The 72089-nt window shown below is 36.0% G+C and overlaps 2 protein-coding genes across 4 annotated transcripts; both read right to left on the bottom strand.

Moving 5' to 3' along the window:
- Positions 1-27941: 27941 nt before the first annotated feature.
- Positions 27942-35867, bottom strand: LOC127080914 (putative ALA-interacting subunit 2). 3 transcript variants are annotated; one of them, XM_051021233.1, is made up of 9 exons: positions 35516-35867; positions 34778-34956; positions 33831-33892; positions 33673-33747; positions 33445-33561; positions 32544-32614; positions 29263-29560; positions 28485-28774; positions 27942-28217 (listed from the first exon to the last, which is right to left on the bottom strand). In XM_051021233.1, exons 2-9 carry the CDS (start codon positions 34854-34856, stop codon positions 28148-28150), a joined length of 1062 nt encoding a protein of 353 aa, XP_050877190.1. In that variant the 5' UTR covers positions 34857-34956; positions 35516-35867; the 3' UTR covers positions 27942-28147. The 3 variants fall into 3 exon arrangements, with proteins under 3 accessions (XP_050877190.1, XP_050877258.1, XP_050877311.1); XM_051021301.1 differs by having other exon boundaries at positions 27942-28221; XM_051021354.1 differs by lacking the exon at positions 27942-28217 and having other exon boundaries at positions 28587-28769.
- Positions 35868-42483: 6616 nt separating this feature from the next.
- On the bottom strand, positions 42484-46684 carry LOC127081125 (heparanase-like protein 3). The gene is made up of 9 exons (XM_051021436.1): positions 46116-46684; positions 45346-45382; positions 45070-45253; positions 44820-44965; positions 44003-44233; positions 43712-43901; positions 43334-43459; positions 43133-43232; positions 42484-42998 (listed from the first exon to the last, which is right to left on the bottom strand). Exons 1-9 carry the CDS (start codon positions 46341-46343, stop codon positions 42645-42647), a joined length of 1596 nt encoding a protein of 531 aa, XP_050877393.1. The 5' UTR covers positions 46344-46684; the 3' UTR covers positions 42484-42644.
- Between the last annotated feature and the right edge of the window lie 25405 nt (positions 46685-72089).

Below are 72089 nucleotides of genomic sequence, written 5' to 3' on the forward strand. Positions count from 1 at the left end.
AGACCTAAGATGAATGGGGCTGTTGAAGCTGCTAACAAGAATATCAAGAGGATCATCCAGAAGATGACTGTCACGTACAAAGATTGGCATGAGATGCTGCCATTTGCTTTGCATGGATACTGTACGTCTGTACGCACTTCAACAGGGGCAACCCCTTTTTCTCTTGTTTATGGCATGGAAGTCGTTCTCCCAGTAGAGGTGGAGATCCCATCAATGCGAGTCTTGATGGAAGCCAAGTTGACTGATGCTGAATGGATTCAGAGTCGTTATGACCAGTTGAATTTGATCGAAGAGAAGCGATTAACTGCCTTGTGTCATGGTCAGTTATATCAGCAGAGAATGAAGAAAGCATTCGATAAGAAGGTCAAGCCTCGTGTGTTCCGAGAAGGTGACCTCGTGCTCAAGAAAGTTTTGTCTTTCGCGCCCGATTCCAGGGGCAAGTGGACTCCAAACTACGAGGGTCCATATGTTGTTAAGAGAGCCTTTTCAGGCGGTGCTTTGATGCTTACAACAATGGATGGGGAGGATTTCACTCGTCCTGTGAATTCAGATGCAGTCAAGAGATACTTTGCCTAAAAAAAAAAAAAAAAAAAAAAAAAAAAAAAAGAATATGCAAATGAAAAAAAACAGAATAGCTCGCTAAGTTGAAAACCCGAAAGGGCGGCTTAGGCAAAAATGAGCGTCTCGGTGGAGAACCCGCAAGGGTAATCCAGGCAAAAATTAGAGACTTGAAAAAAGAGAATATTTGCATCCCGCTAGATTGAGTACCTCACCCTGGGGCAATCTAGGCAAAAATTAGGGATTTGGCAAATAACTGCATCCTGACAAGACTTTCTGGTTTATCGGTCGTCATTTCGTCAGAAGATTCTCGATTCGTCGTCAACCGAAGCTTCGGATACATCGAGATTCAAATTGGTAGAGAAAGGATCATTATGTTCAATGTAGCCCTCTTCCAATATATATCACTGATTTCAAATTTGTACAGATCTATGGAGTCTTGCCATTTGCAGACTACCATTCTATCAAATCAATTTGAGCTTTTTATCCAATTATTTGCACTCCTATTTGTTTCAATTCAACAAATGTTTTGCATGTTTTAAATTGATAAAATATCATTGTTTTAAACAAACAAAATTTTTCAAAAAAATTGTTTTAAACAAAGTGAACATTCACAAGATTGAAAGGATACTCAAGAATATCTCAGTGCTCTCCCGAGGGTGGCATGATTTCCAACAGGTAGGACATTGGTTCATATTCCTGGTTTGGTGGTATCTTCTTTCTTCAGATCTTTGTTGGGGTTGTTCCTCAAATAGAGTTGTTGTTGGGGTTGTTCCCCCAGTATAGTCGCAAGCAGAGTGTTGTTGAAGACTTTGTTTTCTCCAGCAGCAGTTTTCCCAGCATGGGTGTTTCCTTGTGAGTTTCGGCGGTTGATGGTTTGTCATCTTGGTGCCCCGTCACTTTCTCCAGCGGGTCGTATGCCCCAGACTTTATTTGTCTCCTCGGCAGTCATGAGTAGAGCTGTTATTGATATCCCCATCGGATTCGCGAGCAGAGTTGTTATCACTCTTCCCAATGCAGTTGCCAGCGGAGTTGTTTCCTCAGCACGATCGCTTTCTTTTGAAGACTCGGTAAGTCAGCGGTTTGATACCCGGTACTTTACCTTTTCCCCGGCGAAGTCGTCTGCGGAATTGTTGCTATCTCTCCATCAGAGTTTGTTCTCTTCAGCAGAGCAGGATTTATTTTCCTATTCAGCGGTTGATTGGGTCGACATCCCAGTGTTTTCAACCATCTTTTTTCTCAGCATAGTCTGCAGAGTATTTGTTATGGCAATTTCGCCTGTTGAGTACTCCTTCAATCCCCGGTATGGTCGGATGATGGCTCTACCATCCAGAGAACGGATTGATTTCCTGACTGTTTGTGATCCCCAGTAGAGTGGCTTATATTGCAGAATCTACTTGTTGTGATCAGTTTGCTATGCATATTCTTTCCCAAGTAGAGTGGTTCGTTGCAGAATCTACTTGTTTGATTTGTCCTCCCTCAGTGGGTTGTTCCCCAAGAGAGTAGCCGACAGTTTTCCCCAGTAGAGTTGCTTATGCGGTTAGATTCTATTTGGATGATATCACTCTCCCTCAGTGGGTTGTTCCCCAGCGGGGTTATGTGGAGTTGCTTCTACAACAGTTCGTGCTTGTGCAATGCATCCTTTTGTTTCTCAGTTGACACTGAGATCCCCTGCAGATACTTTGGGACTTCTCTTGTTCCCCTACAGATTCGTCTTGGTGACTGCTTTGCCCATTATGACTTTCTGTACCCTGATTGGGTTGTTTCCTGATATCTCTGATCCTCTGCTTCTTCAGCAGTACCCGCAGATCTTTGCTTTACAGCATGAAGATCTCCGCAGATTGGCTCTCCAACTGGTTGTTCCCCTGGAAGTATAATACCGGACGTTTTGATTCCTGAACCTGTTTGTGTTGGAGTTGTCTGTTTTGTCAGCATTCATCAAACATAAATCACGCATATTCATGCATACTCAAAAACATTCAGATATTCATGTTGCATTTCTTGCCATGTATCTTTTGCTTGTCGTGTTCTACTGCACGGGTGATATAGATCTCTTTATAGATCTCCCCAAGCAGATGTCGGGTGTTTAAAATCTCTCCATATAGAGTCAGCCCCATAAGCAGAAAATGTTGCCTTTCCTTCTGCAGTTCCCCACTGAGATATATCCTCGTGGATGACGGTTTCTTCTGTTTCCTCCCAACACATATATTGGGATGGATGTTCCTATTTGAGTTACATCCTCATTAGGACGTGTCTTGATTCAGCCTGTCTTTTCGGATTATTCCCGAATTGACTATTTGTCAAATGTCTTGTGCTTCCCAGTGGGTTGTTCCCCAGTGGAGTAATTTTGGGCCGCTACCCTCATACCTGTGGTTATAAGTCCTACTTTTCCTGGCTTTCTTGACAGAATTTGTGGTTATACACCTTTTATTCTCCAGCCAGAGTTTTGGTTTTCTACCTAACAGTCGGTAGTTGTAAATCCTATTTTCCTGCTCTCCAGCAGTTTGTGGTTTGTTATAAACCCTATTTTGGTTTCCCGTGCGGATTTGTGATTCGTTCTATCCCCACGTGGAGTTGTTGGTCTTCTATCCCGTATTCGGTAGATGTAAACCCTAATTTTGTGGTCATCTCCACCCTTTTTGGCCCTCTGCCTACAAACCAGCAGTCGTAAGTCCTATCTTTGCGGTTTTTCTACTTACAAACCGGTAGTCATAAACCCTGTTTTCTCCACTTGCAGAGTTAACTTTGTTGTTCATCTCAACCGATGACAATTTCCCTTGTGGTTATCTTCATCTAGTTCTTGATGTTGATTTTCCTTTGCTTGGATAAGTCGCTCAGATCAGTACTTATATCCCTCGCAAGTCTTTTGTGGACAATTGCCGTATGCTAGCAATTTTATCCCCAGTAGGTCCTTTCACCTTGTGTCAGTGATTGTGTTCCCTGGATCATTGGTTTTCACCAGTGAATCCTCAGCAGATCGCCTTTCATTTACCCTTTTGTCGGTAATGTCTGTTGCTCCTTTTGATTGGTCATCATTATATACCTATTCTGGTATCCTGATGCCTTTCTTTTCGGATTTTTATCCTATAAACAACCTACAACCCGGTTAAGGATAATCTTCCATGCGAGGTTATTATTCACGTTTTGACGGCTATGAATAATATGTCTCATGCGCTCTTTGGTCGGAATCCTTTGTTGATCTTCCCCAGTCGAGTAAGATTCGTATTCCTTGTGGGATCGAATGTCCATCCTATAAACAAGTCTGCTGTTCTAGCTTTCTTCAGGGTGATGAGTGTTTTGGAACACAAAACCAATTCACGTCTTCGGATTTTATCCTACAAACAACCTACAACCCGGTTCAGGATAATATTCCTTTGTGAGTATTCTATCCACGTTCTGACGGTAATGGATATTATATCTCGTTCACTCTCGAGTCAATCTTTTGATTGTTTTCTCCACAGAGTCAGATTCGTTTTCCCGTTGTGGATTCGAATGTCCATCCTATAAACAAGTCTGCTGTTCTAGCTTTCTTCAGGATGATGAGTGTTTTGGAACACAAACCAATTCACGTCTTCGGATTTTATCCTATAAACAACCTACAACCCGGTTCAGGATAACTTTCCATGCGAGTACATTATCTACGTTTTGACGGCTATAGATAATATATCTCATGCACTCTCTTGTCGAACACTTCGTTTGTTTCCCCAACTGAGTAAGATTTGCATTCTTTACAGAATCAAATATCCATCCTATAAACAAGTTTTCTTTCGCTCTCTTCAGGATGATGAGTGTTTTGGAACACACACCAATTCACGTCTTTGGTCGGTCACCTGTTACATACCTACAACCCGGTATCCTTGGTGTTCCTTCCTGATTTTTTGTTACCCTCATACCGGTAACACCTCATTCTTTGGTGCTTCCTCAGTGAAGTTTTTCCCGTTGCTTCTCCCCAGGAGTCAGCTTGTGTCTCTCCAATGGATTTATTTTCCTTTGGATTTCTTTTCCCAGTGTGAGTCCTTCACTCCCCAGTGAGGCCTACAGTCTGTTTTCTGTTATCTTCTAATCAGAGTTATGTCTTGTACACGCTGTGTCAGTTTTGTTTATCCCCAACCAGAGCCTTGTTAGAGTCTCTGTTCCTGGTGAGTGTATTACTCCGATAGGATCGTCTTTTCTTCTGTGTTAACCATATTCCCCACAGAATTTGTGTCTTTTGCATACATACATTTGCATCATGAGGTCTCTTAGGGACCAAAATTTGTCTCATTACTGTTATTTAAGCCCATTCTACCGCGTCGAGATGAAGATTTCTAAACTTCACTTCTCCGGCTAGCATGACCTTAAATAGGGGCATCTGTAAGACCCCAATTTTGGCCCTAAGATCCCTCATGGCCCATATCATCTCATATCATAGCCTCAAGGATCATTGCATGCCTTTGCTTCCCTCCTAGTGGGTAGGTTGCCTTGTGTGTATGGTTCTTGATCACCAAGCATGTTTTGCATTTGTATATTATTGCTTTTCATATGTTTATCATCCAAAAAGTACAAAAATATTGTCAGTCTAACCTTGTTGCTTGCAGTTGAAGCAATTATCAGCAATTAGGTCAAAGACAGTCAACAGTCAGTCAAAGCAATGGATGGTGGCCATTCTTGCAGAATTTGGGCACCATGATCAATAATCAAGAGTTCATACAACTTGGGACATCATTGGAAATCAAGGTCTCAAGGGATTAGGGTTTGAAATTCATCAGAAGTGGTTCAATCATGCAAAACCCTAGAAAAGTCAACAGAAAGTCAAACTTGGTCAACTGGCCATTTAATCAGTGATTTGATGGATGGAATTGATTTGAAGGAGTTCATTCATGCTTATATAAGCCTCATATGTCATGTCCAACCTCATCATGGAAGAATTTGAAGTCAAACAGAAAATTTCCAGAAATGGAAACTGGACCTGTAACTGAAACCTGCCATAAATGGAAAGTCTTGATCCTCAAACTTACATCATGATACAAGCTTCAAATGAATTTTTGCCCAACATAAAAGTTGAAGATCTTGTTCTCCCATTTCCAAAAAGTCCAAGAACTCTCAATTCCCATGTGTGGTTGGCAAGTTATGATCGAATCGATTTCGGAAAATCTTGAACTTCAAAGGGCCATATCTCTCAAACCGTTTGGCCAATTTTGGTGGGGTTTTTTCCTACAAGTCACATTTGATCCCCTCTTTCCAAAAATATAAATTTCATGAGCCAAAACTTCACCAATCAAAATGGCATTTTTTGACCTATTTCATTTAAATGCAAGTTTGACCAAGAGTTGACTTTTTGATATAGACATTTTTTCAACATTTGGCCAATTGGAACAGCTCAGAAATATCATTTAGAATGTGTTTGCAAGCCCATTTTATGCAGTACATGAGGCCATTGTTTGGTTGCTTGAATTGTAAGGAAAGTACAATTACACCATGCCATCCATACTTGCATTTTAGCCATGCCTTGTACCTCAAAAGGACAACAATTATGCAGCATTTTTTCTGTCACTATGAACACATTTTGCAGCCATAACCAACAGAAAAGTCATTGCCTTAGTTGCTTGGATTTTGCAAAGAAAGTACATTGTCACCATGCTACCACATCTTGCAACCTTGCCTTGTACAGTCACATTGCAGAATTTTTCCCTCATTTCCTGTCATGAAATTAGCAGCCTACCACAACCAACTTGACATCCTCAAGAAACCTTGCCTTGCCTTGCATTTCCTAAAAAAAATCCTGTCAAAAACTCCACAGTTACAAGACAGCAAGAACTTGATTTTTTTTCTGTCAAAAAACCAATTCTAATAGCAGCCATCAAAAAACATACAAACCAATAGAAATCCACTCAGGCCTAAAAACTCCTTTGGTGCATTTTCATTTTCTGTCCAAAAACTCAAGGAGAACCAAAAGCTGGCTTGGCTTGAGGCAATATTTTCCAGCATTTTCTGTCATGGACCAACCCTAAGGTGGCAGCCACAAACCAGAAAAAACCTTGCAATCCTTGGAAACAGTTTTCACCATCAAATCTCATCTGCACGGCCAGCTTTTGTTCTGTTTTTCAAAGCACCTCTCCCATGGCAGCTTGGAGTTAGAGGCGAATCAAGCGAATTTGAGCTCAAGTCCTTCTGGAATTCATCATTTGGGACCATCATCTTCATCTGTTTCAAGCTTATACCACCAAAACAGCACTGCATCTTCTTCTGCTCTTCAACTTGGTATTTTTTCGAATCTTTCATTTTGTCAAACCCTCACATGTTTAGTGTAGTTCTTAACATGCTGAAGTTGATGCCCTTTGTCTCATATGAATTGGTTGGCTAACTTGCAAGAAATCTGGAAAATAAGTTTTATGCACATATGCTCTTTTGTTCGAATCTCACTCTATGGTGTGTTATACTAAAAAATGTGTTTAGATTTGTCCTCACCATGCTTCAATGCTTCCATTGATATGCTTACCAACCATTTCTGGAAAATCTCATGCATGAACATATGTTTGATGATTGATGTTTTTCTGTTGGATTCATGGATATTGTTGTGTGTTTTGGAAAATGGATGCTGGATTGTTACTCACCATGCCCTGATGAACACATTAGCATGTTTGATTTTAAGTTCTGGGCATGTGAAAAATTCGATGCATGATGATGATGAATGAATACTGCTGCTGTTAAACATTACTCTGCCCAGAAAATTTTCATGTTTGTGCTTGGTTGTTGCTGTATGATGTTACCTGAATACCAATATCATGCTATTGTGTGGCTTTGCTCGAAACTTGTTTGATGTTGATGAACATTGATGTTGAACATATGCTGTTGTGCTTGAATCATAAACCTGCCCAGAAATCCACATGGATTATGTTCTGTTGTTTGTGTTAAGATACCACTTGAATGTTGATGCTATGCTGTTGTATGCTGGTCGAGTTTTGTGTTGATGTTTGAATGAAAATGCTGAAGCATGGCTGCTAAAACCCTAAGGGTTTTGAAAACTCAGAAAATTTGAGTTGTTTGGCCCGTGCACTGTTCCATTGGCTGAGAGCCAATAGGAACATTTCATTTCCCTTTGCCAAAACGCGCAGCTTTGATAAGTGAGCGCCTAATTACACTAATGCCACGGTTGACTTTGCTTTGACTCCATCTTGCCATGCATTTTGTTCATGCTTGCCTCAAATTTCATCCAACTTCACAAATTAATTTCTCTTTCAATTTTCATCCAAAAATTATGAAATTTTTTCCTCATGTTCATGAATGTGTCCTCTATTTTATTGTGAATTTTAATTAATTTTCCATTGGCTGGATTTTAATTGATAATTATTTTCTTGACATGTATGCATAAATGATACATTGAGCCATTCCTTTTGTGAAATTGTCATGCCATATCCAATGAGCTTGAAATTTTTTGTGATGAAACTAGACTCACTCACCTTCATTTCCATATAAAGTTTGTGCATTTATCATTTGTGGATTGAGAGTTATGATTTTCTGAAGTTATGTGTTACATTTGGTGCTATATGAATGATATGCATTTTCCCAATTTTTGTTCATATACTTCCTGGCCTCCAAATCACTTGAAATTTTGCATGAATGATCTATCACATGTCTAGTTTGTGTATGAATTTTCTTGGATTTAACCATGCTGTTTTCCATTTGATTGAAAATTTCCTTCCATGCTTAGTCATTTGTGGACTTTATGTGATACACATTGCCAAATCTTTTGTGAAATTCTCAAATCTTATTGTATGACCATGAAATTTCATATGTGATAACTAGACATCTCAAGCTTTGCATTTGTGTTAATCTCACTCATTTCTCTGCTGTTTTCAAATTGATATGATTTTTTGAAGTTGACCCATGCTTGTTGACTTTCATTATGCTTACTTGAATTTGGTTTGACTTCATGATTTTAATTGACTGCCTTCCTCTCATCCAAATGCAATGAAATTTGACATGCTTGCCATTCTAAGTGTTAGGTTTGAATGTGATTTATTTCATAATTTTTGAGATTGTTTGGGTTGACTTTTGGATGAAGTCTTGCTGTTGACCTATTTGTGCTTCTTATTGCCATGCTTTGCATTCTTTTGCATATGAAATGACAATGATGCATGATTTGATTATGAATCCAATTGAGATTGCTTCTTAAATGTTTGAACATGAATTGGGTTGACTTTCCTTTGCTGTTTGACTTTTTTCTTTCACCCTTGACCCTAGGCTAGTCCTAGTGGTCTTCTGAGCTTACAATTGAGCTATTGTTTCAGGTTAAGTACCAGTGCTTCAAAGATCATTCAAATTTGATTGAGTTGAATTGTTTATCATGTGCTAACCCTTGTTTTGTAGGTAGACTCATGTAATTTGAGTCTTTGTGCCTTGCACAATTGGTCCCTCTGTGGTTGACTATTGGTTCATTTCTTTTGGTTTGAACTGCTGACTTGTTTACTAATAAGTTTGACTTTTTCAGGTACACTTTAGTTGCTTTAGTTGCTTGCTTTGCTATTTAGCATTTGCTTTGAGGTATAATTACTCCTTCTTCATGTAGTCTGGAGACCCGGTCTGTTATTTGACCGGGCAAACTGTCTGAAGTCCTCCTTAAGAGGCAATGCCTGTGTTTGTTTAAAATTGTCCCAAGCAGGAAAAGTCCTCATTTGAGGCAATTGGTGGAAGGTAGGGATAAGCAATCTATCCCCCACTATTCAGTGTGTCCTCTCTTTGCTCCCATTACATGGTTGAAGCATTGAGATAAAAACCCAAGATCTAATCGAGTCAATAAAGGGGAAAGAGTTCCACCTTTCTGAACTCCCCCACTTTCTATTTGATGCTCTCTCTGATCTGAGATAGAAGCAATGAGGCACACCCCTCATATCCTTTCATCTGCTTCACCTTAGCCTCTCAATGGCAAGGTTAAGAGCACCTGTGACCCTATTCCAGTTGGCTTCAATGCCAAACCCTCTTGTGTGAGCCCCCCTTGTCTTGGCTATAGAGTGTGCTGTTTGATATTCATTGATTGATTGATTGCTTCATATGCACATGTTTGCTTGTATGTTATGCATTCATCATCATTAATTGCTCATCAATGCATAATCATCTCATTTGTCTTTGTGACATTATCATTGCTGTTTACCCATTCAGGACAATTGTAAGACCATCCATTGGCCATTGCTCCTATGATATGGAAGTGAGTATAAGACCATCACCTTGGCCACTCATCTTATCTTTGCCTGATGCATTTACTTGATTGTATGTGAGGAAGCAACTGTAAGTCCCTGCAAGTTGGCATTTGCTCTCCTATGATCACATGTTGTTTTGTTTGTTTGTATGTGAGGATACAACTGTAAGTCCCTGCAAGTTGGCATTTGTATTCCTAGGACCATACTGTGGAGGTTAGAGTAAGCCCAGACAGATTGGCATCTGACATCCATGTCTTGTTTTTCTTTGTTTATGTGAGGTTGCAACTGTAAGTCCCTGCTAGTTGGCATTTGCTTTCCTATGATCATATGTTGGATATTGGTATAAGTCCAGACAGATTGGCATCCGGTATCCAAGTTTCATTTTGTTTAGGAGATTAGTGTAAGACCATTGAGTGGCCTCTGATATCCATTTCTGTTTTAGGAGACTGGTGTAAATCCATCTATTGGTATCCGGTATCCACCTTTTATTTCTTTGTTTGAGGAGATTAGTGTAAGACCATTGAGTGGCATCTGATATCTAGTTTTATTTTAGGAGATTGGTATAAGACCAATGATTGGCATCTGATATCCGCTTTTGTTGACTTTCTTGTTTGTTTGTTATTATCCATTGCTATTCCAAAGGACACACTTGAATCATCTGCTATATGATTTCAAGAAGTGAACCTTCTAAGAAGTTTTACAATCCCATCCTCATCCATTCATCATCCATTATGTCCTAAACCTTTTCACACAATATCTTTCAAACTTGACATAAGTGTTGTGCAAATATCTTCATGTTTTCTAACTAAAAAACCTGGACCCCAAGTCCTTGACTTTTTTCAAACTCCATTTTCATAATACTTCTTTCAAATCAATCTTAATCATACTTTGACTTCACTTTCATAATCACAATCAATTAACTTCACTCATTCACTTGTTTTGGCTCTGTCCATTGTTAATCTTTTCATGCATTAGCCATAGGTTTCAATTATCTTTGTGGTTGATGTAAATCTTGCCTATCCTTAGTGAGTCGACAGTAAGACTTCCGTACTAAAAACAGGGTTAACCCCTCCAGTACGTCGAAGCTATCCTCGCATGGTGGATGTTGGTCTTGGTCGAGTTTTCTCCCATTGATAATGAAAAGCCTCAGTGCTATTGTTTAAAATTGAATCCACCAACCTTTTTGAAATCTTTTAGCCGAACTACGGCGTTTTGATCCTTACCTTTGATGGAAGGTACGTAGGCAGCGGGTTCATCCGTTCAAACCCAATAATAAAATTGTATATTCTTTTCTCATCATCCCAATCATGTTTGCACAATACTTATGTCATAACAAATAACAATTTAGTACAACAAGTGTGAAAAGGGCTCCCTAGGAGTACCTAGGACGTAGTGGGTGCCTAACACCTTCCCATTGCGTAATTTACCCCTTACCCAGACTCTCTGATCTTTTTATTAGTTTTCTACGTGTAAAACTTCTTAGGCTTTTGTTCGCTTTTTAGCCAGTCCTTTGGATAAATAAAAGTGCGGTGGCGACTCGAAAATCATTGTATGCTTTGCTTATGGTTTAATCGATAAATCATATAGCGACGAATACACCGCTACAATGTCTATCTGAAATCAAACAGATATTGGCTTGTGGAGCGACATGTGTTCTGAGATGTCGAAGAAAGAAACCACAACCACCAGCGGTTTCACCTTCAACCAGAGCAAAGGCAATGAGAAAGACATTATTGTTGTCGTCTTGTGCAACAACCATAAGCAAAGTACCCTTGTATTTGTTGTATAACCATGTTCCATCAATTTGAATAATAGGTTTGCAGAATACAAAACCTTTGATGCACGGTTCAAACGCCCAAAAGAGACGGTGAAAGATTCTATTTCCAGCAACACAGGTTCCGTTTGGCGTAAATGTTGGCAATGTCTCCATAATTGCAACAGTTCTTGGTACGTATGTTTTCAGGGCCCATAAAAACCATGGCAAATCTTTGTATGAATCCTCCCAGTTGCCGAATACCTGTTCAACAGCCTTTGTCCTTGCAATCCAAGCTTTCTTGTAAGATGGAGTATAATTATATCTTGTGACGATATGAGATATTATTATACTCACCTTCACTGATGGGTCTTTGTTAACAAGCAGCAAAATGTCTTGACATATCAATGCAGACATTGCCAACATTAGTTGTAATGCAACTGTGAGGTGGGTCTATAGAAGCTATCTCCCACGAGTCACTTCTCTTTTTGCGAGATGCAGTCAACCGAAACTTGCAAAGGATGTTATGACATTCGATGAGATACCTTCTCGAATCAGTGCGTTTCGCAGTGAAATCAGCAGAGTTATTCATGTGAAATTTTTTGATAGCTCGCAGACATTCTTCTTTAGTGCGGAACATGTCTCCCACTTTTAACTCACTCTCTGATCGTGGATATGGGTTATAAAAAACATTGTTGGATGTTTCATCTTCATGCAGGTCCATGTTTGTCATATGTCGAGGCGGATTATATACATGACTTGGAGGTAATGGCGTTGGTTGACCATCATCTTCAATGTTGTTGTTCAACATATGATCGACCTGTGTCTGTCTCTTCTTCTTCTTCATCAATGACGTTGACTTCTTCTTCTGCTTCTGCTTCTGCTTCTGGGTCAGCATCATTTGAGTTTTCTGAATCAAATTCATCAGATTCAACTTGATTAGTTATCTGAGATTGATGAGATGGTATAGTTGGTTGAAGAGTAATATATAACTCAATAGAGTTGCAAACAGAATGTTCGTGAGTAACAAAGATATATTCAACATTTTCATCATCTCGTACCTTCAGCAGGAAAAATTTGCATTGACTGTTCTAAAAAAATGGATTTTGATATGTGACCTGTGACACAAGACCATATCCTATGCATGATTCAATTCGTTTTTTCAAATGCAAGAAATTTGAGTTTCTCTTGATCGTAAGTCGGATAGTATCGGTGTTTTGAAAACAAAACTCATATAAATCAGACTCATATGTCTCACCATTGCAGTGAGCATTGATAGTATATTTTGGTGCAGATGACATTGTAATATTTCTTGTGCAGACGAAAAGTAATTTTTTGGTGCAGATGAATTTGTGTTGATTGTTGGATGTAGATAGTAAGACACTTAAATAGGTAAGTGATGTGTCAAACATGCAAAGCTAGAGGAAAGTGATGTGTCAAGCATGCAAGCAAGAGGAAAGTGATGTGTCAAACATGCAAGCTAGAAGGAAGTCATGTGTCAATCATGCAAGCCCTAGCGCCAGTCCAATTGGCGCCAACTTGTAATGTTTGTATATGGGCATCAGTCCAATTGGCGCCAACTTGTCTTCCATGCAGACCTCGTAACTAAGCATGCAGAGTCATGCATGTGCCATACTAGGTTAATATGTTACATGCATGCAAGCCTAGGGGAGGCGCCACTTTGATTGGTGCTAGCATGTGACAATTGCACATGGGCGCCAAACCATTTGACATGCACATGCAATCACCATTATCCATGCATTCATACTTTTGCATGTCACACCTTATAAATAGTCAAGAAAGTCTCACATTTTTTCCTCACCAACACTCACTTTTTCCTCAACAACAACAACTCTTTCATCTGTAATAACCACTTTTTCAGCATTTACTCCGACAATATGTCTCTCGTCACAATGGGTGAATCGCACAGAGGCACAATTGCAAACATAGCAACTTATGTAAGCATTTAATTCTTCTATTATTTGTCTATAATAATTTTTAATAACGATACTTAATTTGTTGTTTATCTTTTATAAAGTAACATATGTTGTTGTTTCTTTTATAGGATGTTTCTAGGTCTCAAACTCGGGTCCACGAATTTGTACACATGGACCCGATGATTCAACTGTATGTCGAACTCGTCGGTTTTGGACATATAAGCAAAATAATGTCTTGGTCGGTGGATAACAAATTCATTCTTGCGTTATGTGAAAGATGGCGTCCTGAGACACACACATTCTAATTTTCAACCGGTGAATGTACCGTGACGTTAGAAGACGTCTACATGTTATTGGGACTGCCTATCGAAGGTAAGGCGGTAAATGGTAAAACCAACTATGCGAATTTAATTTGCATGGACCTCTTGGATGCTGATTTGTTAGATGATAACTCGAGAGGTCAAGGTATACTCCTTTCACGCCTTAAGGCATATTATAGCAGCTTACAATTAGATGAGAACTCTACCGAAGAGGCTCGAATAATAAAAACTAGGTGTTACATTATGCTTTTAATTGGTTCATTTTTATTTCCCGAAGGTAGTGGTTTTAGTATGCATGTTATGTATTTACCTTTACTAAGACATGTAGATAGAGTAGGAAGTTACAGTTGGGGATCCGTTTGTATGGCTTATCTTTATATCTCTTTGTGTAAAAATTCACACAAAGACACATCTACCTTTTTTGGATGTGTTGTTTTGCTCCAAGCATGGGGTTGGTCCAGATTACCGTCCCTAGCGCCCGTCAGCAACAACCCTTTCACATTCCCGTATGCACAAAAGTAAGTTCTTAAAAATGGACTATATTTACTTACTTTATCGATTATTATCTCTAAATAATATTTTTACCTTTATGGTGCAGATGGTCGGCACATGGTATGAGTTATAACAAATGTCATATACACTGTATTACCCAATATCGCAATCTCTTTGATCACCTTCGACCGACAAATGTATGGCCATTAACCTAATTATTTCGTAATAATTTGTTAATTTCTTCTACCAAATTTATAATCTAACATATGTTCACATTTCAGTTCATTTGGCATCCATATCTAAATTTGGATCATGACCATGAAATCAACGAATAAGACGCAGCCGTTTGGACTGCATGCACACCGATCATAAGATTCACCACTGTGGAGATGCACAATAGTGATCGTGTTAAATTGCAGTTAGGTATGCTTCAATACATCCTAGATCCCCAGAAAACTTAGGAGAATGGCATCTACGCAAAGTTAACGACCAATGGAACTTTAACCCATGGCAAAGCTTCGATATATCTGAGTGTCGCAAATGGAAACACCGATATGACCATGTCTTAACTGACGTTGTGATGCCAACTGAAGAAAAACCAAGTCGTAATTATATGGCTTGGTACAGATCGGTTAGATTTGAGTTTAACGCCGAGGATATGTACCTATATGACCCACGCCAGGAAACTTACACACCAGAAGGCTCAACATCTAACCCCCAACAACATTGCCATACCGGTTACTCACAACCCCTAATCCATCAAAAATTTTGATCCACAAACACACAAACCTACAATCCTAACATGTCAAACACCCACCACAATACCAAGAGCATACCCAATACCACCACCAACATCTAGATCATCATCAAGACATCCAACACCGCTTTGCACCTAACACATCACCCTATCAAAGTCGCCTTAGCCAAAACACTCAACGATCATTTAACACCAATTGTCCTTCCTCATATTATAGTCAAGAAGCCCAAACATCTCAAAACCAAAACCTTCAACAACCATATGGCTACCAAACACCACAACAACCATTTCAATCTTTCCTCGACACATCATTCACACCAATGTCTCCTTTCAATCATCTCGGTCGCCCTCCAACAACTCAAACACAACCCAACTACTCTGGCATGGGTCATGAACTCAGCTATGACGATACCCCTTCGATGCATACACAAGACTACGCTGATTTGTCTGACTATCTGAGGCAATCTCCTGCAGTTGATGGTAATGTTCCTGGGCCCTTAGATACTCAAATACCTAGGGTGAATCATCAACGTGGGTTAGGGCCACGGGTTCGGGTAGCTAGGGGGTGTGGGACCGGAGGTCGGTTAGGTGATCTCGATCATCGACATTAGTCTTTTTTGTGTAAACGGATTTTAATATTAACATGAATTGGTCGGATTTCGATTCTATCTATCATGTACAATGTTTTTCAATAAAAATTACAAAACACACAGGTGCCAAACCAATTGACACCTCCTTTAATGCTTAACACATAGGCGTCAATTGGCTTGACAACACAAGGAGCACTAGTCAATCCAATTGGTGCCTCCTCTCTAAGTTTAAGAGCTGACGCCAATTGATCTGACGCATCCTCTTCAAAGTGAGGAAGATTGATTTTTTTTAAAAATAGGATCCTTTTTGGAATTTTTTTAAAACATGGATATTTGGGTAAAAAAATTCCCCATCCACATCTACGTCAAATTTATATAATATTATTCTAATTTGTGCTACTATATCAATTTTATTTTTTATTTTTATTTTATATATCTATATAATTAAATTATTTTATGACATGAGGACTTCTTTGTTAAATATAATTATACATATAAATGATTTTTATTCTTGATTTCCGTGAGCATTGAAAAGCATTCAAATGCCAAATCATTTAAAAAAAAATATATTAAAGAATATTATTTGAAAACTAATTAATATTATATACAAATTGTACCACAGTATAAGTCATTCTACATTACTAATAATTAATGTTATTTTTTTATTATATTTTATTATATTTTTTAATTATTATTATTATTTTTTCTTTTTTTCTAAATAAATTTATATTTCTCATATAAGACAATGTTATAAAAATATTCATAATTTTTCATTTTTATTCAATAATCATTAATTTTCTTATTTCGTGTGAAAAGTCAAAAACAACTTATAATAAAAAAACAGAGTTAGTACTAAAAAATATATATTTGACATGTTCATCTATTTGAAAGAAAAAATATATTTCGAATTTAAAATAGTAATTTAAAATTTGAAAAATTAAACTCATTATCTATGTTCTATGTCAGCCAAAGACCCACGATCCGCCCGTTCGTGTCGACCAAGATTGGAGACCCTCTGGTTCGCCCGACCAAAGGATTGTATTAATTACTCCTCATCGGCTAAATGCCCAATAGCTCGACGCTCATTGTCTCGCCTATTCTGCCAGGCCCAAGGTATAAATACCTTTGTAAGAGGTTCATAGGTACACAATCTCTTATCTTCATATTCACTACCTTCAAACTTGAACCCTAAACTGACTTGAGCGTCGGAGTGTTAACCATGCAAGTACCCCTTAGATCCATTGTATCGAAGACGAAAATATTGTTAACAACATCACATCAACACTGATACCTCTGGTTCAAGAAGCATCGTGATCACAATCTTCGATCCACGGTATCACAGAAAGGTAGTGCATCGGAAGCTTTATTCTGGCATAGTTTCCGCAATATCATCACTTATGGTTCGCATCAGAACAGTTTTTTAAAGCATGAGCAAATTGTAGAAAGAGAAATATTTATTTAGAAACTTTGCCCATCCACATCTACGTCAAATTTATATAATATTATTCTTATTTGTGCTACTATATCAATTTTATTTTTGACTTTTCTTTTATATATCTATATAATTAAATGATTTTATGACATGAGGACTTCTTTGTTAATTATAATTATACATATAAATAATTTTTATTCTTGATTTCCGTGAGCATTGAAAAGCATTCAAATCCTAAATCATTTAAAAAAATCATATTAAAGAATATTATTTGAAAACTAATTAATATTATATACAAATTGTTACATTACTAATAATTAATGTTATTTTTTATTATATTTTTAAATTTTTATTATTATTTTTTCTTTTTTAGAAATAAATTTATATTTCTCATATAAGACAATTTTATAAAAATATTCATAATTTTTTATTTTCATAAAATAATCATTAATTTTCTTAATACGCGTGAAAAGTCAAAAACGACTTATAATAAAAAATGGAGCTAGTACTTAAAAATATATATTTGACATGTTCATCTTTAAAGAAATTATACAACTAGTGCATAAAAATAAATTTTATTTAAAATTTAAAATTTCGAATTTAAAATAGTAATTTAAAATTTGAAAAATTAAACTCATTATTTATGTTCTATGTCGGCCAAAGATCCAGGATCCGCCCGTTCGTGTCGACCAAGATCGGAGACCCTCTAGTTCGCCCGACCAAAGGATTATATTAATTACTCCTCATCGGCTAAATGCCTAATAGCTCGACGTTCATTGTCTAGCCTATTCTGCCAGGCCCAAGGTATAAATACCTTTGCAAGAGGTTCATAATTACACAATCTCTTATCTTCATATTCACTACCTTCATAGCTACACACTCGTTTTATAATATTTCCTTTACCTTCTCATGCATCCTCTCCTTCATTCTCTGATCAACTAGCTCTTCAATCGATTTTTTCGGAATTTCGTAACTCTGTAACGATGATCCAAAAAATAATCTCAGGTTGACACCTCGTTCAACAACAAGAACACGCTCACCATGCTTCTTTTTTCCAACCCCTTCTAGAAGTATGTCATGGCGTCGTTTTAGAACAAAAGCACCAACATTGGATTTTTCAACCAAAAAATTCTACAATATAAATAAAAGCTAATTACCAAATTGAATTAAATACAGTTAATAATGTTGAAAAAATAATTGACTTACAATCTTATCACCAACTACGCGTGTAACCTCTGATGTGAACTTGTCTTCCGTTCTTTGACATGCGCTCATCCATTTCTCATGGCGTGATAGTGGAGATAGGTTGTGATCAATTCTTATAGAAGGATCTTCCAAATCTTGTTCTCTTTATTTTATTTTTTATTTAATCATTTATCTTCCAATTTATCATATTATCAACGAGACAATCTATGAGGATAAGTATTTTTTGCCCTATTCTCTTTTCCTCTTTGACTTTTAGCCAGGAATTCATGAGTGTTGTGAAACACAACAAACCTCTCCTAAGTGCCTTAATTAATAAAACTATACATCTCATGTAGAGGCTTTAAGTTGCACTTCAACTTTTTAATATTATTTATTGTGAGTTGTATCTTGAAGCCCCTCCAACGTTTACCAACATATGATATCCATTTCTTTGCTAGCTTATCATCATCTTTTGGAACAATAAAAAAATTCTAAATTTACATAATAAATTTACTAATAGTATTAAACAAAAATAAATCAATGGTCATGTATACTTGTAAAACAAATCATGAAAGTTAAAATAAATACCTCCAATATCGATCCATATACTTGTTTTCACTTCACTATAAACATGGCTCCAATCATCTAACAAAATGCTCGCTTTTTTTTACCAAGTGAATTCCAAGTAACTCTTAAAAGTCGTAGCATTTTCACCATAACACTTACCATTTTGTAAACAAAAATTGATCGAAAATCTAACATAGGTGTTGCATACTTTTGTCAACATAGCCATCACATTGGCACCTTTAGAATTTCTTGTACTTTTAGTCTTAGTAAAGGCGGTTGTAGGAGATATGGTGGTTGTAGGAAATGTCGTGGTTTAATCACACATCATTGTATTAACAACAACAATGACAATAAACAATTTACTTAACACAAATTAACAAAGGCACCTAATGTGAGATTCATATGGTACATATGGTACATTTTACTTAACACAACATTAACATTTTCTAATAGCACTTCATAAGTATATCTCATAAACATCTTACTTAACACAACTTCAAAAAAAAGGAACCTAAAAACACTTCCTAAGAATAGCCTCAACAAATATACCTAATGTGAGATTCATGGTACATATGGTTATTTTACTTAACACATTCCTAAAAATACATCATAAGAATAACATCATAAACATTTTACTTAACATAATATCAATAAAATCAACACTAAAAATGAAAAACATATTTTACTTAACCCATGGTACATGTGGACTTTACTTAACTCATGGTACATATGGACTTTTGTCAACATCAACACTAAGAAGTGTGGAAACTTGGTTTGTATGTGATATCCTTTTAATAAGGACAAATATTTTACTTTTGATGATGATAACTTTAGTTTAATGATGACAACTGATGATGACAAGTCAAGTATAAGCGGTTAAGCAGTTAAAGATGCAAACCAAAGAATTATGGTTTGTTAGACTTGACTATCCGATGATGACAACTAAATAAAAGTCATCTCAAGCCACATACAACTAAACTCAAGCAAGTGTCTACAATAAGGAAACTATTTGATAAAGTCTTGAAGTGCAAGGAAGTTTTGCCTTAAGTAGCCATAGTGAAAACTAAGTTATCCATAAGGGCGTTTTCCTAAAAATAAGTGGCTAAAATCACATACACATGAAAACATTTTTAAACTAATTTTTCTCAAGAAAATACTTTCAAAAATGTCCTGAAGTCATGCCATATGAGCTGGAAGATGTTTGAAAAGATTTGGGCAAATTTTATGTTTGCCAATCGATTGACACTTTATCCCAATCCATTGAGAGATTTCAAAAATATTCCCTAATCAATTATGACAGCATTTTAATGACGATAACAGTTAAATATATTTTTCTTTCCATTTTTAACTTGGTAATCGATTGTAAAGGAGCCAACTAATCAATTGGGACATGTTCCCAATCGATTGGAAAGTCTTACAAAGCATTTAAAACGATTTTCTTTTTGAGCCAACCTCTAGCCTATAAATAGAGGCCCCTTCTCTCATTTCAAATTATGCATAATCGAGTTTCATTTCATACTCTCTCTCCCTCTCATCTCTCTCTCTCCTCATCGCTCGCTGCCGTCTCTTCTCCTCTGCTCTGCTCTCTCTCCTCTCTCTCTCTCCTCTCTCTCTCTCGCTCTCTCTCATCTCTCTCTCTCTCGTCTCTCTCTCCTCGTCTCTCAGCATCTCGTCTCTCTCTCTCTCGCTCTCTCTCTCGCTCTCTCTCGCTCTCTCTCTCTCTCTCTCTCTCTCTCTCTCTCCTCGCTCTCTCTCTCTCGTCTCTCTCTCTCTCTCTCGCTCTCTCTCGCTCTCTAATCTCTCTCTCTCTCTCTCTCTCTCTCTCTCTCTCTATCTATATAGATAGTATATATATATATAGAGAGATGATATATATATATTATATATATATATATAGATATATATATATATATATATATCTATATATTTATATATAGATATATATATATCTATATATATATAGATATCATAGATTATATATATATAATGTATATAGATATGAGATATATATATATATATAATCTATATATATATATATATATATATATATATTATATATAGATATATATATATATATATATATATATATATATATATATATATATATATATCTATATATATATATATATATATATATATATATCTAGATATATATATATATATATATATATATATATATATATATATATATATATATCTATATATATATATTATATATCTTTTTCTTTTACTTTTTCTCACTAAGTTTTAGCTGAAGTTCTTTTTGTGAGAGAAGTTATAATTTTGGAAGGGTAGATTTGTAAGTTCTCCAAGGAAACTTTGTTTATACATTGGTTGAATATCTTGTTCAATTAGGGTTTGTTAATTTGGGTTAGAAACTAAACGTGTAAAATCTTTGGTTTTAGGATTGTGTGATCAAACTCTTATTTAGGTTCGAAGCCTCAGCCTATGATAAAAGCTTTCAGAGGTTCTTGATTATCCTGTGGTAAAACCAAGTTAAGGTTAAAATTTATCCTGGTATTAAAATCTTGCTAAGGTTCGAGATTATCTCGAGTTAAAACCTCAGGTTATTGGTTATCTCGTGATAAAACTAAGGTTTAAGGTTTGTGAGCTCAGTCTGGTGTTAAAAGCTCCCAAAAATTTGTTTAGAAGCTTAAAGACTAACTGGTCCAATATTCTCGTGGAAAGGAAACTAACCACTTCGATCCTCTGTTTGGAAAGGAGATTAATCCATTAGATTTGTTGTTTGAAAAGTAGACTAACCACTTAGATCCGTTGTTTGGAATGAAGACTCACCACTTCACTCTATTGTTTGTGGTTTGGTTGCAAGTCAACCTTAAAATTCATTTTTCCTTGTATAAAGAGGTTTCGTGAGTATAACTAACTAAAAACTCTTAACTTTATTGGATACTCTAAAGATCAATTCTTGGGGGAGGAGTAGGTCATTTTTCTTTGTTTGATTGAACCTCTGTAATTTTCGGTGTTCTCTCTTTCTCTTAACTTTTTATTTTCCGCAATTTATATTTTACAAATTTTACTTTCTTCGCTGCTTAATATTAAAACAACCTTTAAAATATATTTAAACTTTGATTCTAAACAAGAAAGTTTTTTAAGCCATGTTTTTTGGAACCACACAATTCACCCCCTTCTTGTGTGGAAAATCACGTGTTCAACAAAAAGGATAAACTTATTTCCATTTTTATCAAAATAATCAGAATAACGGAATAAGTAACCAAAAAAGTAGTTTCCCTCAAAATAATCTATAAGCAATGAGAATTGCACACAACAAATCTAATATTTCTAAATTACGTGTATGGATAAAGTGAGTTACGTACCGAAAACATGATGAAGAAGATACGACAACGGTGGAGGAATGTTCGTTGATGTTTTGTTGTCTTTCATTTGTTTCAAGCTTCAATGGTGCTTCAATGGCGTTATGACATATTCAAAGGGAGGAAACATACATATGTTGGAAGAGTTGATGTTCGAACACTTACATGTGTAGGAAGAGATGAAGTTTCAAAAACGATGATGGAATACATGTTTAGATGTAAGGGTGTTTAGATAGAGAAGATGAAGATGAAAATCACATAGGATATATTTTCTTAAAAGACCGTACAGTTTCGCAGGAGAATGAATATGGAACAAGTGTTGAAAAGGAAATGAATAGTTAGAGTCTAGTTTTGAGAAATATATGCAAAATAGATTTTCTCTCTATTAGACAATCCAACTGAGGGAATAGATAAATTTAAAATAAAATAAAAACATCATGTGAAATAGATAGATAATATTTCCTCTCAATTGAAAGTTCCACCTGAGAGAATAGATAAATTATAAATAAATAAAATAAGAAATGTGCAAATTTAAAAATAAATAAATAAAGTAAAAATACAAAAGATGGATTTTGAGGTTTGGTCCATGAGCCATATTTACTATCAGTTGAAAGTTTCAACCAAGGAAATAAATAAATTATAAAAAATAAGAAGAAGAAAGGTACCAATTTAAAAAAAAATAAAAGTTAAAATACAAAAGATGGATTTTGAGGCTTGGTCTCAAGCCACATTTCCTCTCGTTTGGAAGTCCCGGTCGAGAAAATATATGACTTTTATTTTTTATTTTTTAAATTGTAACATTGTGCGCCTCATATATAGGTTGTTTAAGGTGAAAGATTTGTCATAAAATATATTAGTTGTACTAATGTATATTGGTTAAAGAATTGGTTTGTAGTGTTCAGCGTTGTTGATTATCTGTTGCACAAAAAATACTTTTCTATTAATTTTACAAAATAGTGGAATGCCCAACAAATTTTCAATGGTAAAATCATTGAAGAGTGGATTAAACTCTAGAGATAACGAATGAGCTAAACCACTATAAATATAGTGTACATTTTTCTTCTCCTTATCTCTTTTACATTCTTGCATAGTATCACATATCTTATGCCGTTTGTCATTTTAAGAATATCATGCTATTAGATTTCTACCTTGCTTATAGTGATTTGTTGTATAAGTTTAGGTCTATGATAAATATAATACCTTGAATATTGTATCTTATGATTATTATTGTAAAATCTCTTAACTTTAGATTGAAACAGTCAATTGATCAAAATTCAATTTGAACAATGTGTAAAAATTAAGTTATGCTCATTATTGCATGCTTATTTAAGCAACTTCATCTATCTCGGTTGTGATTATTTTTTATCATCTCTTATAACTGTGAAGGACATTGAAATGTATCTTTTTCAAAACCTCTGTTATGTTTTTCTCCAGTATATTCAAATCTCCATTCTTGATCATTCGATTCTCATATTCTTCACCAACACTCACTAGGTTAAACATAAGAAACCACTCACTAGGTTAAACATAAGAAACCGCCATTACATCCCGTTTTAATAAATCAAATCATTATTTTGATCTTATCCATTTTGATGTTTGAGATCCTTTAAAAATCAAAATTTTATCATGGTCATTCCAAATTCTTAATTATTGTTGATAATTTTAGTAGATACACTTGGACTATTCTAATAAAAAACAAAGCTGAAACTAATAAAAATGTTATAAATTTCAATAAAATGGTAGAAGTGCAACATAATTCAACCCTTATAATAAAAAATAAAAATGGATTGGAATTCATCACCCAAATTTTTATTCATCTAAAGGAAATATACATCAAATCGAATGTGTGGAATCTCCCTAACAAAATGAAGGGCTGAGAAAAAACATCAACATATTTTAAACATAGTAAGAATCATTATTTTTCAAGCAAATACTCCAAAGGTATTTTGGTATTATGTTGTCGACCATGCAGTTTTTATCAAGAGTAGAGTTCCAAGTCATATTTTGAAAAATATGCGATTCACTATCTTTTGTATAGTGATGATTTACATGTTTTAAACTTTGGAACTCTAACATATGCAACAACCATTCATGTTCACATAACTAAAGTTGATCATAGAGGAAGAAAATGTATTTTCTTGAGTTATAAGTAAGGTGTAAAAGGAAGTGTTCTTTTGGATCTCAATAAGAAAGAAATTATTCTATCTAGAAATATTGTCCATCATGAATATATTTTTCCTTTTAAGCCAAATTGATATTACCATACGCCTTTCAATTCAGATATATCAGTTTCTAAATCTGAGTCCTCCAATATCCCTGATGGTCTTACACATTTTGAAAGACAAAATCTTCAACCTTCACAACCATTACATCTTGAATTCATTCAAACTAAACACCCAAGTCCTTAGCATACACACATCTAATTCTAATCTAGACGTTAATCAACAAAACACAAATTCATCGAGGCTTATTAGAAATAGGCATTGCTCCGGCTCATCTAGAAGATTAAGTGTGCAGTATCTTAAATTACTTCGAAAAATTAACAACTTCAAATACTTTCTATCCCGTTTTTTCATTTCCTTCTTTTGAGTTTTTGTCTTCTAATCATCAGTCTTTTAGTATATCTGTCACACAAGAATCTGATCCTAAAACTTATGAAGAAACTTCCAAAGATGAGCGTTGACAAATGCTATGAATTTTGAATTAAAGCCATTATCCAACAATGATACTTGAAAGTTGGTTGATGTATCACCTAATATTTTGAAGTATTTTGAAGTATTTTCTTGATCTTGACTCAAAAGAAAGTATTGTTGTCTCACAAAGAAAATAATGCCTAGAAACGATGAATGATCCTTGATTACTTGCGTCAAAGTCTGCTGCAACACCCTTAAATCCATCGTCAAAGTTGCATCAAGATAGAAGTAAACCATTTGAAGATATCACCTATATTTATTGCCAAAATTATTTCAAATTTCCAATCCTCTAAACAAGAAAATGTATAAAAAGCCAGAGAGTATTACAGGCAAAGAAACAAAAACAGTCTTTGCCAACCCTTGAGACACTTGTGGTTCCTCTTCAATGATAGTTTCTAGCATTAAATAACGTGTCGGTTTCTTATAATAATTTGATGTTACGAGTGCCGGTGCAACTTCACCCCAGTTATTGATTGATTTCACCATTTGTGATTGTGTGTATCTTGAGAGAAGCTTGTGTACTTAACTAAAATTATATTATGTTAAAAGATGATTTTATTGGTGGTAGAAGGTAGAACTTGTTGATTATGTAGAAGAGAAAACATTAGATTTTATATAGGAGGGCAAAGAACCTATATTTGGCTTGTACCATGAAAATCAGTTTCTAAAAAATGGTGTTCCAGTATTGTAGGGGCGAGGACTAAACTTTCAATGACAGTATTAGTGTTTGAATGTGTCTTCTTTGACAACTAATTTCTTCTTTTGGTTGTTACAACAGCATGGGACTCCTAAAATGTACAGCTACATATTTCATTTTGTATTACCATTTTACAACGACTAGAAATTTAATTCAATATATTTATTTGAAATTGATTTATTGATAATCATAGATCACATCTAAATAAAGAGATACAGTATATCGTAAGAATGTGTGATGGTTCGTGGAGTCAATAATCAATGAGTCAACTTGTTAAATGCTAGAGTAATGAGAACTATTGGTTAAATGTTCTACCACAACGAGTCAACCTGTTAATAGCCAGTGGATGCTTGGTAAAGGTAATAAGAAATTTTTTTTAACTATCGACTCAACTTGTTGAATGCCCTTAATGACAATCATCCTTTTCTTCATGCTGAAGTGGTGAATTTCATTCATAAGATGTTTTTTTGATAAAGTTAGTTTGCGATCTCGTGTGGATTAGAGTTGCTCATGCTGATCTCGTGTGGATCAGAGCTAGTGAGTTAGACCTGGGGTGATCTCGTGTGGATTAGAGTTGCTCATGCTGATCTCATGTGGATCAGAGCTAGTGAGTTAGACCTGGGGTGATCTCGTGTGGATTAGAGTTGCTCATGCCGATGATCTCGTGTGGATCAGAGCTAGTGAGTTAGACCTGGGGTGATCTCGTGTGGATTAGAATTGCTCATGCCGATGATCTCGTGTGGATCAGAGTTGCTCATGCCGATGATCTCGTGTGGATCAGAGCTAGTGAGTTAGACCTGGGGTGATCTCGTGTGGATTAGAATTGCTCATGCCGATGATCTCGTGTGGATCAGAGTTGCTCATGCCGATGATCTCGTGTGGATCAGAGCTAGTGAGTTAGACCTGGGGTGATCTCGTGTGGATTAGAATTGCTCATGCCGATGATCTCGTGTGGATCAGAGTTGCTCATGCCGATGATCTCGTGTGGATCAGAGCTAGTGAGTTAGACCTGGGGTGATTTCTAAAAATTTCTTGGCTTACTCTATGTCTTGGTTCAATGTCAAGAATGGATAATACTTGTGAACAATCTGATATTCAAGCTCAAACCAGTGATCATCGATAGTGAGGTATTTTAGGATAAAAATGTGTGTACCTCAATGTGACGTTTTGATACTTTTTTTTATAGTAAGGTCATAGGATTTTAGGCTCATCGATAGTGAGGTATTTTAGGATAAAAATGTCTACTTCAATGTGACATCTTGCTACTCTTTAGGATTTTGGAGCCAAAGGAACATTTGTCTTCTCAGACTTAATGTAAAAACCGACTTAACTTTTCAAATCTTTAAAAAAAAATTATATCATAATTCACCACCTCTTTATGTTTGTAGTCATTGAGTAACAAATGGTATTAGAGTCTAAATCTTGTTTAAAAACTAATCATTTGTTTCAAAAAGTAGAATGACTTCAAACAATTCCTTAATCAAACTCACATCTTTCAATTGTGAAGCGCATGCTTATTGCGTAGAGAAAGTGAAGAAAAAAATATTGAAAGGATGAACTGTGATATCTAGATTGTTGTTAAAATTGTTCATTTGTTCCTGCACATCAAGTTGATGTGCTGTAAAAAAACAAACTTAGAGATCCATGGACCAAAGAGGATAAAGCAAATATCCAGTACATTTTGAAAGCTAAAACCATTGTCACTAATGTTTTAAGTATTGATAATTTTCCATGTTTCACATTAGAACACTGCTAAACTAATGTAGAACACCTTTTATGTTATCCATGAATATCCAACCGAAGTAAAAAGATTAAGGATGAAGACATTAATATGAATTATATAGAATGAAGGCTTAAATAAATATTCAGGACATGGAGAAACAATTTATTCGTATTGTTAATTATTTAATCTTTTCAAAATGATGTGATATTGAGATTATAGATGATGCGACAGTGATGATGTTGAAGTGTTAAGCTATGATGTTGAAGTGTTATGCTGGAGATACATGCTTTTGATTTAATAAAATATAAATACATATATCAAAGTTAGTAATTAGTTACATTAATATATTTTTCATTATTTCAGTATTTGATTCCATGACCTCCAAAAAAAAATGTGTGTAGACATGTCTTTAGTCTTCTGAGAAATGAAAATGAATTGTAAAAGGTGTGGCGTAGAATTATAGATGATGTAGCACAAAATGATGTTGAAGTGTTAAGCTAAATGTCTCGTTTAAAATATTATAGTAGAGTTTATGTGCTCCTACCATGTTTCTCATCATTACTATCTCACTCATAGGCCAATTTCCATCATAATTAAACCCAAAGATGATTACTCTGCCTTTTCATTAAGAATAAATATAGGGAGCTTCTTCTTTTTTTACAGCTTTTTACAGTACATGTAAAAAATAACATCGGTAGTTTTTAGTTTATGTTCATAAATTCTGCAAGATTGTTTAATGAAACAACTAACTCAAAGATGTTCTGCTCAGCTTTGCCATTTACAATTAAATGCAACAGTTTTTCTAACAAGAACGTGTATTGGAGTTTCACTATGCTGTAACCATGTACCGACAATCAAATACAATAGTTTTTGTTACAAGAATATGTATCTAGAGTTTTCACTTGGAAAGAATTACATGTGTACCACGTACCTTGTCAGCTAGAAATGCTTTTAGAAATGCTTTTCTTATTCCAAGATGAGTGGTGGGCCGTCTCGCCATAAGCTCTGCCTCAAAAAGGAAGCACGGGTAAATATAATCCATACTCAACAGATGTTTGGGAGAATCAGTTTTAAAATAAAGAATAGGAGAATAGTCGTAACATGTTTTCTATGCAAACTACATTACTGGGAATCATTGATGAGTATGCTATGATGTTATAGAAACCAAGTAATAGCAGTGTGAAGCATCCTCCAGGTAGCAAAATGATGAATTAGTGGTCTCAGATGCACAAAAATGAAAAACAAATAGTCAATTATGGACACTATTATTACCTAGGACTTTTCACATGAAGCAATAGGAAGATGATGGAGATCAATATACTAAAGGACCCGACAAATAAATTGGCAAATCCAAGGAAGTCATTTTTTCCACCCAGCCAGCTTGATGTTGACAGAACAATCTTCTTTTTTCCTCCAAAACTGTAAGTGTTATAGTTATTCTTTAGTTTGACTGTTATAACATCATCTTCTTCCAAATCCTCTTCTATTTTACCGTACAACTTTCGGAACGTGGGGAGAGCAGCAGTCCGCATCCAAACAATGAGATCTTCTTGATCACTAAGCTGAAATACAGAAATCAGAATGGCCAACAGGGGAAATAAAATAACATAATATAACACTCATTAGAATCAGCCCAGAAGAAAAATTTTATTACAGAAAAATCAGTATCAGTAGATAAAGAAGAATTGCACTGAAAGCTAGACTGGAAACAAATAAGAAGATACAGAAATTTATTTCAGTGATTTGATTGTGTGAAGAAGAAAACCAATAAAAACTTCGTTACAAAAGTGGATCAAATAGAAGCTAATTCAGCTCAAATACCATTACAAACTATTGGGATGAACCAACATTAATAACAACAAGTGAATAACACTTATAATTTTCAAATTAGTGGGAATCAAAATCTTAACTACCAGGAAATTTCTTAAATAGGCGAAAATTAGGCAAAGGTGTTGAGGAAAGGTAAATAACAATGTTTTTAATCAAAACAAGTTGTCACACAAGAAAGGATGACAAAAGTCAAAATACGATTCAAAAGCTCAGAACTTACTGGAATACTAGGATCCAGCTTTGCACCTCCAGTCAAGGTACCATTCTGAAAATTTAACGGGTAAACATGCTTTCCAAATTTGTGATTACGATCACTCTTCCATGCGATGCCTTTCCTATTAACCTTCAATTCCGATGGTCCACGACTGAACTTATAAGTATCATTAAATAAACTCCATGCTATCAACCCGCAAGGTACAATGGGAAGATCATTAGAAGACTCTAAAGGTCTACACGAACTGCTATCATTGTATCCAAGTCCGTCTAAGAGCTGCCGATCACTTCTACTTTTGACATACCTGAACAAATTGTGAATATTTTTGATTGAGCAAGATAAGTAAATGTATGAAGTTGAAAGCAAATCCAGGAGGGTTTATAATTTTGGTGGAAATGAATAGACGAATTAAGATAAACAAAATTATAAATCTTGACTAGATCATAAATGCTTTTCGACACAGTACATGATATAAGTTCAAAGACAATACTGTGACATGCTAGCAATAATTTTCAAAATTCGGCAACTGGTGGGTGATATGCCGTTCAACTTAAACAATGGGTAAATAATTTAAGGAGATAGATTTCTAGAAATTTAAACTTGAGGGAAATATACACAAAATGCTTACGAGAAATGTTAGTAAGTCCGAATACAACCTACCAGCAGTTAGATTGTATAAAAGCAAGAAAACCAATTAGCCGCATGAGAAGACATGCATTAAGCTTTGTATCGAACCTACTTATAGAAGTGTTAGAATCAAATCCTAATATTTATTATTAGGATTAAAATTAGCAAATCATATCAATTAGTGCATATAATAGTCTGTTTGAGACACAATCACAAATTAAACATGATATCCAAGCAGGTTCTGATCATGTGACCAATGAGATTCAACACAGCAGCTGCTGGAAGCAAACCACCAGCCGACGCAAAAAAAAATTACTTTAAGATACTTTTCCAGCTCTTCTGCATCTCCGGAGGCTTGTATTAGACCTTAGGAATTACTAGGAATCAAAACAGAATGTGGTTGCTCTATTCTGTCAGTTACAAGCATATGAGCAGACTTATTAAATGTTATCTGTAGCAGTTAAAGAGTCTAAGAGCAGTCATTAGTATTATTAGAGTAACAATTATTATTATTAGGAGCAGTTACAAAACTTAAGGAGAATAAAAAGGGAAACAAAGCCATGGTCTGGGAGGCTGAAAATTAGAAAGAGGTTATATTTGGGAGGGAGAGACCAAGTTCTCGAATTCTTGGAAGGGAGAGAACCAAGACTCTTCTATCAGCTTGTTAGTTGTTTTCGACTACCCTTTTTGACTATTCAATTTCCGGCGGCACATCTCTTCTCCAAAGTCTATCATCAGTCACCTCCGGCCCCAGCCTGATAATACAATTGTCACTAATCAAGCACGTGAACGACATCATCATCGAGGCAGCCAGGTTCCGCTAGTCGACGAATTTTTTTTCCAACAAGCTGTTTCCTAGCTAGATCTCCACCATTGTGTCATCCTTTCAGCATGCTTTCAAATTCTCCGCTGTGTCATCCTTCTGGCGTGTTCAAAATTTTCTCTGCCATCATTCACTCTTAACCAATGGACATTTTCGTCTGATTTCTGTCATGTGCTGTAAATTCACTGTGTGTCATCAATTGCTTCTCTTTCCTATCGGTGTGTTTCTCTCTGCAATCCAGTTGCGATTCAACTAGTGGCGCCTTCTTGGGTTGGGTTAAACCCATTCTAGAAAACCACAATAGCAACCTTTGTAATCCTACAACAAGCACAACTGTCTTTGCTACAGTCACCACCGGTCGTTCTACAACTTTTTTGCTAAAGCCCTGCTATTTCTATTTTCTCTACATTACATCCTCACTGTAACAAGTTTAAAGCTTAAGTTTTAGCTTGAGAGTGTTAGAATCAAAGTCTAATAGTTATTAATAGGGTTATAATTTATTATTAGGATTAGAATTAGCAAATCATATCAATTAATATTTTATTGTATTTATTCAATATGCTAATGCTATTATAAAAAGAGGTGAGTGTGGTCTGTTTTAGCCACACAATCATTAATTCAACAAGTAACAACTTGAAGTACATGATTTCCAATATTTGGAGAACCGGTAAATGATACATCTACATGATATCCACGGAGATGAAGTATGGTAGGCACTTAACCCATAGATTCCACAACCAAAACCTACCTCTGGTTATATGAGGGACGAACTTCGAAATTTGGACTAGTGGGGACAATATCATATGCTATAAATGTTTATATAAAAATACATTGATACATCAATGATAAAATAATAAAATCATTATCATTAAGCAAAAAGGTAGAGATTACAAAAACTAAATAATATACTAAAAAAATGAAGACATCTCAACATTTATAAATTATAATGGCTATTTACATATCTTTTATATTTTGAAATTTTTGTATGATAATTTCATTTTCAATACTATAAATATATTTTTTTCTAATTTCTCTGTATGTGACCAAAACCATTCAACAATTCATCTCCCGACTGCTCATTTGATTCTTCACAAAGTTAAAAGCAGAGAAACTCATATCAACTGTGTCACAGTTGCTACATACATGTAAATATATCATCGGATATGCAATATTTTTCTAGTTTCCACAATATAAGTTGTTTTAGCCAAAAGAAAATTGTCTCATTCTATATATCGTTTTACAATATCAATGAAGTGTTATTTTTATTTTTCTAGCTAACTATTTATTCCTATCCCCTTCTTCAGTTCTAGTAATTTCTCTTTCTCATACCATTAAGAAATTAAGGGTAATTTTGTAAAGGAAGTCATAATTTCTCATACAAAACTAACTACGTTACTTAATTTGCATGCCATTTGCTAATGTGACATATATTGTGGGATGGAGGGAGTAAGAGCGTCGAATACTATTGACAACAACTTGATATACTTTAAAAAAGACTAACCCCTATTAGGATACAAAACTTCTAATCCTAAATAAACATGAAGATAAGCAAACAAATCATTATAATACTTAAATAATAGAAAATAATTCTAGGAGATAATCTAAGATTACAAACTGGTTTAACAAAATAAAGATAATATTTTTACACAATAACTTGTACATCTACCATAAACAAACAAAGCGAAAGGAAATAAATGCGAGTGACAAAAAATAACTTGAAAATAGCATTGCTTCATCAAAACAATACATATTTTCCTTTAAAAAATGAAAAATAGTGCATATTTATTTCTGTTAAAAGACTTCAACACTGTAGTGAAAAGGAAATAAAAATCCTTACCGTCGATGGTTCTGGTAATAGTTATCAAGTTGATAATAGACATAAATTGGCGCTTTCATTGACTTAGGTACCTACAAACAAGTTGTAACTTTGAGATACAACCAAGAAGCACTAAAAAGATCAACTTCATAAATATTAATTTCAGAAAAGATATCTGCGGTTTAGTACCCAGCCCAAAACTTTATTTTAGAATTAAACTAGAGGAAAATCAAGTGATAAAAGTGCTACACATCTTTACCGCACTGCACACTTTCCAGCTAGAGGGGTTTGATAGAAATAGAATATAACTCATGTATCACTTTCCAAGTATAACTAAAATTCATTGTATCATCAGGTTCATAGCATTCTTAGACTCATTGTACCATAAGTTAGGAGTAAATGCTAGTTTTAGTTTCTAATATTGTAAATTGTACTTATCATGTATTTAAATAGATGTTTTTGTTGAATGTGTTACTCAAGAACTGAGGAATTCTTATGATGTTTCTTCTCAAGTTCCCAAGTAAAACAATTGAGAAACAATGACAAATACTTTTGAAAAAGAGGAAATAGATGATCAGGAATATAAATATTACATGTTTCCATCTAGAGTGCAGAAGATAAAATTTAGAGTAGTTTCAAAACAGCCATGAGAGCAAAATCATTGTCTATTTCTTCTAAATTTGTTTTCCAATTAAAAATTCAATTAAAACTAATCATAATAGGCATAGCCACAGAAACAGCAAGAGAGGTTTGCAAATCTTGTGGCAGCTTCCAGAGATCATAAGGGGGAAGTCAATCACTATTTAAATACAGAAGGAACAATGTCATGCCACCAATTTCTTATATAGCACTATTTGCACACAACTGAAACCTGAAGCAGTAATCCATGAACAATGTAAATAAGTGAAAAATGAATTGTCACCTTCATGAATCGCGAACAGTTTTTGGGGATTGAGTCATCTTTTACATATGCTACCTTGTTACCTCTATATTCTTCGGGTACACAATCATTGTCATATCTGTCCACAATTTCAACAACCTACATATCCATTGGTCAAAAGAAATATCACAATAAGCATATGGATAATGATTTGAAAGGAAAAAGATAAAGAAATTGCATCGCATTAATGTAAGAAGAAATGGTATATACACTATACGACGCACGAAGTGTAACAATTCCAACAGGAATAAAAATTAAACCCATCAACAGAAATGTAGAAATGACCTGCAAAGAAAATGATTCGGAATTAGAATGCACATTTTTTAGAAAGGCATCATAAAATATTCAAGGATTGTAAAAGAACTAACTGCTGCAGGTGTAAGGACGGGTTTACATGCTGGAAGGTTCTGCTGTGTAAACTGATAGAGTGCTGCAAGACCACCACAAATGGCATTAAGTACAAGTTCTAATTAAAAGGTAATAAAAAAGGAGACATAAAGGAGTTGCAAAATAAAAAGGCTTGTGTAAGAAAGAAACATCAATTATAACTTATTGGATAACTCTGACTTAGTTTCTAGTCTATCTTCAAATATCATAACAAGTTTTATTCCTTTCCAACACAATCTATTGTCAAGTTGAGAAGAAGAATGTATAAAATGCAAGAATTTTCAAAATGATTGTGCAATTCTTTATATATTAGATCGCAATAATTTGATGATATAAAAAAATCTGAAGTTAGGTTGCAACTTGTGTCGAAGAACATTAAATATGAGTATCTTTTAAGTATATAAATAAATTACTGCAATACAAAATTTTAGAAGTGACTAATGCAAATTCGAGCATATCTCCTATAAGGCTACAACTTATGTTTACAAAAGTTTCAAAGCTTAAGTCAAATATTCAAAACTTTGGAAAGCATCCAACTAAAATTCTCTGGTCAATTTTGAGACTGATGATAACCATACATATCTCCTAAAATTTGATAATAGTTGTAAAATAATATACAATATCAATCTTGTATTTTGGTTCAAGACATCAAGTCGATGCAAGTAAAAAATAATCATTATGTAGCATCCAAATCATGTAAGAGAGACATCTCAATATAATGTCCTGTTATGTTCTCTTCCTCCTACTACAGATCATAAAGGGAAGAAAAGAAAAACATGTGATTTATTTATTAATTATGCAATTGCAACACATCAATATTCAACCAAATCATCTATCGGAAATACTTTTTATGCAGTACCCCAAACATTTTGCATCATAAACCAACAGAAATAGTTGAAAAACAGCCTAAAAAGAAAGTAAAACCCACCACCATGTCGTACAGGGCGTCCTGGAGTTGCCCGTGCACTTGTGCTGCTGGTTGATGAACTGCCTCTGTCGAGATCCATCACTACAGCTTCCCAATTTGCAAAGGTGTCAGTATATCACCACTCACTCACCCAACAAATCAACTACCCAATTTGCACCAGCACTTGCTCTTTTCAAACACTGCATGAAAGCTCAAACAGCAATGAATCAATTCCTCTTGTCATCTTATCTTGAACAAAAACTGGTCCTTATGGTAATTGAAAATAAGTACAACTTAATCTTTAATAACATCCATTGTTGTCAATCGCTATACTCTATTGCTCATCGCATAGTATTTTGTTCAAATTATACAGCGTTAGTATCATAATAGCCACTATTTGTCAATGCGCTGTACTAAATAGCTTATCGAAGAACAAGGTGATTTGTTCAAACTCTACAATGCTGTAGCCGCTAATCGACAACATGGATAATATCTCAATTCCAATTTGCAAGAAAGCGATACCAAATTTCATAAACAGGTAAAACCTAAGTTCATGAAGAAAAAGCAACAACATAGAAACTCAAACAGCTGATTCTATGCCTAACAAGAACGATGCATGCATCAAATTGAGCCTACGAACAATTCAAAAAACCGAATAAACAATAGATTTTTGAATTCTAACTGAAGTCTAATCATCATCAACAACAGAACAAAAATATAAAAAAAACGCGAAGAGAGAAAGAGACAAAGATATATTACCTAGGGTAGAATTTTGTGCAGATCTCAGAGCGAGCGGAATGGAAGAATCGAAGAAGATGGAAGAATAGGTAATTGAAGTATGCGTAGTGCACTACAAATATTCTTGGCTTCGAGAGATGATGGCAACACCGAAGAAGTAAGAGCCTGTGTTTTGAACGAAATATTTTCGTCTTTCAAGGTTTCGTCGTTGTTTTTGTCAAATTCCACACGCTACGTTCGATTTGGTGGTGCGATTGAAATCAAAATCATTGTTAGTTCCATTCATTCATTCAATTAACTTACCAGTAAAAACTAAAGTTTTGTAAAGAAAAAAGCTAAAAATTTCCGTTAATTGTCTTTGATTCAAGGGATTGTCTTATGAAAATATTTTTATGGGATTGTTTTTATTTATTAATGAGGAGATATTCTTAAACTAAATATGTTTTTTTTTTAGAAACCGTTAAAAATTATTAGATTTAATACCTTATTCATTAGAGTATCTCAAATAAGGGTAGTAAAACCCCTTCCCGTCCGCTAAAAAAATTACGGAACGGATAAGCTTGTCAAATGAAATTATGGTTAAAAATTTAGTTCGTTTTTCCAAAGTGACAGGTTAGCGGCAGAAGATTTACCCACCTATTTTTTTTAATTATTTCTTAAATATATTGATAGATTTATTTTTACATTTAAATTAGATCTTTTACTCATTTTTTAAAATAATTTTTTATAAAATATCTTTTTAACAAATTTTATTTAAAAAAATATTGTATATATTCACAAATAAATATATAAAATAAAATCATCAACAAGTATTCCAAAATTATAGTTCAAATATTAACTTTCAACCAACGAAAATAAATATTTTGAGTGTTTGATAACTAGGTTGATGGGCTGGCGGGCCAACCTGCCTCTTTTTTTAACGGGCTTAAGACGGGATAAATTTAAAGCGGGATAGATTGAGCGGATAGACAGACACAAAATCCCAACTCAATCCGCCATTTTTTGGCAGGTGCGCAGACCGACTCAGAGGATCACGACCGTTTTGCCACCTCTAATCTCAAGAGAGAGAAAATTGTGATTGCTTATCTTATAGTGTGGGTTCAAATTGTCTCATTCCATTTCAGTATTAAGGTTTAAGTAGTTTTAACTATTTTTGTTTCAATGATAATGAAAATGGTAAATAATCAATTTATATTATTTTATTTATACTATATTTTAATAATTAATTTTTAATTGAAATTGACTTTAAAATATTTAATATTAAGTTTTTTACTTTTCAAGTTACTTCACCAAGTTCGATCCCTTAAATTTAAACAATCAATGTTTTCACGTCATCGAATTTCAATGGTAAAAAAAAGTTAAATATCATTTTTGTTCTCTCATCTTTATTTCAGTGTTCATTTTGGTCATTTAACTTTAAAAAAGACTAATTTCATCTCTTATCTCTTCAAACCGTACCACAATAGTCTCTTCTCTAGGTTTGTTAGTCAAAGTCTAAAAAAATGGACCGTTTATAATTAAATATAATTTTAAAATTTATAAATTGGACCATGACAAAAGGTGAATTGCAAAGGTTTTGTCTCATTTCAATTCTACAACTCGAACCCTAGCAGATAAGCCCCATCGAATGAGATCGAAGGTGAAGTGGAGAAGCGAAATCGAAGGTGAAATCTTGGGCGAAATCAAATGAAAGACATTTACATACCATTGTTGACAACGGTTAGTGATTAGGTTTACTAGTAAGTCTGGTAAATGTTAGTTGAATTTTTAGGGTTTGTAATGTTATCTATGTTAGGTGTTAGATTTCTATGCATGCAGTTGTTAAATGTTTAGTTATTCAAATGTTAGGGTTTATTGTTTGATATTTTATTAGTTAACATGATATAGTGAAATAAGAACCCATTACAATTTCGTGTTTGCTGGAAAATAGGTAGAAATGGAAGAATATTTGCATCTGGTAATTCATCATGATGGTGAATTCATGGATAAAGATTTAACTGAGAACGAAGTAGGAAAAATTATGGATTTAAAATTGATGTAGACAAGTGGAGTTCTTTTGAGTTAGTAGGTGTACTCAAGAAATTAGGTTATACTAAAATAGAAACAATATATTACAAGGACCCTACGGGTGGGATGAATGTTTTGGTTGATGAAAAAAGTGCATTAAATATTACTAATCTTTGTATGGTGCATCTAAGTGTTAATATCTATATCCAACACCCCTTGTCTCAGCCTGAATATTATAAGGGTCCCATTGACGATGAAGTAAATGTTAATGATGAAGAGTATGTTAATCTTGAGAAAGAATAATTGATTGTTAAATTGTTAATGTTTGTGAGGTGCATAATGATGATGTAAGTTCTGATGACAGTAAGGATGAGAGCTTCAATTATGATAGTGCTTTAGAAGTAGCATTTGATGATGACTCTGATGAGAATGATGATTTTATGGAAAAGGGATTTGAGAATCTCATTGATTATGACCATGATCAAGATGGAACAAGCAAAAACAAAAAAATGGGAAGAGAATAAATGAGCATCTAAAAGGAGTGAAAATGAGAGTGAAGAGTTGGATATTGGATGTGAGAGTGAAGTTAGCAGTGGAGCAACCAAGAAGAAGTACCCAATGCTCAAGTTGCAGAAATACATGGCAAATATCAAATGGGAGTTGGGAACCTTTTTTAGCACCAAAGATGCTTTTAAGGAAGCAATAACAACATATGATGTCCAATCTTGTAGAAAACTTAAGTTTACAAAAAAAGACAACAAAAAGGTTAGGGCTGGATGTAAGGAAAATCGTGATTAGGAAGTATATTGTGGCAAGTTGCCAAAGAAGGAATCTTGACAACTAAGAAAAGTGATTGATAGTCATAGTTGCAATAGAGAGTATACTGTCAAGATGATGACAACAAAGTGGTTGAGTAAAAGGATTCAAAATTCATTAAAAAACAATCCTTGGATGAAGATCAAGGATATAAAGGAGAAGGCATAAAGCAAGTGGAATGTAGTTGTCTACAAGACTAAGGCAATAAGGGCTAGATTTGCAGCTAGAGACATTTCTTAGGTGATTTCACTAGGATTTATGACTATTGTCATGAAATTTTGAGAATAAATCTTGGGTCAACAGTCAAACTAAATGTGCAGCCGGCTCAAGAAGGAATTGAAGATAGAAGATCTCATTTTATAAGACTTTACATATGTTATGCAGTGTGTAATGAGAGCTTCAAGTTATGTAGACATGTTATAGGTCTTGATGGTTGTTTTTTAAGGGTTTTTGTGGAAGGGATATTATGGCAGCAATTGAAAGAGACACAAATGACCAGATGTTGCCTATAGCTTTTGTAGTTGTGAAGGGTGAAATAAAATATAATTAGACATGGTTCTTAGAGATCTTGATTGATGATATTAAAGGTAGGAGTAAGTGTATTTTCTACACATTCATTTCAGATCAACAAAATGTATGTTGTATTATAGTTTTTCATAATTTTTATATATTATTTTATATTTTTGGTTATGTTAATGTTGTATATTGTGTTGTACTGTAGGGTCTATTACCTGCAATGGATGAGATATTACTTAATGTTGAGCAAAGAGTTTGTGTGAGACACTTGTATAACAAATTTAGGAAGAAGTATCCTGACAAGTTGTTGAAAGCAATCGTATGTCTAAAATCAACTTAACCACATACATGGAAAAGAGAAATAAAGAGAATGAGAGTGGTCAATAAAGAAGCCTTTAAAAACATGTTGAAGACTCCACCTAGGTTTTGGAGTAAATCATGTTTTAGGACACATAACAAGTGTGACTCTATTCTTAACAACATATTTGAAGCTTTTAATATTGTTATTCTTGAACCAATGAGTAAGCCTTCAGTAGGAGATCAGGACATATATCATGGAAAGTCGGGAAAGTAATAGGATGAGGTTTCAAACCTTGGAATATGGTGATGTTTTACCTAATATTTGAAACAAACTGAAGAGAACTAACACATACACCAATTTATGGCTTGTCAGTTAGTTATTATGTATACTTATTCAATTAACCATGTTGTAAAATGCGATATATGTTGATTCAATTAAGCATGTTGTAGGATGTCAGCTGAACACGTCTTTGAAGTCAGGCACATTGAAAATCTTGTAGACAAGTTTTTAGTGAATCTGAAAGAACATGTATGCTCTTGCAGAAAATGGGAACTCGCGGGGCTTCCATGTGTGCATGAAGTATCTTCCATGAAGAGTAGGAATCGCAAGGTTGATGACTAAATCATTGATTATTACAAGAAAGCAATGTATATATTAGTCTAAATCTTGTGATATATCCTATAAATGGATCAAATTTGTGGGCCGGGACAAAATATCCAGATGTTCAACCCTCAAAGTATAGGAAAATTCCTGGAAGACCGAAGAAGAGGAGGAATCTTAAGCAAGAGGAGATTGATGGCTCTGATCACAAAATGAGAAGAACACGATTGATTGTCAAATGTAGTAAGTGCAAGAAGAAAGGTTATAACAAAACTACTTGTAAAATGACATCGATTATTCATCAAACTCAAGGAAGTCAAGTTAATCAACAAACTCATCCAACCTAACCAACTCAAGCAAGTCATGTTAATCAACAAACTCAACCAACTCAACAAACACAAGCTACTTAACAAAGGGCAAAGAAGTTGGGTGTTAGGAGGGCATCAACATCAGGTGTAACCCCAGGACCTTCAACCAGATTAAGCGCAACTATGAATGTGGTTGGCCCAGCTACAAGAAGGACAACTCTAAGAAAAATAACCACTCCAAACAAAAAGACCAATTAGCATATTTAAGAGTTTTCTGAATGTTTGATTAGCATATTTTAGGAGTTCATTTCTATTTTGTTAGAACCTATCTTTTGAGTTCTTTATGTATGTCTATGTTTATGTATTTTGAACAAGTACCCTTATTTATGTATTTTGAATAAGTACCTTTATTTATGACAAATGTAATGCATGATTTTAACATACTAATATAACATATTTATGTTGAATTATGTTGTATTATGATCTCGTTGTGTTGACATATGTTACTTTAGTATAATGTCACTACTACATAATAGCAGTTAACCAATTGATTCATTTTGTTAATAACAAATCAATATAAATATGATGGTACATAAACATAGTTAACTAGATGATTCATAAATAGAGTTAACGAATTGATTCATACTGATACATAAATAAAGTTAATACAAAAATATAAGGTGATTCATACTGATACATAAATAAAGTTAATACAAAAATATAAGGTAAAAAATGATACCATTGGAACATCTAAAAATAACTTGTACAAAATGATACATCCTTAAAACCAATACAATGAAAACAAGATAAAGAATAATCTTCCAAAAAAAATCAATTGTTAATGTTCTTCATTTAAGTTTAAAGTTCCAACAAATATGACTTTTGTTGCTCATTTGTCGTCCTTGGCTTTTCAACCTCCATTTCACTACATCAATTTCCTTTGATAATTTTTCCAACCTATGCTTTTGCTTCATAAAAAAAATTCTTTCTCATCTTCCACTTCCTCAGATAACCAATCAAAATAATCACACCTAGCTTGAGTAGATCCCTATGTAAATCAAGCAACGAAAGAACAATGTTATACCATGATTTGAGAAGGCTGAAGGTTTTCCAAAATTGAGAAATATTACCTTAAAATATGGACAATCCTAAAATTGTTTTCCAAAATTACTAACTATTATTGGCCTGCAAAGAGCAGTTATGTATCCACAACGACAAGTAGGTTTCCATTGCAAATTGGAACTGATGCATATCTTAGAATCAAAACTCTTGGCGCTCTTTTGTTTCAAAACGGACGAACAACGACCATAACTCATGATTGATAGAACTCACGATTTCAAACATTGGTGATGGAGGATAAATGAATAGTTTACCTTAATTTGATTTAGGGTTCTTTATCTGCTACATTAATGACCCATAGGCATTTTTAATGTTTTAATCGATTGACCTTATTTGTTAATCAATTAGACAATCCTAATATGATTTTTTTTTAAATTGAGTTGTCATTAATCGATTAAAGGTTTCTCTAATCAATTGGAGGCATTACAAATATATTAATCGATTAACCCCAATTTGGTAATTGGTTAACCAGTGTAAAAAAACCTCTTAATTTGATTAAATAAGTTAGTAATCAATTCATGACACTTATAAAAATATTTTTCAGGTGTTTTATCAAATAAGAGAAACTTAAAAATATATTCAAGTGTGTGTATGTGTGTGTGAGAGTGGTTCGCCTTAGTATCTAGAGAGTTACTTTTATATCTTTACATTAAATTGATCATTCAAACTGCAAATTAGTGGCTTTTCTTAATGTTATGGTTGTAAACTTGTTAATTTGTTATTTTTCCTTTTAATAAAAGTGTTTGTATTCAATGTGTCTTTGACTTAGTTAATTCTAATGTGTTGGGTCCATAATTAGTTCTTGGAAAAGGTGAATCTATATAGTATGTCTCTTTTATTGATTATTATACTCATTATTGTTGGATTTATCTTATAAAAAATTGTTAAGTTTTTTTTTTGGTATTTATCATATGTTTTGGGCCAAGTTCAAACCCAACTATTCCTCACTATCCTTTTTATGATTGAAAGTCCACTTAATTTCTTGATTTTGTTTATTCAACCTATTATGTTTCTTATCTAACATTTCTTCATAGTTTTTATGAGCACTTTTCTATAAAGAAGTTATTGTTGATCCTATTTGGAAGAAGGCTATGGAAGAGGAACTTGTTGCTTTGCACCAGAAATATATTTAACACTTTAGTACCTTTTTTACCGAGAAAACATGTTATCGGGTCTTATTGGATAAACAAGATTAAAATCAAGTAGGTACCAATAATAGGAAAATTAATGGAATTAAGTAGGTACATTTCATTCATAACCTATTAGTCGGTACCCTATACATAGTTAGATCGGGTGATGCAATCAGGGTGTACAACAACTAATTGAAGACAAGAAATTGAATTTGTCAGTTTCAATTTGCTTTGGCAATCATAATAAGCTCATAAAAATGGCACTCAATTCATCAACAATAAATTGCAAATCAATATGAATTTGCTCAATCACCAAATGACACCAACTTTCGGTTTCGTCTAGTGCAACATCACTAGCTGCAAGCCGAAAGAACAGCATCAGGTATATGAGAAAATACAATAGAGAAAGGAGCAACCCTTATTGGCTTTGATGAGTTTACAATTATTGGCTCCAAAGGAGGGATTTCACCATCTGAATTTACAGTTAAAACATTTCCATTCAGTAACATGATTTGGCTATGTATGTTTCCATTTTGTGCAGTTAGATGGTATTCTTCTCTTGTTGTTTCACTATCGCTGAGAAGAGGTAGTTTCATTACTTTTGAACTATAAGACATCTTTCTGTACCACAGACTGTTAGTGTTGCCAAAGGTTGCTTCAATAGTTGTGCTGTTGTCTAGGTTGATCAATAGTATGGTGATTCCTTTCTGTAAGATAAGTATATTAAATTAGATTTCAAGGTAACAATGATAGTTTGAAAAAATGAAAATGATTGAATATAAAACCACATATGTCATGTCGAACATCAGACATGTGTCAGACTAGTGTTGGTGCTACATACGGATTGCTTTGCGCAGTGTGCATAAGCTCGTATCTTGTTTGTCCCTGAGAAGGTAGTTGATAGTACGCGTCTTCCCATGAGTCGGTGCCAAAGAAGAGCACTGCAAAATAAGAAATTTTCATCACATTTCCATTGAAAATGTTACCATTAAAGTTCTACGGATCCACTTGAAATAAGATTATAAAATTCAACATTTAATACCTATAATAGTCTGGATTTGGATGGAAATTGGTAGTATTGAGTAAACCATAGTTTCCTCCAATCAAACTCTGTCTGCAGTATGTTTTAGTGTCGTATGACGCAGACATACCGAGTTGATCCAAATACCTGTTTACGATACAATAACATTAGCCAAAAATAGTTCTAAACTATGAAGGACATACACTAAACACAACACTGACATGTCGACAACGGTAATATTTCGAAGAAAAAAAAAAGAAAAGTAATTGAATGTAACCGCATGTGTCGGGTGTCAGCGTCAAACACTAGACACACCTTCAACCTGAAGTGAAGGTGCTACATATTCTAAGGAACCTCTAAATGCATGTAAATCAAGGATCAAGGATAGTCAGCACTAACCAAAAACTGTACACAAATGCATCGGATACAAGATGATGGCCACTGTTATAAGCCCCTCCCGACTCACCAACCCACGATGTTGCTGAAGTTGCTGTACTTCCAAGTACATCTTTCAGGGCTTTGAATGTACTTTTCTCTCCATCAAGATATGAAGGATTCAGAATTTTTTCCACAAGGTGCGTATCAACTCCTGGATAGAAGATAAATTAAGTTATCAAATATAATCAAGGATTTGAACGACATGTACTTTCAGAGTGTAAACTTGCTATTCTTGATTTTAGCAAAAGGTACCTGGTCCAAGGTTATAAATGTGGTGGGTGACGACATCCAAAGAGTTGCCAGATTTGGTTATGAACTCCTTGAACCAAGTTGCATCAAAGAAACCTCCGGGAGCAATGACTAATGGCTTAGGCTCAATGTCTTTATATGCATTTTGAACAATGTTGCTTAAAGAAGCAAAATCAGAAGCATATTGGTCTGCAGAAATACGCGTTCCAACACCACTCCCGCTTAATTCGTTGCCTGCCAGTAAAAAGAGCTCACTCAGCGTACTCAAAAGTCAAGCAAGAAGAATTTTATTCAATATGCATATCATATAAGTGCTTATGTATAAGTAAAACTGATTTCATAAAAGTTGTTTTCATAAGCTATCATAGCGAACTTATAAAAATAAGATGAAAACAGCTTATACACATATCACATGCCGTTTCCGTAAACTCTGTCAAAGAGTCTCTCAATGCTTATATAAGTAGATAAGATCAAATAAGTCAATTCAATCAGGCCTATAGTTCATTAGTTCATTTTCTTTCTTTAGCAAAAATATTATAGAAGACTGTATTTTTCCTAAGTTATTCAATAAAGATAACCATTTTCAATTTTAGTCTTATTGTGACCAGGGTCTTCTTAAGTTTTTGGAGGCCTTGCGTAGCTTAACTATGATTCAACCGTGATGAAATAATTAAGGGTTCTATTTAGTCATGGTTTAACCATGACAATTCTATTATAGGAAAATTTGAGGCCCTGTGCTCTAGCTCATCTCGCACACTCTCAAAGATGGACCTGATTGTGACATGACACTTATATTGAGAGTGGAATGAATATTACTTACCGAGTTCCCATCCACGAATGTCATAGTTCTTCCCAACAGTGTATTTAATAAACGATTCGGCATTGGTGTAATTCCAAGGGCCTATTGCAGAACCAGAATGGATTGACTTTCCATTAAGAGCACTCAATCCAAACACAATGTTAGCCCTAAAATAAACAGTTTAACAATGTTAATCAAAATCATAGTTTACAAACCCACAAGGTGCCGAAACACACACACGTGCGCGTGTACATAGAGAGCTGAAATTTACCCTGCTTTCTGGAAGAAATCATTAAGTTCATCCCATCTTGCCATCGGGAGGCACCCTTGTGTGAATCCAAACATTTCCGATTCGTTTCGAACAAAAGGAGTGCATGGTTGTTTGTAATCATCGGTCCCATATATCACCTTATCTTGCAAACTTCCGCCTAATCTCAGTTTCAATGGCGTAAAGGCTGGAAGCAAATGATACCTTGATAAGTTTTTCAAGTAACAATCCTAAAAGAATTTATGACATTAATGAAGATGGAAGAAAAATCTCTCTCACCTTTCACTGCATTTAAAAAAATCTTGTTGTTGAGATCCTGAGATGGAAAGAAATGTACTGTTATGCAACAAATTCTACAACTTCTTCCATTAAAACTATTATTTAATTGATTAATGAAGTAGTGAAAATAAAGATTAAAACTAAAAACTCAACCCAGAAAACAGAATAAGAAGAAAAAAATTACTAAGAGTGTATTTGGTTCTTCGGTGAAAAAAATTGATTCTGAATGAATTGATTATGAGTGAATTGATCATGTAAAATTGATCCAACTAAAAGTGATTTGAAGGTAAAGTGATTTATCTTTGGACATAAGTGAGTTGGACCGTAAATTTCAAATGTAAAAATCAAGTTTGTACTCGAAAGCTACAAATCTTAGCTTCAAATAGAATCAATTCTAGAAAACAAAACAACCAAACAGGTCAAAATCAATTCTCCACGTCAAGAATCAATTCTAACCGTGAAACCGAACGTACAATAATATGCTGTTCTGTCATTGTTATATGCTGTGCATATTATATAAACTTGTTCCGCACAAACAGTGGTTAGATAGTGAAATTGTAATTAAAAACTAAAACTTTGTTGCTTTTTATGCATTTTTTATTTGGAGATTAGCTATACGAGATCTTCAACATGAGTTCAAAATTCAAACATCATTCCCAAAACCCAAAGAAAAACATCATTAAACAAATAAGCAAACATTCTAAAACCCTTTCAAGACAAATTTGAAGCAAAAAAGATTAAAAAAAAAAGGAAAAAGAAGAAGAATATACCAGATTGAGAAGAGAAGCAAAACCCCAACTACAAGTACCATAATCACATTTTTGAGGAGGCCACCAATCCAAAGTAGCACAAACAAAATCATCATCAATATTTCCAATCACAGAGCTCCCATCAATTACAACACTCCCTTTCTTCACACTTTCACTCACTGTGTTCACAACAAAAAAGCTGAAACATACCAAACAGAACAGACCCAGAATCTGAACCAAAGAACCCATTTTCAGAATCAACCAAATGCAAGATCTTTGTCTTTATTCATACACAAACATGGCTGATGACGTTGGTAAAGGGTAGTAAAGGCTTTACTGCAAAGTCACATGCATAAAGACAACACAAAATTTGATGTCACAAATATATATATTTTTTGAAAAGATGAATTATCTAGCTGGTTGGATCTTAAATAACATGTAGATGAAATGAAGTCGTGTACGGAATTTTCAAGGGATGCATTAAAGACATATTTATTGTTGATGAAATGAAATTAAGAAAAGGATGCCGACGTTTGGCGAAAGAATATGAAATATTACTCGTTATAACTTATAAGTAATGTACTCAATGCGCTTTAGTGGACATAAGTACAGCACATACATATATGCGTACCTATTTTTTCTCAAGGGAAATGATTGATAGGTACAAAGATCGTGTCACTAACAAGATTGTTAGGTCTAAGAAAGTGAGAGATATTTTTTTTTTATTGAATTTGAGTTTTGTGGTGGAGATTTTAGTATATACTTTAGTATATATAAGTATATAATTTAATAAATATAAAAAGAATAGTTTTTTTTTAAATAATTATTTTTTTTAAAATAATTTTTAAAATAACCAATATTTCAAAAAAAATTATCGGAAGAACCACATTTCAAAACAGATACGCCAGAGGAGGCCAACACCATTGGCGCATGCTTTAAAAGCAATGCATGGAGGGGCCAAGGGTGTTGGCGCCAAGGGTGTTGGCGCATGCATGTGCTTGCGTCCATGCTTCTGGCGCATGCATGTGATCACATGTGTGGCGCCTAGTCCTTTGGCGCATGCACTTTGATACTTCTTCTATAAATAAGTCGCCCTTTAGCCATATTTTTCACACAACTTTTACCCTACAATCACATTTTCTTTCATTCAACTTTAATCTTCTTCAAGTTTTTGAGTTTTAACCATGTTTGATACATTCACAAGCGAAATGTCGATTTAATCTTTTTCGTCGTCGCGTCTTCGACAACGATTCGACTTTGGAATATAGATTCGTTTGAACGTCTTAATCGGACGTTGAACAGTTGGTTAGATGAAGAAATTGGAGATGGTGAAAGGATTAGAAGAATTCAATGGCTTGTGTCCACGTTCAACCAAAATGGAGAAGTGCGTGAATGAGTGGATATTAAGACTGACAGAGACGTTCATAGGATGCTGCATCATATGTTCAAAATTGTTTTGATGGTTGTAATCGTTTAGTTATTGTAATGATATTTTAATTGTTTTAGTTGTTTGTGTTGTTGTTTTTGTAATGGTATTTCCTCACAAACTTATAATATGAAATAAATTTTGTTTTTTATATATTGCAACAGAGATACATGTGAATTTATCTTGTTGTGCTCGTTCCAACACTATGACGGTTAGTACGATTGTGACTTGGATGATGGCACGAACTATATAATCTAACCATTTTGTTCGTCATATCCATTTCGGTTCGAATACGGGTGTTATTTGGGCGACCCTTTTTCTTCCTTCGCATAACTCTGTTGTGCCAGACAATGTCCCCTTGATATTCTGGCCAGTAATCCTCTTTTGTCACTACGAAAAAACTAATTTTGTAAACATTTGATAGGTTGGTGACTTTGTAAACGTCAAATAATAAGTATGATGGATCCCTTCGAACCTTTGAACATGGCGCAATGACATGAGAGCAGGGCGTACAAAAGGCTTGGAACTTTCCGCAATCGCACCAACCTCTATCTAGTTCCACTCCGTGTTGTCCCATCGGCATGCCCTTATTGTGATCCATGGACTCATCAACACTATACCGACCTTTAGTACGGTCAAACACCGTGACCACGTGTGTGTTTGCTTTGGCAGCTTCATGTCTAATGAATTTGATCGAAGCATCACTGAACAACTGCCCGGATTGTAACACTGAACTCCATTTGGAACGTCTGGTCTCAAACATCGCCCCTAGCCTGAAATATATTGTCTGCACCAAAGCGGTTATAGGTAGGTTTCGGATTCCTTTGAAGACAAAGTTCATTGATTCCACAAGATTTGTTGTCATGTGGCCCCAATGTTGACCGTTGTCGTATGCTCTAGTCCACTTCTCCAATGGAATACTGTCGATCTACCGTACTGCATCTGCGTTTGACAATCTTATTTCTTCGCGGTAGTGTTTGAAAGAAGGTTTTGATAATGCATAACCTGCGTTGACAACCTTCTTCTGCAACGTTTTATCTTTGATCTCTCGCATAAAATTCTGAGCAATATGTCTAATACATAAGAGATGTGTCAAAGGAGGATCCTGGCAGCCATTATCAATGTTATTATATGCACTGATGATTGAAGGGTGTCTGTTGAAGATCAAACATAAGTTAGGTTGAGGTGCAACGTGTAATCAGAGATTTCTTAGGAAAAAACTCCATCCCTCAGCAATCTCCCCTTCAACAAGGGAAAAGACGATTGGAAAAATGTTGTTGTTGCCATCTTGTGTCACTGCCATCAGTAAAGTTCCTTTGTATCTCCCGTACAACCATGTATCATTAATTTGTATAATAGGTTTATAGAAAGAAAAATCTTTGATGCATGGTTGATACACCCAGAAGAGACGGTGGAATATTCCATTTCTAATAGCACACGTCCCGTCTGGTGTATGCGTGGGCAACGTTTCTAACTTGACAATAGTCCCTGGAGCATACTGTTTAAGAGCCAACAGGTATTTTGGAAGTTGTTTGTAAGACTCCTCCGAATTGCCATACACTTTTTCAATCGCCTTTGTCCTAGCTATCCAAGCCTTCCTATATGATGGAGTGTAGTGGTATTGTGCTACAATATGCGAGATTATTGTACTCACCTTTAACGAAGGATTGTCGCTAATGACAGATAAAATTTCATCGCATATTAACCGAGAGATAAGTTTCCGATGGTCTTGCATTGGGTTTGTAAGCATGCATGTGTGAACTGGACCCATGGATCCAATCTCCCAAGAATCACTCCTCTTCCGGTACGAAGCTGACAACCTGAAAAGGCAGTGAGCATTTGGACAATAAATTTTGTACCTCAATACATTAGTTCTATCAACTCTAAAATCAACTGATAGTTCCATGTGAAACTTTTTAATGGCTTTTACACAATCTTCTTTTGTGCAAAATGTGTCTCCTTGTTTCAAAGATTCTTGCATTTGCACATAAGGATTGTACCATATATCTGATGAAGGTTCATTGGAACCCAAATTCAAGCTTGGCATGTGTTGAGGTGGATAGTATACATGACTAGCTGGTAATGGCTCCTCTTCTTCATCATCGTTCACCATTGAATCAACCAAAATCTCGACTTCTTCTTCTTCGTCATCTATAACATTCACCTCAGCTTGTTCATCGTCATCAGTTTCACAAAACACTTGTGACTGATCAATGAACTAAGACACTTGTTGTTGTTGTGGTAATATATACAACTCTATATCGTTGTACCCAGATTGCTCGTGACTGACAAACATATGATGAACATCGTCATCATTTCGAATCTTCTTCTGATAAAACTTCACCTGGTTGTCTGCAAACCACACTGGATTTTTATAGATGATTTGGCCCACAAGACTGCACTGCAATTTCTTTTATATTCTTTGTTTAAGATGTGAAAAATTTGATCGTCCATTTATTGTAAACCGAGTTACCTTTGTGTTGCGAAAATAAAAATCGAATAATTGATGCTCAAATATTTCACCTTCGATATGGGCACTGATCATGTAATATGGTGAGGAAGATATTTTTTTAAATCTAACTTTAGTATTTCTACTGATCTGTATGGGTACCGATGGTGAATGCATTGATATGTTATTCACATGCAATTAAATAGGATAAACGTTGAATGCATTGATCACGCAATTCATCTGCAAAGACAAGACAATGCAATGAAAAGAATCCATACATAGACAAGATAATACAATGCACGCGCCAGGTAGAATATCTACACACACAAAGCATGCACCTGCACACAAGGAATCTCACAAGTATATCTGCCCTAATAGTCCAAAGCAGACGCCCATTCCAATGGCGCATAAAGCAACCTAGGCGCTCATACCTTTGGCGCCTCTTCATTGCATGGCAAAAAAGATATGCATGTGCCACTAGCTTGGCGCATGTGACCATGCATGTGATAAAATATCAACGCATATTCCCGTTTGCAACAAAGTAAGTTTAAAACTTTACCATATAATTAATTAGACTTTATATTACTATTAATTGTACATAATATTTTTCAATTGTTTATGATCTAGGTGGTCAGTTAGAGGGATGAACTATAATAGGTGTCTGAAACACGCTATAGTAGTCTATCTCAATCTATTGGATCATATTGGACCAGACGATGTAATACTCCTACACAACTCTATTTTAATTTAAACATACTTATCAAATTATTTATCATCTAATCGTGTCATATTGTTGTACAGTTTATCTAGAGGTCATATATGGGTCTTGATCATCAGGTTAACCATGATGATGTTGCAGTTTAGTCAACAAAGACACCAATTATCCTATTCACTACTATGGAGATGCACCAGAGTAACCGAGTAAAACTGCAATTCGGCATGCAACAACAGATTCCAGAACCTCCGACGTGTTTAGCAGATTGACATCAAAAAAGAGTCGATGCCCAATGAGATTATTCCGACTGGAGAGACTTCGCAAAAGAGATGTGTCGTCATTGGAGGAATCGATGACAACACATCTTAAACAAACCAGTCATACATGATGCTAGACCAACTCAACAATATATGGCATGGTTTAGGTCGGTTACAACGTAACAATTTGTGTCTGAGCCACGATATTTGATTGATCCACGCCAACTAGCTTCGTCATCATACGCCCAACAACAATTACCCGTCAAATACCAATGTCAAACCACCCAAATCCATTAACCAACCTCACACTATCACCCTACCATATACACCAAACAACTAAACACCCAACTTCGCAACCCATTCATGCCACCCACCCAACAACCAAACACCCAACTTCATAATCCATTCATGCCACTCACCCAACCACAAAACCAAGAATCAAAACCTACCCACTAAAAACCATACACATCAACCACAACCGTCTATAGCCCAGATGATTCATATGGGTCACTTCATCGTATCCCCCCACCAATGACCACCCAAACATCTCATCACCAAAACATCCAACCATTGTTTAACTATAGTACACCCCAAGAACCATTTCTTCGTTCCCAAAACGATTCAATGTCCCAATTCAGGCAACTATACCGTCCATAATTCACCCAACCACATCAACCCAACTACGAAAACATAGGCACCGAACTACATTACAGAAGCGTTATTGGCTAGAGCCCCCCGACTATTGGGAACAAATGATGACACATCTATCAAATACCGCTGGAACTTCCGCCAGACTTTCACACTAGCCATCATTGAATCAGGTCAGCACACAAAGACCTCAAACACCTCAAGAAAATCGTGGGAGACCTCGAAGACAAACTAACGCACCTGGATGTGGAACAAGGGGACGTTTCGATCGGGCGGGTCATTAAAGTTTTGTCAATCCCATGTAAATTTTATTATATCATGAATAATTTTTTTTATAATATTCTATTTAATTATTTATTAAATAAATAAAAAACTTAAAAAATAATAATATTAAGGTGTATACGCCAAATGAATTGACACATACACCAAGAACCATGCATAGGTGCCATGGTTGCTGACACCTCCATGCAATGCTTTGAAAGCATGCGCCAACACCAGTGTCGTCTCCTCTTGGTTTTAAATGGATGCGCCAGTTAATCTGGCGCATCTATTTTGAAAGGTGGTTATTCCGGTAATTTTTTTTGAAATATTGGTTATTTTAGAAATTAATTTGAAAAATATGGTTATTTTAAAAAAAATTCAAAAAAATAATATCTATTTTAATATATATTAGTAATTTCTAAAAAGTATTTTGTAGGACCTTATGTGATGTTTAGGATATTTTGATAGTATTTTAAGATAGCTTACGCAAATAGGTGATAAATTATGAATATAGTTTTTCGGGTGAAAGATTACATCTTCTCTCCTTAAGTCTGAATCAAAGCGTTGGAGATTGGTTTACCCCTATCCCCACGATTAGGGAACATGAAGAGGCAAGAGGAGACTTGGTCTTCTGGGAATCGTGAGTAAAGTCGTTCCCTTCATGGACTATTTACGCAACTAGTTATGTATGGTCACACATTAGAGAATTTTACCTCATATCCTTTTAATTGGTCTTTGCACCCCATATAATATTGATTTGATAATAATATCCTTTGATTCGAAGAATTTATTTGGTTTTTCAAAATATGGTAATATATATATATATGGGGTTTTTCGTATTTCTTAAAAAATAAAAATACTATTTTTTATAATATTTTAAAAGTTTGCTTTTTTACCTGCGAAATTGGTTGCAAAATTACGATACTTAGGATTTTTCTACAGATTTTGGATTATATGCATTTTATGCAATTTTTTCCAAATTCTTAAAAGATTGGTACCTAATTTTTTTGCATTTTTATCGATTTTTAAAAAATATATCTGGTAATATAAGTGGGGTGTTTGTACAAAATTATTTTTAAAAATCCGATAAAAAACCATTTTCTTTATAGTATTGAATGATTTGATTTTTAATCTATGGAATTTGTTACGAATATACGTCAGCTACGGGTTTTTATGTAGATTTTAGATTATAGGCATTTTTTCCCGAATTTTTAAAAGGTCGGTACCTAATTTCATGCAATTTTACCGAATTTTTATCCAGTGATTTTATGCATTTTTACTGATTTTTTTTTATAAAAAATATGATAAAAAACTATTTTTTATAATATTTTAAGTGTTTGGTTTTGAAATTCCTACGAAAAGACGTTATCTGTAAAATTTTCTACATATTTTTGATTATATGAATTTTATGCATTATAATCAGATTTAAAAAAAAAACTCGATAATATTTGTCACACATCGGATTTTTTGAAAATGCCAGTAAAAATGCGTATCGAATTTTTTGTATGGCCTACCAGAGTTTTTGCGTCAAAGAGAAAAAATTTCAACATATGCTTATTGAAAAAATGAGATGGATACTTATGATATTACGAATATATGGGAGGTGCCATGTATGTAGAGCCGTCAAAATGTGTCGAAGTCCATGAGTGGTCCACCAAATCCGAAAAATGTTAGGGCTTGGGCCTTATTTTTTGAGCATATTTTTTACCGGACCTATTTTAGCCTGGCCCGAAAAAGCCCTAAAAATATGGGCTTGCCTGTACCAGAACTTTATTCAATTGTCAATCACAACATACAAGATGGCATTAACTTTATTCTATGTTGTGATTGAGTGGTGATTGGAAATTGAATAAAGTCCCATATTTTTTAGCTTAAAGGCAACATGACTGTTTATATTATTCAATACTCAATCACAACATCCAAGATGAATGTTTATATTCTTCTTCTTCTTCTTCTCCGTACCAAACAGAGGTTTTACATAGCCTGACCACAATCAAGAACCAAGAGAGATCTTAATCGGGTTAATATTAAACCGATAAAGCTTTAAACTGGCTTGAGATCAAGAACCATTGCGGAGATTTTTTGGCGGATTTTCATGAACCTAAAGAGAGTTTTTTAAGCCAAAGCTCACATGTGAAACATAGGCTTCCTAATACAATCCGCCAATACCAACAAGAGCTTTTTAATTGGTTTATCTTAAAACTAACTAATAACTTCCTATGAAAGAATTATTTACACAATAGAAAATACACTCTTGGTAAATTTACAACTTTGCCCTCACCCAGAATAAATATCCTCACTTAGACCCAAGAACACTCTCGAAACATTATGGTTAAAATATGTGAGAAAAAAAGAAAGTGTTTTGTGTCGGACAAAGGCCTAAATACGGAAGACCCAATTTGCCTCAAATCCACCCCCTGACCCAATATATAAAAGTCTGTTCATATGGAAATCAAGGTACAATTTTTAATCTTCACTCTCACTACTCTTATCTTGAATCTTAAATTGACTTGGGCGTCAGAGTTCTAACCATTGAGGTCCATCTCGTGCCACTATAACGAGAATCTGCATCACCGGTTCAAGATGTCCAGTTCACCAACCGTGTCCATTTCTAGTTCTTGAACGGAACAGAGGTGCCGTCTGTGGGAAACAACTTTTGATTTCTACTATTTCCCTTATTTCAGATCCAACCTCTGATTACCAGTTTGTAACCTCCTTAGGTTATTAAATAAATTTTTTTTGGAATCAAACAAGGATATCTAACATATATGATCCAATCAGTTATCATTTCAACTACGATCCATCAGATTTCCAAATCTATGATTCCCTCAAGAATTCCACGATGTAAAAGAAGAAAGGATACTATATCCAAGTCAATATCTGCAATAAAATTACTAGAAAAAGAAGGCAATTTCCTTGAATATAATGTTGAAGAATCATGATCTATCTTCCGATCTAACATCACCTTTATCTTCTTTCGCCGACGTAATATTTATCATGGAGACGTCGAAGATACAATGAGTTCATAGTTAATGATTGACATAGATCTAGTACCATGGGAACTTCTATAAGTACCAAATGATCTTTGATCGATTGACGGGACCTCCTCAGACCAAATTCGGTAGATCACAATGGAGCATGTCGACCCAACCACATCTTTTCCTTATTGCTTGGCTTATTTTTTACCATAAGATCATGTGATTCTAGGGCTTATCTCCTATAAATATTTCTTTTCTAGGCGACTTTAGGGTGTTTAATCAAGAAATAGAGACATTTGAGCTTAAATACGGTTGAAGAGCAAGAACATCGAGCGAATTACAACCTCGGGCCTCTCGATAAGTGCAACATTTTCCACCAGGGTCTGAGTTCGGGCGAGGTGGATCATAGGAAACATCCTCCGAGCACAATCTCCCTACTCGAAGAAGACGACTACCAAATACCTATGATTGGACCAATAAAGTAAATGGGACTCACCAACTACACGCAGGGAAACAACCCCCAGACTATGGTAGCAAGGAAACCAAGTATCCTTCAAAGGCACTTATGGTCAACAATCATCTTTGGTCCTTCATCCAACATCATTGGTCCTTAGAAATATTTCCAGATGAAGAGAGCGGGACGAGCTACTTCTAAAGGGTCAGTGGACGAGCCTCTTGAGGATATTCACCTTCGTCCGACCATACTCTTGACCTAAAGAGATCCAACTATAACCCTGAAGTCAATAAAAAGAGATGTTATAATTGAATGTTTACTTATCTAGTTATTCTATTTCTCATTGTAAAAAAATTTACTTCATTTGGAATGAAAATACTTGTCTGCTATTTTTCTCCTATTGCATTATTTTTTGTCTACCTCTCTTTAGGATCCTAAAGGCTATGAGATAAAGATTACATGCATTTATGTGTACCCGATACAGATTAAGCGCATATTTGCACATCTTATATGGCTTAAATGTATTTCTCGCATGATTGTGTATCTAATATAGACTAAACACATTTTTGTACATCAAATACAACTTAAATGCATTTCTCACAAGACTGCACATCTAATACAGACTAATCATATTTCTGCGTATCTGATATAGACTAAACACATTTCTACGTAGCTGCCACACTCTTCTTTTGGATCTAGTCAATCTAAGGGTATAGGTGCTGGAGCCAAGAGACATCCACCTCGATCTAAGCCAAGCCTCGGGGGGGGGGGGGGGGGGGACGAGGATATACCATTGGTTAAGGAACATTCCTCTGTGACGTGGAGTGTAGTACAATGAGACAAACGCATCTAGTTGGTTCCTCCAATGACGAACCCAACAGGGGGAAACATAAGTAATACACCCAATACAACACGCAAGTTAATATGCTACTACAACAAATACTAAATACATCACGCCAACAAACGCTAAACATAGCAGACAAATATAACGACCAAAATGATATATGACGACCTTCAATGCGCTAAGTAGTAAATCACGAAGACCATTGTCAAAAAAGTGATAAGAGCACATCAAGTACCTCGTATCAACGAGACACCTCTTCCTCTCATAAAGGCAATCAAACAGGGTTCTTGCACCCTAAGCAGACAACCCTTCGGAGATGCCAAAGCACAAACGAACCCCAATGTTATAACAACTTACTAACAACCAGAATTGCAACAATGCACCAACAATAAAATGGAAACAAATGCAGAACTCTAAGCTAAAGGATACACAAATCATTGAGGTAAATGTATTTTATAATTATTATTTTTCGTTACACTCAAGGCATAGTGCCCAAGAATTGTTACAGCTTCCATACCCCAATTTTGTCCAGGAGTTTTTAAAACTTTCATACATCTGACTTTATTTTTACTTTGCATCACCTGTATATCATAACATGTCTTTCATCATGCATAATACCTAAGAAAGTTGGCCAGAATAAATTTTTGGATATACAGATAGACCGGTTGAATCGTTTCTCAAATGTATGTAAAATTAACTGGAAAAAAATATAAAGATCGGACTTGCAGACATCAATTTTATTGAACTACGATTTGCATACTTTAACCTGGCGTGCTCGCTTTATTTTTCGACTACTTTTCAGTCGCATTTTGATCAGCTCAAGCCTTTTCAATCAGGCATTTCATTTACTTCAAAATTTAATAAAAACATGTTTGTTTTCCAGAAGTTTATTTCACGCTCATCATTTTAGTTCATTCAGTTTAATTTTTTGGGCACTTTTGCGCTCAATTATTATTCAGACTCAGTCATTTTATTTTTATTAATGTGCCAAAATATTCAAAAAAATAAAATAGGATTAAACATATTTTCATTTTTATTTTGTCATGTTTATTTAAAAAGATGTGATTTTTATTTGATTTAATTGATTTAATCTCATTTAAATCAATTAAAGCTTATAGAATGAAAAGAGTTCACCAATCACAAGGAGCCACATGTTCTAAATGATGAGGAAAAATGATTTATTTTGGCCAAACGATGCCTTAAGACCATCACCCCATCTCTTACATTGAGGAGACTCAAAAAACGTTTTAACAGATCTGAGACTTTTTTCTCATTGAAAAACAAAAGGAACCTCCACTATATTTTTTTCACTTGTTTCCGCCTCCTTCTCTTCACCTTCAAAAACCATTAACCTCCAACCATTGAACCCTTATCCCACCTCCTCGCATCACTACCTACAAACCACGACCACCACCAAACACCCTTATCTCAGTCATTGGAAAACACACCAACATACAACTCCCTCCGTTCAAGTTCCATCGACCACCCTTCTAAACCCACCACCACCGAAACCACTCTCACAAACCATTGAATCCGCCACTACAGGACAGGGTCGGCCCTATGTAAGTGCAGCAAGTGCTGCAGCACAGGGCCCCAATTTTTTTATTTTTTATTTTTTATTCATAAATATTAATAAAAATAAATAAAACATTATAAAAAAAACTCAATAATTGAAAAAAAATTATAATAAAAACTCAATACATACAAAAATCAAGATTGATCTAAACTCAAAATAATTATAATTAAATTAATTTTTTATTAATATATAATTGTATTTTATATATATATATATATATATATATATATATATATATATATATATATATATATTTTAAATTATTATAATTGTTTTTTTCTAAATTTGGGCCCATTTTTGAAATTAGAACAGAGCCTCCGAAATGATTGGGCCGACCCTGCTACAGGACCTTTCACCATTACTTCCCTTCACCAAATAATCTGATCTACTCTTATTCTCCTCTTCACCTTCAACCACACTGATTCCCTTTGTCCGTGTGAAATAACTGCCATCAATCTCTGTTGTGCCATAGAACCCCTATTTCAAACATTTCTAGTGTAATATTCAGCAATGATCCGCGATTTGGATTAGGCATAGAGGTTGGAATAAGCATAAGTCGGATTCAAGCACGAGGATGAGATGATGGATTATTCATAAGCTTGTACTGACACCACTGAAGCAGTATTGCAATCGCATGATGTTGGGTAATCATTTTGTTACAAGTTCATTTGTGCATCACTCGTTTTGTTTTGTTGTATTCATCATTGCTTATGTTGACTCTGTTGGTTGTTAATTGGTGTTGTGAGTTTGAATGTAACTGAACCTGAGTAGAGTAAAATCATGAGTTATGAACATACTATGTTGCTTTGATATAGAACAAACCAAACAAGATTTGAACAATTTTTTTAGTATAAACTGAGTAAGATCTCCGTGTTTCCACTGTGATTTTCTAAATTTCTGGAAACAATTCCGTTCACAAAGATGACATTTGAATGCTTTTCCTGCTATGCATTTTTGATGAGAAAGTTGGGTGGTGACTTCAACATTTTGTTTCCAAGAGTACAATTGGTTTTGTTTTAGTTTCTTGTGTTAAAAGAAATTCAGACTTGTTATTTTATTTATTTTTTAATCCATTATATTTTATCATTATAAAAATGAATTTGATCCAAGTATTGGGCTCTTGTCACTTATGTTAGGCCCATTAATTATTGTAAAGAGTGTAATGTAAATATAATGTTGGTTGTTACTGTTCTATTTCTTTGCATTTTAAATTGGATTTTTAATCTGTGAATTCAGAAATTTTATGTCGTTATGCCGCCGAACTTTTGATACATTGATAGGATATTTTCGTTGCACTATGATCTTGCAACCGACTTTGAGCATATTACGGTTTACTCGATTCGATCATTTTGTACTCATTTTGTTGTTTATCTCATTTTTATTAAATTAATTAAAAAAAATTTAATCAATTTTAATTAACTTGATTATTTGACTTAATCAAATGATTTTGATAATTAATCTTAATTAGCTTAATTAATCGATTTAACCAAATTTCAATCAATTAATTTTGTTAATTAAAAATTAATCGATTTATGTCAATATCATTTCAAAAATTAGTCTTTTCAAACCATTTTCATAATTCATTTCCTCCGCAAACACAAATAAAAACCTCAATCAATATGAGTGCTCCCTTTCCAAATCAATTCAAAATATCTAATCACGATTAAACACCATTTCATTAAAGATGAAAAGGGGGATGGTCTTGAGCCTTCAATTCCTCTCCTCAATTGTTTGAATATGAGTTCCCTTACTCGACTATTTAAATAATTGTCATTTCTTAAACATTCCTAATCTGATTAAATCCAAATAATTTTCATAATAACTTATACGAAAAAGGAAGTGGTCTAGAGCCTTTTGTTCCCTTCCCTGAATACTTGAATATGAGTTTCCTTACTTGTCCATTCGAGTATTAGTCATTTATCTCAAACATGTTAGCAATATCTAAACCCTTTCATTAAGGATGAAAAGGGAGATGGTATTGATCCTTCAATTCCTCTATTTAATTACTTGGATACGAGTTCCCTTACTCGACCATTCGAGTGATTGTTATCCATTAAAAAACTTCCAATCTGATTCATCTCCAAATGCTTTCACAATCTAACATATCAAACCATTTTTCGTAATAACTTGGACGAAAAAGAAAGTGGTCTAGAGCCTTCTATTCCCTTTCTTGAATACTTAGATACTAGTTGCCTTACTAGACCATTCAAGTACTTGTTGCCCAATCTAAATACCCTAACAATATTTAAACCCTTTTGCAATTAAAGATGAAAAGTGATATGGTATAGAGCCTTACATGCCTCTCCTTGGTTGTTCGGGTACGAGTTCCCTTATTCGACCATTTGAGTAATCGTCATCCAACAAAACACTCAACACGTCAAACATATCTTTTCTCTCCCTCGTGTGATCGAAACCAATAAAACCTACCATTTCTCGCCCCTGTGCGATCAAAACCCTTTTCACAAACAAACACGATTTAGTCCTTTATAACGTGTGTACAAACTGGAGCATAAGTCTCTCATGCGTGAGCATACATCTAAATGTTTAAACGGCTAGAATGCGATCAAACATGATCCCTTCTACTGCAAAATAAACAAATGCTAATTAACCCATCCATGAGCAAACAAGTCAATGTTTAACCGTTAGAATGCGAACTAAAAATTTATCCACTAAAATCAATAAATCAACACTCTTTTCTATCAAGAACTACGTAGCTTTGAGTTCTCCATCACACCTGGAGATACGTAGGAGCAAGACTCACAATCTTGTCAAACACCCTAACAAAAGTATTTTTGCGACTCCTTTTCTTTTTAAACTTTTGATTACTTGAAGAAAATAATTAACATAAGCTAAAATTCAATAACAGGTCTAACTAAAAGGTTCTGATTTAGTATAACGAACGTGGGGGATGTTAATACCTTCCCCTTATGTAATCGACTCCCGAACATGAATTTGGTTGCGGCGACCATTTTCCTTTTTAAAGGGTTTTATCGATATTTTCCCTTTCCTCTTTTGGAATAAATAAAGTTTGGTGGTGACTCTGTTCGAATAATTTTTTCCATGCCCATCGGGAATGATTATATTTTTCGAGATGCGACAATAATAAATGACTAATATAAAGGAAAAAGAAGAAGCAATTAAGCCAAAGCATCCAAAGTCGTGGTACTAGGGTCACCCTCTGAAGTCCCCTCATGTGCAGCTTGGAATAGGTCCAGTTCCTCAGATAAAATTATGGCCTGATCCACGACCTGGTCACGAACATAGTCTACATAACCCGCTAGAGTGAATCATGAAATGCCGCGTTTAAGCCGACCACCTCGTCTTCTAGAGTTTTCAGGGCCTTGACATGAGTCTCGACCTCCCATAGAAGAGTTTTCTGATCCTCCTCCATTTGACGGAATTTCTCTATAACAGAATCAGAAGCATCCTGATGATGTTTCTTCTTCTCCTTAAGAGTAGTTTCTAGCTCAGTTATCCGGGCATCCAGAGTAGAGGGGGGAATAGGTCTTTACCGCCTCTTGAAAATAGTCAACAAGCTTGACCTTCTTCTGCATCTCATCCAAATCCTTCTATAAATCGAAGCACTTTTGCTCCACAGCCTCGCACTTCCCTTTCCAAGTATTCCTTTCCTTGTAAGGATTACCAACAACTAAGACATATCCCCGACGAGTAGCGGCCAAAGAGAGCAAAAAAGATGCTTGGTACATGCTACGAGTGATCTCAAAGACGAGCCCCATATTTTCTGCCTTAGAAAGGTTTTTAACATAATACTGGTACTCTGTTAACACAACTGTAACAACTTCCTCATGAGTGTCGACAAGTTGGGAAGAAAAGACAACAGACATCTGCATGAAGGGAGTCATATCCCCTAAAGCATCTTCCCTAGAAATACGGGTCCACTTTAGAGAACCCTCTTCCCGGGGAAAATGTTGGTCGTAATCGTAGACCATCTTTGTTGAAATGGGAGACAGGGGTGTCTCTGCCATAATCAAAGTAGTAGGCTCAGGGGTTGAGATGGGAGAAACAGATGGAGAAGGAGAAATAATATGGGGAGATGGCATCATAAACCGGTCAGAAAGTCCACCCTTGATGCCTTGGGCATCATCAATATCATAGATCTTCTGTAACATGTCCATGTTATCTATAAAACACAACCGATGGACAATTTACTAGCAAGTGTACTAGTGTTGTTATTGAAGTAATAAAAGATAAATTCATCTCCATAGGGATTGTGAATTTAGAAGATCTTTGGCATAACTCTGAGTTGTTATTTCTGTAACTGTTATAGCTTAAAGATCATAAGATTTCTTATCTTATATCATCTTAGAAATCTTAGAAAGGTTGAAAACCTTTGTGATTGTTGCACAATTGTCATACTTGTGATTGTGTATCGAAGTATAGTAGTTATCTTGTTTAAAGTAGAGGAAGTATCTTGCTTGCGTGCTTGAGAAAGGAAGTCTCTTGTCTGAGGACTTGAGCAAGGAAGTCTTTTTCTAGGTTGATTGATCAAGGAAGTCTCTTGTTTGAGGACTTGAGCGGAAGTCTCTTTCTAGGGTAATTGAGCATTGAAGTCTCTTCCAAGTGTGCTTGAGCAATTCGTAACCTCTTTGGTTATAGTGAAAAGCTCTTGTTGAGGCAAAGGGAGGAACCAGGATAATCTTTGTGTGTTTCTTACATTTACTTTTGAACTTTATATTTATGCTATTGTGTTTAATTCTGATATCAGAGTCTGAACATTGTTTGGAATATGAAGTTACTGATTTAGAATAAAAACCATTTTCAAGTATACACAATTAAACCCTTTTTCTTCTATATTTTTTTACCTTCACGTAGAACTCGAACCCAATTGATTGATTTGTCTCCTTGACGAGGCTATTCAAACGAGTCCACCCTCTCGTCTTCAGCGTGTTTAGAAACTCTTCATAACCAGCGAGATGTTCCATATTAAAATCACGATCCCTCACCACCATATAGTCTTTAATTTGCATAAATTTTTATGCACTTGCTTCGGTTGAAAACATATAGGTGGGGCATGTTGATGCAGTTTGAGAGGGAGGTGGGGAAGAAAAGGTAGATGGACCAGAGACACAACTTTGTTTTGGTGCCATAGTTTTTGCAGAGGGGAAAAAAACAACAAGTTAATGCAAAATAATTGAGAGAGATTAGTGAGAATAAGAGAAGACTAGAGTTGGATGAAAAAGAAATCATAGAAAATCCATTTTTATAGGCTTTCAGCGTACTTAACACACCCGCGTTAAGATCCAACATGCCAGTGTTGGCCAATGGTCACCATCTAATAGTCACAATCAATTGGTCAAAATTCCCCAACGGTCAAATGCCTCAACACACCCATGTTAGAGCTTGGCGCGCCCATGCTGGAGACAACGCGCCAATATTAATTCTAAAGGCAAAAATGATTTTTCTGCACAAATTTATTCTCTTTCTAACTTCCTTCTTGCTAGTTCCTACCTTAAATGCCTTTTTTTAGTATTCTACACATTCACCGAACATATTAAAAATACCAACACAAGAAAATGAAAATTACACGGAATTTTAAATTAATAAAAACTAACTTTTACTAGATGAAATTTAAATAAGTTAGCAAACTGTGGGTTGCCTCCCATGCAACGCTTGTTTAAGGTTGTCGCAACCTGAAAAATACCGTGTGCGAAAAAAACAACCGGCGAAAGAGAATGACAGAAGAGTCGCCACCGTGCGTTATTTATCCCAAGGGAGGGAAAGGAAACGCTCGAAGTAAACCTGAAAAAGGAAAGGACAAGACGGGGTCTCGCAACCAAATCTTGGGTTCGGGAGTCGGTTACGCGAAGGGAAGGTATTAGCACCCCTACGCATCCGTAGTACTCTACGGGATCCACTTTTGTAGTTCTTGTCTAAAGGGTGTGGGTTTATCTTGTGCTGTTTGCCAAAAAAAAAGGGGTTAAATGAAAATGACTCGCGCGGATGTCGCATCCACTGCATACGTATCTCATCCGAGTATGAGAATCAGAGTCTTTGTAGCTCGGCTGACCTATGGGTTGGGGGGATGTATGCTCGCTAAGACATCGCGTCTTATGCCTACGTATCTCATCTGGAATAAGAATCAGAGCAAGCCGTAGTTCGGCTAACTACGGGGTTATGGATTGGGTTTTGGACGAACGACGTTACTACGCAATCTACCGGATGCTCGACCTTTGGAGACTTACTCACCTGTAGTAGAAGGAGTAAACGTGTTGCTTTGGGTTTTAGGGTTTGGGATGCTCGAGGGCAAAAAGGCAGTCCTTGACGAAGGAACCGCGCTACCTGCAGTGATATGAATACAAAACACAAAACATGTATCTCAAAGTAAAATGCCACCAAGTGGCTCAAACATTGCCTCCTATCGAGGTCTTCCAGCTAAGAAAGCGATAAAGTATGAGAAAGGGAAAAAATTACCACACGGATAAAGATCCGAAGCTATAGCAGTTAAAGGGGCAAGAAACCCTGAAATGTCTCCAGCTGGACCGTCAAAGGAAATCAGTCAACACGAATAATCAGAATAAAACTCCAGGGGGTATCCCACAAATAAAGTGGGAAACCACGCGAGTGTCTCTGCGAAAGCCATGTGAGCCCTCACAAAACTCGACAAAGGGTTAGAGCAGCAGGATGAAATCAAGAGAAAACAATGCCATGGAAACACAAGACAGGTTAGAATAAACAAAATAGGGTAACCCAGAGTTGCCCCTAAATCAAAATGTAACCACATGAATAATTCCATCAAATTTCACAAAAGGCTCACAAAAAAGGTATCAAATTCACCCATAATACCTCATACATTTAGAGCATTCAAATAAAAGGCATAAAGATGATGGATATAGGGCAAACCTGATTGGAGAGCTTGATTGAAATTGAGTTGCACCCGTGAGGTTTACAAGTTGAGTTCCCTTCAGGGTTTGGAGGCTGCTCTGAGTTCTCTGTCAGGTCTTCTCTCACTATCTTTTTCCTCAGGGTTTTGTTCCAAGGAAACCTCAGAGTATTTTGCATCTCTCCCTTTTTTTCAAGTGTCACTCCTCTACTGAAACTTCAGTATTTATAGACTGATTTTCGTGGGTAGTGGGCTCAAATGAGGGAGACCCAAGTCCAAAATAATTTGTTATATTTTATTTATTTATTTTATTTATTTAATTAATTAATTTTTTTTCTTTTTTCTTTTTTTTTTCTTTTTTTTTTTCGTTTTTTTTTTTCGTTTTTTTTTCTTCGTTTTTTAAGGAAAAATGAAGGGTAAACTTTGGGGTATTACAGCTGCCCCTATTCAATCAACTGGAGACCCGGAAAGAAGATGACAGCTGCTTTCGTGCTTTCGAGGTATCAAGGGATTGAATACAATAAAAGCCCAAAAATTTGCACTGAAGTGAAGTGAAGTAACAATGTTTGTCAGAATCGGCAAAGAGGTGGTCTTGAAAGAAGAATCCGTCTGGTACGATGAAAGTCAGTCTGAATACCGAAAAAGAATGTTAACTTGGATACCAAAATAAATGGTAACACAGAAATAACCATGGCCTGAATGCCGCTCATCAGTCTGAATACTGGAAATGACTTCGATCTGAACATCGGAAACTTGGCCTGAATGCCACAAGTCGCATCGACCTGAACGTCGGAAACTTCTTCGATCTGAACATCGGAAAATCGGCCTGAATACCACAAGTCGCATCGACCTGAACGTCGGAAACTTCTTCGATCTGAACATCGGAAAGACTTGGCCTGAATGCCACTTCGATCTGAATATCGGGAAAACTGGCCTGAATGCCACTTCGATCTGAATATCGGAACACTAGCCTGAATGCCACTTCGGTCTGGATACCGGAAAACTGGCCCGAATGCCACTTCGGTCTGGATACCGGAAAACTGGCCTAAATGCCACTTCGGTCTGGATACCGGAAAACTGGCCTGAATGCCACAAGTTGCATCGACCTGAACGTCGGAAACTTCTTCGATCTGAATATCGGAAAACTTCATGCCTGTCAGCATTGGCAGAAATAGGGAATGATAATAGAGGCGGCACATGGGCCAATGACACTTGCTGGGGATAACAAAGGTAAGTCATGAACAATCTTCAGTCTGAGTACTGGAAACAACTTCTAGCTTATCACTTGGGATACCGAGAATGTTTTATGCTTACATGCGTATGTTTGAATTTTTCAATGGCGTAATGCTCCATGAAAATGGAAATGCTACGCGATTTGGAAGGATGCAATGCAATATGATTCTACATGCAGGGATGCGAAATGCTGGGTAGAATGCCAAGCCGAGGCAAGGGGATCTGCTGGGGAAATGATTACCATCCTCTGGGCTCTGGCCAGGCTGCTGGAGATACACACCACAAAGAACTCTGTGGGGAGATGACTAGCCATGCGGTGTTCTGGCCATACCGAGACTCTGATCGGGGAAAGAATGGCATTGGAAGCCTGCTGCTGAGGAAAGCTACAATGGTTCTGGCAACCACGATTTGCGAGAGATGACTCAGCAGGGGGAGCAAACACTGATACGGTACCGAGGTTCTGCTTCAAGGAAAGAAACCATGGATCTGGCATTGGGATTATCGATCTGGCATCGAACTCTAAGGAGCAGCCACTTCTGCTGGGAAGATACAGTCTGGCACTGTCAACTCCGCTGGGGAGTGTATGTCCTGAAACAACCGCTTGGGGAAGTGTGGTGGTGAGAAACTGCTGGGGATTGAAGAATCCAACGCTCTGATCAGCTCTGCAGGGATAAGACACCGAATTTGTCTGTTGGTGACTTCACTGGGGAAGATATTCACGATCATCTGCAGGGAATTTTAAGGAAATGCCCCGAGGGTATCTGTTCTGAATAGACGATCCAAAGCACTTAAAATTTACAGCAATTTTAAATGTTTATTAAGCATGTACCTGTAAAGCCCTTATGTGTCATGATGCAATGTTTATCAAAAATTCGGACGTCATTTTTGCAAACAAAACAGTAAAATGAAGATGAAAACAGAGATATACTGAATAACATGATTTTATTGATTGAATGGCCTCTGAATAGGCATTTACATTAAGAAGCAATCCCTGGAAAGAGGTAATCGCACAATAGATAAAAACAAAAATTAATCTAATGGCAATGTGAAATGGATTTCTATTGGGTTCCAATTCTGCTATGACTTGCCCGTCTTCAAGATCCTCCAGATGATCAACTTTCTGAAAGAGTGATTGGACTGTTTCCTATCCTTCAAAAATTTCCAGTCATTGGCACGAGATGAGATTCAGAACTACTCAGAACGCAGTCATTCGCTTAATCCCTAACTTTTGCCTGGATCGCCCTTTTCGGGTTTTCAATCCACCGGGATACCCATTTTTGCCTAAGTTGCCTTTTCAGGTTTTCAACTTACCGGGTGTACAATTTTTTTTTATTTTTGTCCCTAATTTTTGCCCGAACCCTTTCATTTTCTTGGTTCGCCGGGACGCCCATTTTTGCCTGGACTACTCTTTTTTACTGTCCAGCGGGTCTATTTTATGCGAAGTATTTTTTAACTGCGTCTGAGTTCACAGGGGAAGTGAAGTTTTCACCATCCATAGTTGCAAGCATTAAAGCCTCACCATCAAAAACCTTGGTGACAATATACGGTCCATCATAGTTAGGAGTCCACTTGCCCCTGTGATCTGTCTGAGGAGGAAGGATCCTTTTCAACACTAAATCTCCGACTTGGAAACAACGAGGATGCACTTTCTGATCAAAGGCTCTCTTCATCCGACTTTGATACAACTGCCCATGACAAATGGCTGCCATTCGCTTCTCTTCGATAAGACTCAACTCATTGAACCTTGTCCGAATCCATTCAGCTTCGTCTAGCTTGACATCCAACAAGACTCTTAGGGAAGGAATCTCCACTTCAACAGGTAGGACTGCTTCCATACCATATACAAGGGAGTAAGGGCTTGCCCCGGTCGATGTACGTACTGAAGTGCGGTACCCATGCAAGGCGAAAGGTAACATCTCATGCCAATCTCTGTACGTGACGACCATCTTCTGCACAATCTTCTTTATGTTCTTATTTGCCGCCTCAACAGCGCCGTTCATCTTAGGGCGGTAAGGGGAAGAATTGTGATGCTGAATGTTGAAGTTCTGACACAACTCCTTCATCATTTTGTTGTTGAGATTAGAACCATTATCAGTAATGATTCTTTCGGGAATCCCATAGCGACAAATGATTTCTTTCTTGATGAAACGGGCAACCACATGTCTGGTGACATTCGCGAACGACGCTGCCTCGACCCACTTGGTGAAATAGTCGATGGCAACAAGGATGAAGCGATGCCCATTGGAAGCAGTCGGCTCAATCTTTCCAATCATGTCAATGCCCCACATGGAAAACGGCCACAGCGAAGACATCACATTCAGAGGATTCGGCGGTACATGCACCTTATCAGCATAAATCTGGCATTTATGACACTTCCGAGCATACTTGAAACAATCTGATTCCATGGTCATCTAATAATAACCCGCTCTCAACAATTTTTTAGCCATTGCATGTCCACCGGCATGAGTACCGAAAGAACCTTCATGAACTTCCTGTATTAATATGTCCGCCTCGTGTCTGTCCACGCATCTGAGCAAAACCATGTCGAAGTTCCTCTTATACAGCACATCGTCTTTGTTCAAGAAGAAAATGCCTGCCAATCTTCTCAAAGTCTTTCTGTCATTGTTGGATGCCCCTGTCAAGGCGCATCACATCGATCCTGGGAGCATGGTTCCAACGAATTACCTTGGTCATGGAGGATAGAGTAGCAAGCGCGTCTGCCATCTGGTTCTCATCACGAGGTATATGATACAATTTTACTGTTGTGAAGAAAGTCAACAGTCTTCTCGTGTAATCTCTGTAGGGGACCAGAGTGGGTTGGAGAGTATTCCAATCACCATTTACTTGATTGATCACCAGAGCTGAATCTCCGAAGATGTCCAGAGTCTTGATTCTCAGATCAATGGCTTGCTCAATACCCAAGATACAGGCCTCGTACTCAGCTTCATTATTTGTGCACTCAAAAGTCAAACGAGCGGTGAAAGGTATGTGGGCACCTTTCGGAGTAGTAATAACAGCGCCAATTCCACTTCCTCTAGCATTGACAGCCCCATCAAACAACAAAGTCCACTTTTCGTTTGGATCAGGTCCCTCCTCAACAACTGGCTCTTCACAGTCTTTTATCTTGAGGAACATGATGTCTTCATCAGGGAATTCAAACTTCATTGGCTCATAATCATCAATCGGTTGCTCGGCAAGGTAGTCTGACAGAATACTCCCTTTGATGGCCTTCTGTGACGTGTACTGAATATCATACTCTGTTAAAATCATTTGCCAACGAGCGACCCTTCCGGTGAGAGCTGGCTTCTCGAATATGTATTTCACTGGATCCATCTTAGAAATCAACAAGGTAGTATGGTTCAACATATACTGTCTCAGTCGGCGAGCAGCCCAGGCCAAAGCACAGCAAGTTTTCTCAAGCTGCGAATATTTGATTTCACAGTCGGTAAACTTTTTGCTAAGGTAGTATATGGCATGCTCTTTTCGACCAGACTCGTCATGTTGTCCCAATACACACCCCATCGAGTTCTCAGTCACTGATAGGTACATTATCAGAGGTCTCCCAGGAACTGGAGGTATAAGGATCGGAGGTTTCTGTAGATACTCTTTTATCTTCTCGAAAGCCCTTTGACAATCTTCATTCCACCTGATAGCCTGATCTTTCCTCAGCAATTTGAAAATTGGCTCACACGTGGTTGTTAGGTGAGAGATGAACCTTGCAATGTAGTTCAACCTCCCTAAGAAACTACGGACTTGCTTCTCCGTTCTTGGCTCTGGCATTTCCTGTATCGCTTTTACTTTGTCGGGATCCACCTCAATCCCTTTTCCGATAACAATAAAACCCAGCAATTTTCATGATCTCACCCCGAAAGTGCACTTGTTCGGATTAAGTCTCAGTTTGAATTTCCTCAAACGCTCAAACAGTTTCTGCAAATTCAACAAATGTTCTTCTTCTGTCTGAGATTTGGCAATCATATCATCAACATAAACCTCGATTTCATGATGAATCATATCATGGAACAAAGTTACCATAGCTCGTTGATATGTTGCTCCGGCATTTTTCAGACCAAACGGCATCACCTTGTAGCAGAAGGTGCCCCATGGGGTTATGAAAGTTGTCTTTTCCATGTCCTCTGGTGCCATCTTGATTTGGTTATAGCCAGAAAAGCCATCCATGAAGGAGAATACCGAGAACTGAGCTGTATTATCCACCAAAATGTCGATGTGAGGTAATGGGAAATCATCTTTAGGGCTAGCTCTGTTCAGATCCCGATAGTCGACACACATCCGTACCTTTCCGTCCTTCTTAGGTACTGGGACGATGTTCGCAACCCATGGCGGATAATTGGTGACTGCTAGAAACCCTGCATCCAACTGCTTTTGTACTTCTTCCTTTATGTTGACAGCCATCTCTGGTCTTGTTCTTCTGAGTTTCTGCTTGATCGGAGGACAACCTTCTTTGAGAGGCAAGCGGTGTACCACGATGTCTGTGTCCAGCCCGGGCATGTCCTGATAAGACCAGGCGAAGATGTCAACGTATTCTTGCAGCAATTCAATCAGCCCTTTCTTCACATCATCTCCCAAAGCAGCCCCTATCTTGATTTCTCTCTTGGCGTCCTCGGTGCCGAGATTAATTACTTCAACAGACTCTTGATGCGGTTGAATGACCCTTTCTTCCTGTTTCAATAACCTGGTAAGTTCTTCAGGGAGTTCACAGTCTTCATCACCCTCTTCTTCAGCTTGAAAGATTGGATTTTCAAAGTCGAAACGAGCCATAGCAGAACCGTTATCAATAGGATCCGGTGATGTGCATCTGCATGAGTGATGGTATATGCTTATGAGTGTGAACAAGAAGTGAAAACTAAACAAAACATTGCCATTTTTTTATTTTGAAAAACTGCAAAAATAGAAAGACAGGGAACGAAATATTTGAATGCAAAAATACGTCCTTTATTTATGATAAAAAATGCAAGTGTCACATAGATGGGCCCTACAATGAGTCATTACGCCCTGGGCAGAACGTAAGACTTGGATATGCATGAATAAACAAAGAAAATTACTCTTCAAGAAGAGTGACTTGGATAATCTCCTCAGAAGACCAATTGTTGAGAACTTCACCCGGGATCCTCGGACGCACCCAGTTGTCAATGTCACAATCACTATCCCCATCTTCTTCGTTGACTGCAGAGACTTGGATGGGAATCACAAAATTAACAGGAACAACATCTGCGAATTCATCAGTAGCATCTTCAAACCCTTCTTCCTCAACCCCTTCCATAGACTCTTGGACAGACAAATCTTCAACCTGGAGGATACCTTTGTCGAGCAAGGCCTGGATACCCTGCTGTAGCTTCAAACAACCTCCACTCTGAGTAGCACAATCCAAACAACCCTTCCCATAACCGGGGAAAACATCGGCCTTCAGCAAGCATCCTTTGACATCCGACAATGGAGTCTTCAGCTTCAACACATCCTTAATGGACTTGGCTTCTCCCTCTACCAAATTAACGTTCGCACCACCATGCTGGGGCATGGGATTGTTGACGACATTCGGAGCTGGTGCAAGGTCGATGGCCTTTGAATCTATGAGGTCTTGAACTACGTGTTTAAAAGCTTTGCAGTTCTCAATATTGTGGCCAGGTGCCCCAGAGTGGAAGCTACACCTAGCGTTGGCGTCGTAACCCACCGGAAGTCTACCAACAGGAGGAGCCAGAGTGCGTAATTGCACAAGTTGTAGTTGTTGAAGACTAGAAAGCAACTAAGCGTACGACATTGGAAGGGTGTCGAAACGCCGGTCCATTATCCTTTGCCTCTGTTGATAAGCGGGTCTGTTACCCGGCTGTTGCTGCTGTTGATACTGAGCTGGTTGACGTTGTGATTGTTGTTGTTGTAGTGGTGCTGCAGCTGGAATGGTCACAGCCGCAACATACGGTTGCTGATGATAATTCTGAAAGTTATTCCTCCGGTTATCCCTGTTCTGATAAGAAGATATGGCATTTGCATCCCCTTCTCTTCTCTTCTGTCCCTGAATGAACGGCTTCTTCACCCCTGATGAGGATCCACCTCCACTCTGGCTCTTATAGGTCTTTAGGTAATTCTCCACCCTTTCTCCAGTAGAGACCACATCAGCAAAGTTGGAAGCATTGCAACCTACCAGACGCTCCCAGTAAGGTTCAGGCAGCGTATTCATGAACATGTTGGCCATTTCCTTTTCCAACATAGGAGGCTGAACACGGGAAGCTGTATCCCTCCAGCGTTGAGCGTATTCCCTGAAGCACTCATTGCTTTTAAGAGATAGATTCTGAAGTTGAGT

Source organism: Lathyrus oleraceus, chromosome 1, assembly GCF_024323335.1.
Source record: "Lathyrus oleraceus cultivar Zhongwan6 chromosome 1, CAAS_Psat_ZW6_1.0, whole genome shotgun sequence".
NCBI lineage: Eukaryota > Viridiplantae > Streptophyta > Magnoliopsida > Fabales > Fabaceae > Lathyrus > Lathyrus oleraceus.

Bases quoted from the DNA above. Each gene is read 5' to 3' on its own strand.
- LOC127080914 (XM_051021233.1), bottom strand. From the start codon at position 34,856: ATGGATCTCGACAGAGGCAGTTCATCAACCAGCAGCACAAGTGCACGG. The intron at 28,775-29,262 runs GTAAGTTCTGAG...TCTGTATTTCAG, and splicing joins AGCTGGATCCTAGTATTCCA to CTTAGTGATCAAGAAGATCT. The intron at 28,218-28,484 runs GTAATAATAGTG...TTTTTGAGGCAG, and splicing joins CTTCATGTGAAAAGTCCTAG to AGCTTATGGCGAGACGGCCC.
- LOC127081125 (XM_051021436.1), bottom strand. From the start codon at position 46,343: ATGGGTTCTTTGGTTCAGATTCTGGGTCTGTTCTGTTTGGTATGTTTC. The intron at 45,254-45,345 runs GTGAGAGAGATT...ATTTGCTTCCAG, and splicing joins TTTTTTAAATGCAGTGAAAG to CCTTTACGCCATTGAAACTG. The intron at 44,234-44,819 runs GTAAGTAATATT...TTTTACTGGCAG, and splicing joins CATTCGTGGATGGGAACTCG to GCAACGAATTAAGCGGGAGT.